The sequence below is a fragment of the Manduca sexta genome, chromosome 18 (assembly GCF_014839805.1).
Source record: "Manduca sexta isolate Smith_Timp_Sample1 chromosome 18, JHU_Msex_v1.0, whole genome shotgun sequence".
Classification (NCBI taxonomy): Eukaryota; Metazoa; Arthropoda; class Insecta; order Lepidoptera; family Sphingidae; genus Manduca; species Manduca sexta.
This window is the reverse complement of record NC_051132.1, coordinates 4,701,535-4,773,623: the sequence shown is the minus strand read 5'-3', so window position 1 is coordinate 4,773,623 and position 72,089 is coordinate 4,701,535. Positions and strand designations below refer to the sequence as shown.

General features: G+C 34.4%; 1 protein-coding gene across 1 annotated transcript; it reads left to right on the top strand.

The window, feature by feature from the left end:
- The first annotated feature begins 32,181 nt into the window (after nt 1-32,181).
- On the top strand, nt 32,182-52,711 carry LOC115442836 (muscle segmentation homeobox). The gene is made up of 3 exons (XM_030168010.2): nt 32,182-32,879; nt 51,217-51,401; nt 51,757-52,711. The coding sequence occupies exons 1-3, from the start codon at nt 32,300-32,302 to the stop codon at nt 52,015-52,017; spliced, it is 1,026 nt and encodes a 341-aa protein (XP_030023870.1). The 5' UTR covers nt 32,182-32,299; the 3' UTR covers nt 52,018-52,711.
- The last annotated feature ends 19,378 nt before the right edge of the window (nt 52,712-72,089 follow it).

Genomic DNA, 72,089 nt, shown 5'->3' with positions numbered 1-72,089 from the left:
AAACCCATCGAATCCATCTGTTACATATTTCACACATAACTTTGATCCCCCTCCTAATGCACACCTGTACGAATGACATTACTTATAGGATTTCATTTTAATGATCCACCATTCAAGTTTACGCGATCCATTCACATATTCAAACATTCTTAATATATTGGGTAATTTTTAATGGGATTTTTAGGATTTATTAATTTTTATAATGCCTATACGCCAATGCCTCTTCTTTATTATTACTTAATGTATTTTATTACTTTTAATAGTTAATCTTGTAGTGGGATGGACCACCGGCGGACTTATTTAGTACCAAATGATGTAATAATAAAATAATAGATATAATGCCCACTGTTGGACACGGGCCTCGTCTACTACTGAGAGGGTTTAGGCTTTAGTCTATCACGCTGGCCTAGTGTGGGTTGGCAGAATTCACATATCTTCATACCTTTGAAATTCTCATTAAAAATTCTCAAGTATGTAGGTTTCCTCATAATATTTTTCTTCATCGATAAACAAATCACATGTAGCTTTAAAAGATCAGAAGTGTATGCCTGAACATGCGGCCCCAGGTCTCAGCAGCCCGTTCAATTCCCAAACTAGAGTATCATGCACCTCAGTGATGGAAGGTATGTGTCAATATAGCGGGATATAAAATCAGACTTATGATTGTTTATGACTTAGATCACATAAGACGTTGTGTTCAATATCATCATTGTCACTCGTGTTAATAGCAATATTATTATATGCGATATTATACCTTATGCCTTACTTATGTCATATTTTTATATGAATTTTCATATGACCATTCTCGCGAATTTGCCCCGTATATTTGTGCTTTATAAGGCGATAGGTTCTCCTCGACTAAATAGATTTGGCTAATTAGACTTGCAGTATTAGCACCTTTATTTATCCTTTTGGATTTGGAAGCAACGAGATATGTTAAATGGGTAGTTTAATTTGATACTGAATGTAATATATTAATTGCAGAATAATATAAATAAATATTATACTTTTAAACCGGAAACAATTTCATTTACACACACGATTAATATTTAAATCCTAAAAGTTCGTATTGCATACCGATAATTACCGAAGCAATAAATTAAACATATGACAGCCGACAAAAACAAAATGTCGGCAAAAACAAGCGCCTAATTATGAAAATGTGTCCCTTTGCTAATTATGCGTCAATGAATCTTGACACTTCGGAACAAATTTCATAGAAAAAACTCCGAGCGCCGCCTCGTAAGAAGTCATGTTTCTCATTTTACGACGTATTCCAGAGAATTTTATGGTAACAATAAAAACGGGAATATTTTTGTCAGCGCAACGCAAAATGGAGGTATACGTTGGGTATTTAAATCGCATTTTTAAAACCACAACATAGAGAATAAGTTCGAGAATTGTAGATACAAATATGTATTTCCAGGACCTCTATCAGGTGCGGTTTACGTAATATTAAAACAAACCTTATATGTCGTCTATATTTTCCTTCAAATTGTCCAAACAGCACTAACGAGTGATGTCATTTCTCTTAGAACACTGCATTGTCTGTTACCTGATAAACCTGGATTTTCCAAAAGGCCATTAATTAGTTGAATAATCATGAATATATTCGATAACCAAGAGCAATATTAGTATATATTTCAGTCACACGAATTATGGTCTTGCTGTACCTAAAATAATTGAACAGTCCTCGCTGCTCTTATACAATATTATTTTAATTATTCTATAAGCGATATATTGTACTTTTTCTGTACCTACATTGTATTTGAAATAAATAAATACCACCCCTCTAAATGAACAACAGTTTGACTCAACAAAAACCAATCATGGTCAGCTATTATTCTGGTCCCATTGCAAGGAGAATACTTACTTACCGGTCACATATTTCATAATTACCTATTTAAAGCTTTCCGTTGCTATTTTTTTAGTGTAAACAAAGAACTTACTTCAAAAACCGATATACTCATTAAAATAATTATTCATAACTATTTCATACCAGGAAATAGCGGCACACTACACATCAAAATACGTCAATATACTCATTAAAGGCTCCTAAAATTTCATATTCGAATTATTGGCGCTACCTATTTCGGGAACCAAGGATTTATCAGACCCTATCGTGTAAAAAACCGGCGCCAAGTGTCACGGGTCAGTGGTCTCGCGCCGCGCCGCCCCCGTCTGCTCAATAGTGCCATCTTGGTGACCCGTGCCGCGTGGTCACATCCTGCTACAAATTTACTATGGATATTAACTTATGTTCGTGCGGCTTAGTTGTTAGATAAGTTATGTGTGGACATTTTTTTATAGAAATGTAGAGGACTTCAACTAACCTGCTATTGATCAGTGATCTACATTAGGTTGTATCTACTTATGAGTAGATTTGTATTGTAATTTTTGCCGTTCCATGTACAATATCATGGTTATTTCAAGTGAGCTGAAGATGAGACATCTCGGTATATCCAAAGATGCCAAAGAAACATTAGTTGGGCGAGATGAATAAGTCTTAGTACGTGACAGCGTCTCGAACTTCAGCTCGGAGTCAGGAAGTTGGCGGTGTGATACCCCTGTGCCTCGAAAAGCATGCAGAGTTGTGATCCTGCGCCTGATCTCTCTCCGGTCATGTCGGATTGCCGTCTTACCCAACTAAGAGAATGAAGGAACAGAGAGTGCATCTGTTTATTGCGCACACACTTGTGCACTATAATATGTCCTGCGTACTTGGCTGATCTACATTGATATTGGCCGACGTGGCCAAAATTCATTTAGGAATCACAATCATTGCGCTCGTCATCCTTAAAAGTTAAATAAAAGTGTGTAACATTAGTGAACGTTTTTTCCAACAAAAATAGGTGGGTTAGCTTAAAGCTATGAGAGATGAGAGATCATATTATTCATCACCAAGCGAGAATATTAACCGCAAATTAGTAATCGATGACTAATACAATTTTATCATGGGAATTTACGTTAAATTCGTAACAAACAATTTTGTACACGTTTGCAAATAATTGTGTTGTTTTATCAAACTAACATTGTTGTGATAAAATACAGGGAAATACGTATTTATCAATAGTAAATAAAATATGTGAAAACCAGTGAAACTGAGCATTACTAGCAACGAACGGCCTTGAGCAATCTTTACATACATGTATGGTGCGCGACATGCATAGATTTACAAATAATTGCTAAAAATAATTTTAGCTCTCTTTGAAACTTTTCATCATTATCATCGGCCACATAAAATCCACTGGTACACATAGGTCTCCCCCAAAGATTTACAGACGGACCTTACGAAAGCGGCCTGCATCCAGCGGGTTTCTGCAACCTTTATCAAGTCGTCTGTCCACCTTGGTGGATGTCCCACGCTGCGCTTTGCCGGCACGAAAAACAAAATATACCTTACTAGCTTTTGCTCGCGGCTCCGCCCGCGTTATAAAGTTTTTCAGGCTAAAGTTTTCCGTTATAAATAGTAGTTTCCCGGGAGCCTATGTTCTTCCCAGGGTCTCAAACTGTCTCCATACCAAATTTCATCTTAATACGTTAGGTAGTTTTTGAGTTTAACACGTTAAGGCAGACAGATGCAGCGGGGGACTTTGTTATATTATTTAGAACTTTTTAAGTGAAACAATCCCGTCATACATCATTGTTGCATAACTTTAACCGTTTACGCAGCGCAGGCAACGGAAGCTCTCAAAACTCATAATTTTCCCCGTTTTTGCAACATGTTTCATTACTGCTCCGCTCCTATTGGTCATAGCGTGATGATATATAGCCTATAGCACTCCAGGAACAAAGGGCTATCCAACACAAAAAAGATTTTTTCAGTTCAAACCGGTAGTTCCTGAGATTAGCCATTACTGCTCCGCTCCTATTGGTCATAGCGTGATGATATATAACTTTGAGCACTCCACAAACAAAGGACTATTCAACACAAAAATATTTTTTCAGTTCGAATCGGTAGTTCCTGAGATTAGCCATTACTGCTCCGCTCCTATTGAATATAGCGTGATGATATATAGCCTATAGCTCTCCACGAACAAAGGGCTATCCAACGCAAAAGAATTTTTCAGTTTGGACCGGTAGTTCCTGAGATTAGCCATTACTGCCCCGCTCCTATTGGGTATAGCGTGATGATATATAGCCTATAGTACTCCACGAATAAAGGGCTATCCAACGCAAAAAGAATTTTTTAGTTTGGACCGGTAGTTTCTGAGATTAGCCATTACTGCCCCGCTCCTATTGGGTATAGCGTGATGATATAAAGACTATAGCACTCCACGAATAAAGGGCTATCCAACGCAAAAAGAATTTTTCAGTTTGGACCGGTAGTTCCTGAGATTTGCCATTACTGCCCCGCTCCTATTGGGTATAGCGTGATGATATATAGCCTATAGCACTCCACGAACAAAGGGCTATCCAACGTAAAAAGATTTTTTCAGTTTGGACCGGTAGTTCCTGAGATTAGCGCGTTCAAACAAACAAACAAACAAACAAACAAACAAACAAACAAACAAACAAACAAACTCTTCAGCTTTATATAATAGTATAGAAGTATAGATTACTTTTGTAAGCGGCGATAGACCGTACTACGCACGATACGACTACGATTTGGCGTTTCGAACATTCACTGTGTTCAACTGAATTGAACTGTTATCCATTCAAATTGATTTTAATATGGTGCCAATATTGATGCTTATGGCTGTGTACGGAGCGCGCTCATAATATAAAACGCTAGTCCAAGTGCAAACTTGGATGTTAATAAAAAATATTAGTGAAATAAGTAAAATTATTTGTTATTTAAGTGAATAAATAGATTATGACAGTGACATTGGTTGCCATTTTAGTTCAGATTTTGAACAAATAGTTTATATGGATGTTCGTGTCTATATAATACATGTCAATGGTTAATAATACGTAATATAGCCATAATTTTTCACAGTAGCGGCTTCATCAGAAATGCAGAAATAAAATTCAATTATCGACGTTTAGCGAATCGATCCATTTTCCTCACAATATCATGTACAGAAATATAATTAAAACATAAATATAATCAAGGGTTTTACCGCTAATTTAAATAACAATATCCCTGTACAATAAATTGTGTAAATTCATTTATTATGATATTTTTAATTGGGCTCCATAACCATTGGAATAACCATTCCACATTAAAAATAACTAGAAAATAGTAGTTGGAAAATTATAATTAAGATCAACACGTGGTCGTCACACTGTAAGTATTCATAGGAATATTATTTACCTGTATATAAAAAAGTAATAGTTATAGTGTACGGAAACTTTCACTATTTAAGATAACGGATAAAGCTACCTTCCTGCGTGTGTTTATTCATTCATTCATTTCAGCCACAGGAAGTCCACTGCTGAACATAGGCCTCCCCCAAGGATCTCCACGTCTCGCCATCTTGGGGGATTTGCCAATACTCACCACGCTTGGCAGACGGGTTGGCGAGCGCAGGAGGTGTGTTTATATTATTTAATAATTTTGCATGGATGTATGTTCTGAACATTTAGACACTCAGTAATTTAAAAAAAAACGTCATTTTGCCTTTATCGTTTTTTGGTTTTCTTACTGCAGCAAATATGATATCTGCTATGTGAATGACATTCATAAAAAGGATACATGTATGATATTTTTTAGTTAACGCCAACCGTACTATTGTTGACAAGCGAGACTTTTTTAAAACAACATTTTTTTAGTTATACATGTTGTCAAGGGACAACCTTTGTGCAAGAAAGTTTTTAAAGGTTTGATAAAAAGTTTAATATTTCAAATTTGGAAGCCGTTCCGCAAATTCGGTAACGAAGCGTGTCGGCTGCGTTCTCGCAGGTAGCGTTCATGAGGTAGACTGGCTGAATGGCAAGCGGTCCTTTGCCAGTTGGCATTAATGTATGCATTCGAATTTTGAATTTTATTGTATTCGCAGATTTGTAGTTAGCTATATTATCTGACTCCAAAAAATCTAAATGTGTATATGTCTTCGTAGTTATTAAGAGGAAATACCACGGTTTTTACTATGATTATTGAAATCAATTCTATATACGCAATAGTTTACGTAGATCGGACGTTACGGTGAGTAATATAAGTATTTATCATCATCACCAGTTTTTCGTACAATAGGTACACTGCTAACGTATGCCTCTTCCGGACTCCATTTATTAAATAAATCATTTTAATTATTATAAAACATACACGAAAAGTACAATTTATAAGGTAAAACAGAGTTTATAGATTTGAAATTATTAAGTCGATAATAAATCAGGTCGTAAATGTCAGAGTAGATCAATTTCCAAAATTAAAAAATATTATACCACATATCAAACTTTAGACTAAAACTAACAAGATGTAATGTAAAAATATGTTTATAAAATAGCCCATTTTGATATCTTTTTCCTGTTATAAAATTTAATATGAAAAAACCTGATTAGTCCCAATCCTCTTTTAATAAATAAAAAAACAATTTCCTACAATAACTTCCAATTTCAAATTTTAAAAAAAGAACATGATACGCAAATTGATAAACCCGCTAACAAATTGATGCTGAAATGTAACGTTTATTTCATTAATATTGTATAGTGGTTGACGTTTGGTTGCCGCGGCAGTTTATCATCCGTTTAAGGTTGCCGGTCGAACGCGCGACAAAAGATTAGCTGCGGACTGCGACGTTACAGCTCCAATATTTAACAAGTTCAGCGATATTTATGACCTCAGAGAAATGTAGCCAGGTGCTGCGACGGGGGGTTTTCTTCGATAATTCGAGTTAATATCTGTCTATTAGATATTATGCCTTTTTTTGTTAGATCTATCTCTAGTTCACAAGGTAAGTATATTATCTAATTTGAAGAGACTAGCAGTAAATTTATTTAAGGTACGAGTATATTGCAAAAACATGTGAATATTTGAGGGCCTCCTTTTCCCGCACTTAGCTCGCAGCAAGTCGGGCCGCTGTGCGTAAATGTGAATGGTAAGAAATATTTTTGAAAACCGTATTATTAACAGTTAATTATTATTAATAATGAAGAAAATATTCAAAATAATGTTTGAATTTTTTTTTAACAATTGCGATACCGTCAGGCCCTGTCCGAAATCCCTAACTCCGGCCCTATTACAATATTTAATTTTCGTCCACAAAAGGGTTGCCGCATTTATGCTAACGACCGCGAAAACTTTTTTACGACCTTTTTCGCAGGAAGCTAATCCGCGCAACTCGTTAAGTGATTCCACGTGATTAATGATGGATAAATGAGAACGCTGTATTGTGTCGTTTGAATTAAATTAGAATATATGTTACAACTTGCGAATTCAAAGCCATGTCGTAGGAGAGGCCCCACAAAGAATCGAAGAATTCGATTAAATCAATTTGTAATTTTGAATTACGACTGCCTCGGTGGCGTAGTTGTACTGCATGCGCGGTACGGTAGCGCCCTGATTCCTGGGTTGAGGAAACGGATATTTGGTTATTTCTACTCAGTGTCAGCCTGGAGTCTGGAATTTGTGATATGACGATAGGCTCGCCCCCTATAACATCATGGTACGGAACACACTTGGTGAAAAATGGCGAAAGGTAGTGTTCCCTGATTGCGCCTCTGCATGGGTATTGGGTATACTCCTTCGGGGATAAATGCATGATGTGTGTTTGTTTTGGTTATGTAATTTTGAATTAAACAACTTGGTATTAATAAAGATTATTACCATATCTGAATTAAATGGATTGATTTTAGAATGTTAAGAGATTTAAATCAAAAATAATTTTGGATTAATTTGTTCAGCAACTAGACAATATAATTTTTTCATTAAACCAAGTGAACAAAAAAATGTCACAAAACCGCAAAGCAGAGCAACTCGCCCGTTTTTAAATGAGTTATGCGAGCAATTATTTACGATTCGCCTTAATTGATTAAAGTCGAACGCGATCGTCCATTAAACGCGTTATCTACGTATAATTACTAGGCAGCCACGGAGGCAGCGCGGCAGATGTCCGCGCCTCGTTAGCGGACATGCGCCGTTCAGCCTACATCTTAATTAAGAAAGAGCGGGAGAATCAATGGGTACGGGAACGGTAAAGTACGGGTGAGTTGGGAAAAGGCCGGTTTTTAAGATTACTGCTGAACTAAAACTAATTGAGTGGCACAATTGCACTTTGGGTTGTGTTGTTTGTATTAGGAAATATCGGTTTTGGTACTAATTTTAAGTCAATGTAACAGTATTAGCCTGTTATCCGGTCTTACCCCAGCTCACTATTAGATGATTTTATACGAGCATGGCAATGCGACTCCAATAGACCTAATGGTATAAGAGTGGTTGAAAAACTGCAGATTGTTCAAATTCTACTCATACTAGATAGTTGTTGTCAACGATAATTATTCTTGTAATTGTTAAATTATAAATAAATCAAATAATTTATTAGTAAGTATTATAGTGGAATAGTTCCACTTATGATTGGTCGAAACATAGTTTTCTATATGTGAATGCAGGGCTGTGTAGGCATCAATGTCTGCAGCTAAGCTATACAGTCCATTACTATTGTGTTTTGCTTTAAAAGACATTGCAAATAAAGTAATGATTGTAAAGTATGATATGGATAGGTAGACTTCACACACCTTCAAAATTCCTATAGAGTAACTTCTCAGGTATATAGGTTTCCTCACGATGTTTTCCTTCACCGTTAAAGCAAGCGATAAATCACACAGAATACACACATAATATATTTAGAAAAATCTGAGATGTGTGCCATTGGGTTTTGAACCTACGGACAATCGTCTCGGCAATCCGTTCCATAACCAACTAGGCTATCGCCGCTTTTTTCTGAGCGACCACTAAGATATAAAATTAACAAAGCATTATTAGATAGCATATTAAGTACATCACGACATTTTGTTATTAAAGAAGTTGATTATAATATTTTATATGAGACGCTTATTTCGGAGACGTAGTTAGGAATCGTAAATGAAGCATTACATTTCAATAAGTAAGAAATAGTTAATGAAGTTTTACATTTAATAAAACTTTAATCATAATGGACTGATTGGAAACTTAATTGCTAAGTATTAATGAAGTTTGACCAATGTAATTATACCGTATTGCTTATCAATAAGACTTAATTAAAATATAATATCAAAAAGTATCCTTTGTAATTTTCAAATACGTACCGTTTTTTCGTTTTAAATTGTTTTATATGACCACTTAAAGCAATATATCATAAACAAATACAATTTATAAAAGGATAATTCATTCACGGTGTAATAGTAATAATACGTAAAATTCCATTATAGGTAGTAGACATTTTGATCGTTGGTTATGTATGGGTTGTATCTACCAACTTTACTGGTATAAGGCGAAAAGCTATTAACAATATTTTTTTTAAATCACGACCCTTTAAGGGACGCTGTCTTAAGCATGTTCGTAATTGTTAAGCAAACAGTTTTGAGTGTGTTCGTAAATTGTGAATGTTCGGGACAAAGTGCAATGTTGACTTTTTTAACGCGCGTAAACAACGTGCGTAATTGTTTTTGTTTTGCGTTGTTCTTGTCGTGTTTTATCAGCTTTTAAACATGTTGTGGTTAAATGGCAAAATTTTTGCAAACATATACTCATAACGGTTTTCCGGTAAATATGAAACTTAAAAACTCTATATTTTCTGACGTCATGTTGGCATTTTTAGTTAATTGAATATTGTACCTTATTCTGAATTGATAGCTGCCTCTTTCGGCATGTATTAACCGAAATAATATCAAAATTAATTTATCATTTACCTTCTTATATTCTTGTTATATCATTCAATTAGTTTAGTCTTTATTTGGTAGTTCAAATTTACCTCGTAATTGATCATTATTTCACTGACATAAGGTATAATCTGCATTGCATCAGAAATGTAACCAGATTTTTACCGAATTTACAAATAATTCCTTCTTAGATTCTATTAATTCTAATTCCGTTAGAAATACATAAGTTGTAGAATAACTCTAAAATTGTTATTTTAGAGTTAGCCTATTACAAATTGTTTACCAATTGTAACCAAAATGGTTACGAGTTTCTTCGAGAACTTTCTTCGTACCGTACCGCGTTATTAGGTCGAATATTGATGACCAATTAAGTGCGGTGTTCGGGGCAATCTCGGCGACTCCGAGTAGCGGCCAGATAAGGGCATTTGTTGGTGTCCAACAACATACAACTTTATGCTAATTCGCTGGACTCAGCCCGCGACGCACCCGCGCCCCGCGCTCGGGAGGTCCCTAATGCCTCACATGTGTAGTATGTGTTACCCAACATTTGACGTAGTTTCCTAGACCTTATAGTATAGGTTTGCATTTTACGACGGGTTAAGAGTTTAGGATTGGTGATTCCTAATTATTAAAACTGCAAGTGTAAATAGAATATTTTTGTAGTATTTGGGTTATGACTTGTCTGTGCGTTTTGATTTTCCTTAATAGAGTTTAAAGGATGCTTATATAAAATATGGTAATGATCTGTTCAATAGAATACCCGTGATAATAAACAGAAAAATATATATACAAACATGCTGTTGTATGCATCATTTCGTTTATTAGAATGGACGGTAGTTTTACAGTATACATCGCAGGAGTCAGGTATAATTTAAAATGCTTTACGTTCTTAGCTTAGAATTCCTAAATTCTGCTTTATAACAAAATTTTCTTTTTTTTATACAATTTCATTGTTTTGTTCTTGTTTGGACCTTAATCACTCTTTGTTTAAATTGATATGCTACATTATACTGTGTTATTTAGTCATGTAGTTTTATCTTCAGTCGTATTGCATATCTTGTTGAAATTAACATTCAATTTCCTTTGCTCGTTCATTATAATTATATACCTTATTATTTATTGATGAATTAATGAAACCTATTTACTACACAAAACATTTGACGTGTAGAATAATTGAACGAGCGATTGCTTGCGAAGCTTCTTTCAATACGTTCAATTAACGATAAATGATTTCTATTAGAAAGTTCTATGCATAATCAATATGTCTTGTGAAATCGACTGATTGTTGGCAAAATGAACTGAGCACCTTTCCATTCAAATAGTGTTTTTCTTAAGTTATTGGTATCTTGAACAAATTTATGATGATTAACACGGACAAACACTCCACGAAATCAATAGATTGAAGCGTCGTCTATGGTCAAGATTTATTATTCCCTATTGGAGTGTAATCTCAACTAATTCACTGTGGAAAAAAGTCGACTTTACAGTCACCTGGACAATCGATCCTTTGTCGCCGAGCTCAATATATTTTAAATGACTCCACAAGACGGCCTCTCCCGCCGCCGCTGCCATTGTGACTGACGAAGGAGTTCCTTTTACGAAATCGAAACGGCGGGATTTATTTTGAATTAAGAATAATTTCTTTTTTAACTGCCGTCCGTGGACGTGTGCCGCGCATTAGCGGCCTTTGTTGACGCCATATTTAATGAAGTTGGGATATCGGCGAGTTCTTTTTTGAAATTGGACTACCGCATCGCTATAAATAAATAAATCTCGATATGGAATTTTGTTTCTTTTGTATTCCATCCGCATTTTGAGGTATTGTATACTTAAATTCATTTTTACTTAATATTGGTAAATATAATACATTGACATTGTGGTTTTGGTTTTATCCAGTTGGACCTACAATACTTCAAAATGTATTTTAAGCACGCAAATTGACCAATATTATTAAATTTTATCAACATAAAAACGTCACGACATTCGATAGTCTAACCAACAACGAAACAATTTCCCTTGAGATTAGAAAGTCAACTCACAATCTTGCATATCAAATGCGTAATAAACAGATACAGCCTTCGCATCAGTGTACACCTAAATCCCTAAAGAGAGTAAGGGTGTTGTAAATCAATGCCATTGTTATCTCCGTAGATTGAGCACGGAGGTTTCTCAGTTCACGTTAATTATTGTGAACGCATAACTAATTGCTGCGACTGTGCTAAGTAAGGGTTTAACTTCACGTTCAGATTTAACTGATAGATTAAATGACTTAACTAATGATTGCGATTTGACGCGGAACATAATGCGCGTGGAATAAAAATTGGTAATGATTTTGTTAAGTTTAAGAGGATTTTTAATTGAGTATGGAAATGGTTCAATAGGCTATGTGTGCTTGTGAAAATCATCATATTTTACGAAGAATTAATACTACTGCTATAGGTATGGCATATTATATGGGCAGGATATAGTTATAATGAACAAATCATCTGAATAACCCAATGGTACAATAATATACTGTTAATAATTGTCAACATAATATTATTAACAGTAAATTATTGCAAAAATTCCATTTTTCAAATTCTCAAAAGTGGATATCCTCTTTCGAACAACACTACACATTGTTTTGTAAAATTAATAATGCAACTGTTATTGGTATCGTTATACTACTGGGGTCATTTCAGGGAATAAACGGCATTGTCGTTCCCAATGGGATTGTCATGTGGCTAGCGTAGGCGCAAAACACTCGGGTAAATACTAATTCAGTCGAGAGACGCCTTTCAATAGTCCAATGAGTCATTTTATTTCTTTTTAGGTAATGTTAATTTGACGTGGGTGTGCGTGGAAATGTATTGCATCACGTTTAACGTATGTTGTTAAACGCGTACGCCATTTCATTATTACTGGTCAATTGTTATTGTTAATTTACTTACGCACTTTATTGATGAGTATTGGGCTTTATTGTTCAAAATAATTGGATACTCACTGCTGACGTTCGCAGAGGCTATGGAATTTTGCACCCGTTCCAAATTGTCCCTGACGTGATCTAAACTTAAAAATAATGATGTTGCAAATCACATCAGTTTACCATAGTGAATGAAGACCCAAAAGTTAGTGAAATTTTGGCCAGATTCTTGGCAATTGAAAGGGGTATGGAGGTTTATATTCTTTTGTTATAAATTTTTTCATTAACCGTTTTAAATTATCTCGGTATTGCGGGGAACATATCCAGGATTCTTCTAGAATCATCGTTTAAGGGTGGCGTTGAACACAAATTAACATCTGATTATCTAGCTTGTTTACCGCCATAATTAACAAAAACAAAATCCTTTAACCTTTCTTCTCAGCGAAACAAAGAGCAAGTAACCAGATGTGTGAATGCTCTAATTTTGCCTAATTAGCGTTAATGGCGGACTGGCGATCGGTAGCTCGTTGTAAGCACTCCTGAGTGGACGAATAAACCTCACTTACTGCTCGTTAGCGCCGTGCATGGGAAATGTCTTCGTGTTATGGTTATGTATAGGCTGCTGGTTAGCGAGAAGAATATAGAACGAGGTGTAATGACTATAGATTTTTACGTGAGTTGAATGTGATGAAGTTTCAGCCATCATAAGCGGTAGGTACTTACTTTGCCATTCCCTAACACTTCATTTATGTAAGTGTGGTTTTAAGATTATTTGGAAAATGCTTGTCATAAAAATAATTGAATGAATAATGTGAGTGTATTTCCAATAGGCTTTGTAGTAATGTTTTATAAGAACTGTTTGCGTCGAAGTCATTAGTCAATTATTACAGATTTTTATACTTAATAGGTAAAATATATCCGTTTATTATAATTAGAAAACCCTGTACTAAATTTCATTCATAAAATATATAACACATTTATATTCCGGGAAGGATATTCATTCTTGAATGTGTTGAGTATATGGCAATGTATGCATTTCCTAGCAAAATATTACCAACATTTACTTCAGTTATTTTCCGATGGGAAAACTAATATCTATTAGTTTCCACAAAAGTTGAACCGGCGAAGGCTTGCCGACGCTAATGCAAACGATTATGGAACATCCTGTGTATGGAACATTTCCTATTGGCCAACCAATGAGAGAGTACAAATAAATAGTGGGTATTGTACGAGGCAAATTACATTAGCAAATTGTTAACAACTGTGAGAATGTGGGAAATGATGATATAAGTATTCTTTGTTATTGAAGACTATATTGTAATGGCGTGCAGACTTCCGCGTTTAGATAACGGCTTGTATGTATTTTTGTACAATAAAAGGTAAATCAGTAAAACCTGATAAGTAGTGAAGCAGTTTGTTTACTAACCTCTTTTGAACAACCACACAGTGAAAAGGGCTAAAGTTATTGGACTTTGGAAATCATGTTAAAAATGTTAGAACACAGCAGTTGACCTCACGTTTGATTCTGTATAACAGTGGTACGTAGTACCATCCCATTCGAGCCGATGCATGCTGTGTATAATTTAGTGTGCCTTTAACTTTGCCTTTCCAACACAAAATCAATGCAAGTAACAAATTAATTGACTTATGTTTCATAATCAGCAAGAAGTTCTCTAAATTGTAGAACCGAAGAATCCATTAAGTGTACTGGCCTGCCTATAGTGTACTAATAAATAAAGTGGAGAATGCATGCGAGTCAAATTAGACATACATTAGCAAATTAACAACAGAACTGTGGGAAATGATGGAATCGTAAGATTTCTTTGTTTAAAAATGAGTATTGATGTACCGATTACTTCTTACAAGAGCTCAAAGTATAGGGTTCCTTCTAGTGACTGAATGATACCCTAAAATAAATATATCATTCATTATTTTTATTTCTTTTAAAATGGAATGTAATGCAATACAGTCTTTCATTAAAAGGATCAAAGAACACACACACACAGAGACTACGAATCGACTTCGATTTAACTACAATTTCATGAAAAGATGAAGGTGGAGGAAGCGAGAGAAATATTCCAGAATCGTGCAAAGTGACAATCCATAGTCTGTGCCTACCCCTATGAGATAAAGGTGCGATACTATGTATCTATGTAACTACAATTTTAATCCAACCCGAAATTCAAATAAAAAATTACTAACGCAACTTCATCACTAATGCAACATTTGAACACGTTATTTAATGAATATAAGCCTGCAAATTTAAGTGTATAGTTCGTTACGTACCATCAATCGATGCCGGGGGTCAAGTTAAGTCAGTAGGTGTGTGGGGTCACACCAAAGGTGAGTCAATGCGGCATAATTTGTGTAGTTATGCGCCTGTGTCCCGACGCTCTAATGAGTTATAATAAGTGCCACCCAAAGAGGCTCCACTTTAAACTCTTTCGATAGTATAGAGACGGCTTTTTCAGCCATTACTTTTATAGAATATCTATAACATATATAATAGTATGTTCATATTTATACGAAGGCGATGTAAGACGGGATTTGTTCTTTTCGTACCGAAGAGAGGGATTTGATGATTTTAATCATAATTTTAATTGTTATTATATGAACGTATGTGTTATGCGTGGGTGCTATATATCTATTTTCCTTTTATTAAGGAGGTCAATCAATTACTGCTTTACAGGAATATTAGTTACATATACATTATAGAGATAAGTGTTGCTATAAGTTTTTTGGATTCAATCGCTAACTCTCATGAAAACATCCAGCCGTAAGTAAATAAATCAAAATTATGAAAACTCCCGAACGTTGCTGGGTTATATTTATTGAATAACGTGTTCAAATGTCGCGCTAGTGATGAAAGTGTTGCGTAAAATACTTTTATAATTATGATTACATAAGAATGTACTAAGTCCAAAGAATTTCCAAACACGTGTTTTATTGAGCCATTTATTTATTACGTTATTTTGGCATGATTAAAGGTCATATAAAGAAGGAACGTAGAAGAATTAAATTTATGTATAATACGAGTTACAAATATATTAGTTTCGACGATCGAATTCGGCGACTAGACGACCACTGGCTTACCTTAAACCGTAAATAAGATTTTATATAATTAAAGCCGTCTCCACGCAAACCACGCACGTGGTTCGTAGTCGAGCCTTACGACTTCATTAGGGCGCGTCAACCGCCCAGTCACGAGCGCGCCTAACCGCGCGACCGAACCGCGCACCACGCGAGTTTTGTACTACCCACTATGTTTTTTTACACGGCGGTGCAACTATGCGGCTGGTTGTACAGGATGTGAGATTGTACTCTTTAGCGCTGACGATGATTTCATTGTGGAATTCTTAGTCATTTTTGGTTTGGAGGTTAATTGGGAGATTAAGGATTCTCTGGCGTTTTTGGATTCTTTTCCAATGGAATGAGATTTGAAGTTGAAATAATTGGACTTATAAATATCACATGTTTCTATGTTGTATATATCTATATTTCAGTTTATAAAATTATAAATGTAGCTTAGACATTTCAACATATTGCAATACCTAGGCTTATACACAACCAAACACAAAACTCAAGATACATACTCATACCGCACACTTCCGTAACCAAGATTAATTTGCGTATCATTAGAGCGTGAAAATGTAACTTTTATAGCCGTGTTATTAACGTATTAAAATACGTAAAGGCCAACACATAGTCGCGCACGGTCGTGCTTTGTCGCGCGCGTTAATAACTTAATAAGCGCTCTCTAGCGGCGCGCGCGGGTAATTACAAATTGGAAGACGCTCGTGCGACCAAGATAACTCCGTCGATAGCTCAAACGGCCATTCTGCAAAAGGCAATTCTAAATTTAAATTCTAATCGAAGTGAATTTAAAGTTGTATCAGGTATGCTAATGGACTTCATAGTTTTGGTTTCCTATGCTGTGCACTCATCGTTGAAGTCTATTGGCAACATACATGGGCGGGCGACCGGGAGGTCCTAGGTTCAACGCTTGGGTTAGTAAGCTGGTTTGAAATACGCGAAAAACTGTTACGCTGACCTTAATTTTTTATAGGATACAGTGAGATAGAAATAAATCGTTGAAGACCGATTGCATGCGTCCTGACCTAAATTAATAAGTTATTTACACAAACATATTCAAATATTAGTTACTACACTCGAACCTATCCACAATAAAATTCTTTCGTGAAAGTAAGTTTCTCCGTTTCTAAAAATTATCCAATGATCCTCATAAATTATATGAATTGTGTGCAGAATGGTCCACCGTTGAACTCTAGACGTGCACGCTTTGGAGAAATCCTTAATGGGTATAATGCGGCCGAGTCGCGACTCGCGCCCCAGCGCCGTGTCTTATCGATCATTTGACAACATTAGCTGTTAGCTTACCTGAGCTTTTAACACTGCATTATTATATTGGATACTTAAAGCCACGAGTTTTCGCAGTAATGATCAATCTTGACTATGTTTTACTAACGAATGAAGAGTTTAATTGGGAAGTTCATTTGTCTCTTTTCTTTGGTTATATGGAGTTTATATATTTGTGAAATATATTAAAAGAAGATAATTTGTAAGACATGGTCTGGTATTATTTCCAAATACTAATTTTAATAGTGATTAATGAAACAATTACAGCTCATGAAAATTTAATACATCAAGACCTCGACCTCTATCAGACACACCTCGGTTACTAATCAAAGCAAGACGGAATATTCCCTAATTAAAATTCGCAGACACAAATAATACAAGAATTTAGCAATTCTGTATAAAATTACTTGATTAACACATACAAAGTTAACTATTGTTGAATACGTTGAACCTCGGGTCAGACACGATCGTTAAGTCTCTGTACACGTGATTATGCCAATTACCGGCTAGTCTAATCATTATCTGCGTAGTATCACTTCGTTAGCAACTAAGCGGTTTATAAATTACGAAATCAAAACATGAATCTACAACTATATGTAATTTTTAATGTCGGCTCAGATCGGTTTGCCAATAAAAGCTAGCACACCTGGTCTAATTAATTGTTGGCAAATGGAAGTAGTTTAGAAAAGGAAATTAGATGGTAGCTTAAAGAAACCGTAATTAAATTGAGTGAGCAGGAGAAAAAGTGTTGAAAACTTTGTGAAGATTACGAGGCGAAGCTAGAGATACGTCAATTTTAATAAAGGCGGCCTAGCATGAGAGAAGCCTATATCCAACAGTGGGACCGTACAGGTTGTGGATCCTGTTGATGAGCAGGAAATGAAGATACCGAGCGGTGGTGGAACCGTAAGAATGGTAAAAAACAAGAACAGGAATTGAATACTGTGTATATTTCACCACCATTCATCTTGAATATATTTCTAACCCTACGGTCTATGCCAATTATGTGGAGAAAGTATTAGTGCTATAATATCTACACGACGTATAGCATTTCCTTACCGGGTTCTTCATGATGTTATTTGATTATTGAAAATAAATATATATTTATAATTATATCCATAATAATTATGTAAAATACTTTAATATAAATAACTTTTTGTCGAACACATATTATTATCTTTAACTATTTTCTAAGTCTATCGTTGTGTGTCATTAAAAGGTTTCAACGAAGTGAATGTAGCAACCTTAAGGGCACGTCAAAGGTTTAATCAACAGATCGCTTAAGAAGTAAAGGGAATAAAGTGAAAGTGAATACCTTAGGGCCACTTCAGGCCTTACCGAGGATTTAATAGTCAAATAAAAATAGTCTAATACATTTCTTCTTTAATGTGGGTCGGTGTTTGAATTTCATGAATTCTTTCTTGATTTATGGATTTGGTCGAAGGCTCAGTAATTCTCCTTTTTTAATTCCTATTTCGCCTTCTTAAATGCTAGCAACATTAATAAATTTAAACAATAGCTCATATCAATATTTCTTCTGGCTGTGTTAGTGTTCATAAGATGTGGTGATCAACTATTCTCGTCACATAAAATCCACCAGTTTTATTTTTTATTATTTACTAACGACTCCTTCAGGCTTTGCACGGGTATAAAAGCCTATATTTTTTAAAACATTAATAAATAAGACACATAACCTTCCTCTTGAATTACTTCTTTTATAGGTGAAATCGTATGAAAATCCGTTTAGTAGTTTTTGTATTCATTGTCTTCATAAATATAGACGCGAAGGGGGGACTTTGTTTTATAGCATGCGAGGATAAGAAAAATCAAATCTATTAATATAAACTTTTTTGTTGTTGTTTTTTTTTTTAATAAAAATCTTGATAATATAAAGGTCATAAAATGATCTTCTGCTAAATGCCAATACTTAATAATCTTTAATTAGGTATCCAAGTTGTTTGTATTAGTTTTAAGTGGTATGAATATTCATAATATTTATGAACTAGAAAAGGTATTGTGGATGTATGTTTAAAAACGTTGTCAAACTTAGACTTTGAACTTGTTAATTGATGGTAAAGAGTTAATTCATTATGCGAAACTATGCAATGCTAACACTTAAACAATGAACTTGCTCCATCACTCTGATTATAAATAAGGCGCCGTGATCTACGTGCAAAAATTAAAAACTTGAATATCTTTAGTATCCTTACAATAAGCTGAAGTCATATAGTCTTTTCTTTACTGTCAGCCTGAGCTGGCTACTTTGTTTACTTTGTAGTCTTTTATTTATTTTATGTCTGTAGTTATATAAGCGATTTAATTTGAGTAATAATTAAATATTCTATGTATCTTGACTTATCATAAGCGCAACTATGTATGTTCGCCTACGTGATGAATTAAGTATTTTATTTTATTTATTTTGTATGTCAATAAAATATCGTCATGTATTGCAAGTTATAACGCAGGATTTTATCGATTCATTACACGGTTTCATTTTGATGGATCTAATTAAATTGCACCAATATGTACGTGAAGAAGGGAAAACTATTGCATTATGGTTGTTGTTTCTGTTATTAAAAAGATCTGTGACTTATTAATATTTTACATACCATTGCTTCTATATATCATTACCATTGCTTATCTTTCATCAAAAAATATTTGAAGATGTAGAGTCTAAACAAATCATTTTGCATCTACTCCAGAAAAGCGCATTTCTCTTGGTACATATTCAGACACACTTACTTATTTGTCCGTATATGAAGCCGTAGTAGACTAACGTGGTGGGTTTTTCTTTTTCTGAGATGTCTATGACCAGTATTATTTATTTATTTATTTATTTATTTGCACTTTATATACATAATAAGTATATCGGCGGACTTAATGCCAAAGGCATTCTCTCCCAGTCAACCTAAGGGTGGGGCAGAGATAAATAAGGTAGGTGCATAAGGATATTTAATAATACATAAACATACATAAAAGTAACTATAATGTAAAACTATATTAAATACAAACATAATATAAGTAATATTATAAATACATAAAATACAGATTATAAATACATAAATATATAATATGTACTCGTATATACTAATAATATAAAGTTTAGAATTAAAGTGACAACTCTTCTGCTTCTTTTAACAAAAGCTGCCGTACTCTCCTTTTGAAGGCAAGCCGAGAAGTAGCCGCTCTAATTTCGAGGGGAGTGAATTCCATAGAAGAATAGATTGGATAGCGAAAGAAGAGTGAGTTAAGTTAGAGCTATGAGATGGACATTTAAGGAGAAGATTGCTAGAAGAGCGGAGATTCCTATCGTGGCTATTACAGAGGTATTGGAAGTTAGAGGATAAGTAAGTAGGAGGAGTAGGGGAGGTAAGTAAAGAGAATAGAGTGGTTAGTGCCCGCAAAGAACGGCGCTGGCGTATAGGTAGCCATTTTAGATCAAGACGGTAGGAAGAAATGTGATCAAATTTACGGAGATTATACACGAATCGAATGCAGTTATTTAGAAGTCGGTCCAGTTTGTTGAGTTGGTCTGCATTCAGATCAAAATAGCATACATCACCATAGTCGATTACAGGGAGAATTAAGGCTTGCACGAGCGTAGTCCTGGTTTTGAGCGGGAGGAAGTTCTTCAGGCGGTATAGAGTCCGAAGAGTACCGGTGACTCTTTGGCAGACAGATGTTACCTGGGGTCTCCAGCTCAGAGTGGAGTCGATGTGCAAATGTATTATTCATTAATAAAATAAATTATCCCAACTTCAAAGTTTCGGTGCGTGCAGTGAAGTGATCGCCGTGTCGGCTCGCTGTCCGGGTCATGTCGGCTCCCGGCGGCTAATTGCCGTGACCGCACCAATATTTGACATCAATCAAATAACATATTTTTTAATTATTATTCCTTTGGAATATCCGACCGCCGACACGTTTGACGGCGCTTGCCTAATCCAAACCAATTTCGGTAACCGAGTGGGTAAATAGAGGATGAGATTCCGTAAATGTGCAAACAATTTTATGTTATAAGATTTTGTAAACTAATATGGTAATTAAATAAACAATTTCTAAACTTCTTGACTATAAAATTAGCTGTTATTTACTGTGACAGCATAGAAATTAGAAGAGATTGAACTAATTTGATGAAAACTTTACTTCATTAGAAATAAGTTACATATTCACACAACAATAATCATTTTACCATAGAAAATGTACATATAAAGTTGAAAGTCGCATCAAAGAACATCGATATTTTTTGCGAAGATGAAGTCCAAAGCTGCGTAATAAATGGATGTACAAGATTATCTACTTAGAGCAAAGTCAAACAGTAACGCAAGACTGGTGAGAGCCCTGACTAATTTCGAGCGGCGCGTCCACAGCGGCGTGTTCAAAGGTTTGTCTGTTTGCTTGTTTGTTCGACGGCGCCCGCTCACTCCTGCCTTCCGATTGCGGTAAACATGTACAGTAATACTGCTGAATTGCACTCTGTTTTAAGATTTTTGTTGGTCTGTATATCCTCTTTGCTGGAGTCCCAGATACGAATATAAATAATAACAAACACGCAGTCTGACGCCTTTATACTCGGAGTGGCAGAAAATTGTATCGCCAGTTAGTCTTAATTCTGAATTACTTTAATAATTACAGTTGACTAACAATTTATATGTAACATAGGAAGAATAGTAGCTACCCAGAGATTTTATTTATATAACGGATGCCAAAAAAAAATCTAATTGCCTTTAAAATACCTCAAAAATATCTGACCCGTGCGCATCTTGACTTTGTACTACCACCTGTCCTTGCACAAAAGCAGCTAATTCTAGTATTGGCCACTTGAAAAGGCCAATAGCCAATATTGGACAATGAGACCACCCTTAAGACGCGTCCAAACAACTATTGTGGCTAACAAATGTGTTTGAAATTGGACATAAATTTCGTTCCAACGACAATGCAATATCATCTGTCGCACGAGATTCGAATTGCAAAGCGTTTGAAACTGTTGTAAGTGTTTAATAAAAACTTCCTATAGCAATGTATAAGATTATATTTTATTGCTTGCGGTTTGAATCAGAAGTTCGTGGGCGTTATTTTTGAACATATTTAGTGATTTATAACAGAAAAATGGTACGAGTTATGAAAATAATTTATGTATTTTGCCAGTTATAAATCTTATTACACGTACCGATTTAAAAATACCCGTATCTTGAGGTGTAAAAAATAGAGTTATAAGTAAAGAATAGTTGAGTACGAAGATATAGTATTATTATAGTTAAATATTGCGTTTAATCTTTCTAGATTAAACGCAATTCGCTGGGATTTTAGGCTGGGATTTTTACCAAACATTATAAGGGATTTGCAAAAAACTACAGCGTAATGCATGCAAATTTCGTTATTTTGCCCCCACTTTAGTATAAGCATGTACTACTAAAGTGAAGGCTAGAGGGAGGGAGGGAAGACTGGGGACTAGATGTACTGCATTCAATTCCGTGATCCGACAACAATTTGTGTAGTTTTTCTAATAAAATTTGCTTACTATGGGATCCTGAGACTTAATAACAGTCAATCGTCAGCTAGTGGTAATACTTAAATCAAATCGTAACAGCATCATTCGTGAAAAGTATTGCAGTGGGAGAAAGGACGACGAATTACCGGCGGAGATATGTACAACTTTAACAAATATTAAGAATGTAATTTTGAACATTTTATACTAACAAAATGTTCCTTTTTATTAAATTTTCTATCAAATAGTTTGCATGCAAATTAATAGTATATGTTTAGGATGATCTATACATGGAATAAAAAATATTTAGTGGCATTTTAATTATGAACTTAAAGAAATAATATTCACATTACAAAAAATCTTAAACAACCAAAGTAAAGATATCACATTTTAAAAACATATCACACATAACATAGCTTCTATGTGTATTATAAAATTCAAATAGATAGGTTCTAAAAATATGATAAGCGCGTCCTTTAGCTGGAACATAACTTACTGCTCTAAGCGAACTGCTTACAAAGGTCGTCTAACTCATTGTCACAAAGCGATCAGGCACGGCACTTCAAAGCCTAATTTCGCAACAAATCATCTATTATTCACTTTCGATAGTTTTCAAATGGCCGTAGAACGCGCGGAGGCGTGAAATAGTTCGATTCTAACATAATTTCTTACGAACCGTGAAGTAGGCGCCACGTGGTGGTCTGTCAAACTTTGCTGGACCGTAGTATATGCAATAGTTGTAGATAAAATATTTACATTGCGAAAATATGTTGGACTTAACGGCTTGAAATGTTTGTTTGAAGTTGATTCATAAATCACAGAATGGATTTGGTTGAAACATGACCAAGTGTTGGAATAAGATGTCGACTACTTATTATTTCACCAAAGGACTTTCAAGTTGGTAAGTAAGTTGTAAAATAGATAGTAGACTATACAAGATAGATGCAACTTAGGTCGTAGAATTTCTCTTTTAGTTCCGGAAATATATCAATTCTCATATCGCTTAGATGCGTTGTACTTCCTAAATTATAAATCTTAATCAAAACCTCAACGCAAATGTTCTAAATCTAAAAAAATTATAACTCTTATCACATACTTTTTTCCATAAAGTAATAAGGATCTCTAATTTTACCATATACTACATCGTCGAATGTCCAAATGGTCAGTGCGGGGCGATTTGCAGAGTGCTCTTTAGTGCCGCACAATAGCTGAATTTGTTCCTAATGAAAGAGCCTCACGCCTACAGCAACGTTTTTTGCTGTGCCGAATATATTTTACTGAGGTTTGCTAAGAAAGTAATAATTTGGCTCGAATAATGCGTAGCGGATACATTGATTATGAAATATACTAATATTGTACTAGGTGTTACTCGCGGCTTCGCCTACGTGACCGACTAAAAAAGTAAAAAAAAAAATCCCTGTGTACTTATTCGGCTATTAAAATGCCTATAGTTATAAAAAAATGGATTCGTCCCTGAAAACGGAATAAAGCTCCTGACTAAAGCTTCTTTATAATGAAAAAACATTAGATAACTGATAAATGAGTTCAAAATTTACTATAAATAAATGCCACTCATAAATCTTACCCGTTTATTAAATTCGAGTATGGCATAATTCTGTTTTTTCTAAGGGGTAGGCAGAGGTTCATCTATACGTAAATTATTCTATGCGTTATATTTGGTCTACATGCGAGCTTATCAGCATATCGGACACATAGTCTAGCTATTTCCGAATGTTTTGTTAAATAGAAAAATACATAAGCAAAATGGATTTCACATATTATTAGGATGTAATGATCGAATTAATTTTACTAAATATCTAAATATACTATCTTAAATTTACTTTAGGACTGATTTTTCATCAGACAAAAATTATTCGTAGGATAAAGTACAACATGAACGAATAAAAATTCAATTGTTCCTATACCTTTACAGTTGTCAATTTGCATCAGTTTGTATAAAGGTCATACTTTATTAGCTGGATCATTTTTATACAACGATTGAAAAATTAACCATTAATTTAACACGCTTTAAATAATCACGTCTAAATAATAATATAAATGAATTCTTATATAGTCCCAATTAGTTTTTAAGGACAATAGGGAACAACCTTCGTTCGGTGGAAAGAAAGAGCAGTGGTACATATTCTAAGTAGTTATTTCTATTCTAAATGTCGGACAAAAGGCTTTGCAACTTGAAATACTGTCATAACGAGCACACGCCTTTTTTTTTTTTTTTTTTTCTCTCTCTGGCAAAGAGCACACGCCTTTGAAGTGGAACTTTTGTACTCAACAGATACGTAATGTGAAACAATTTTCGAAACAAAAGAAAAAAATATATTTAAATATTTTATTAATTAAGAATATTCTTGGCATGTTAGAATTTGAAATGTTTTTTAAATTAATAATTTATTATAAGTGCATAGAGTATTTTTTTTAATGTTTCTGCGCGTTTTGGTTGATTGTAAAGCGAAGCTCGAATTCGTTTTGTAAATAGTATCGGTTCGATTGCGTTGAGAGTATTGTCTACAGATGAGCGGTATGGAATTTTATTGTTTTTTATTCAATCAAATAAATTATTATTGCTAAATATATAACGCAATAAGCACAATGTACAAATAATTATACCTCCGGAGAAAAATGCATAAAAAGATAAGACTAAATTCTCTACTTTAAAGTTATTTTTAAATTACAGTATTATATTTTTGTAATACTAAATACTGACAAAACATTCATGTATCGCAGCATTTTCAAACATAAAAATTAAAGATATAAAATGACATATTTCCCGTAAGTGCGTACAACTGTATTCCCGCAGAAGTAGGCTGACTACGTACCTGTGCAAAAATGATATGAGAAAGGACATTTTAATGATATCTTTATGTAGGTAGACTTTTGTCCTATTATGTTTGTGTTCTCTTGAGCGCCACTGAAGGAAATGTTACTTGTTAGGAAAAATACGCGTCTAGCTATTTGCTTTTGTTTGAAATTCTTTGACTCTGTATTCGAAAACTAGTTGGGACTTAGTTGTTATTATTATTTAAAACTTATTAAATGGAGATTAAATAAGAGTCTTAAAAATCAATCACTAATTTGATTGCATTAAGTTTCAAAGTTATAATTTAAAGTAAGACTAGCGAGAAATCCTAGTTCAGAGCTCCGTAAAAAATCATAATCTCGACACTTGTATAACAAATAAAACCGTAAAACCATTCGATCAGCTGTCCACAGGCCAACGACCTGATCTATATTCTTATCACATCAAAACGTAACAGTGAAAACAAACGGCCAATTAAAAGTTTTGTGTCTAAAATCCGCCATTTTGATGCGCCCATTAAAGTGACCGCGTGTCGGCGCGCGGGCGTGGTCATCACAAAAAAGCGCCTATTTGTTCGAAAGCCAAGCGGTATTTTAATCGACGAGAGATATAACGTTTTTTATAAGCCCAACCACCGTCGGACAGCGCGGATAACAAATATTCCGCGAAAAACACACCTTTATCTTTCCAATTAAAATTTCGAACGCGAAATGGCTTCTTCGCTCCGCCATTTTGTTGTTACGCGAGAAATGCGCGCCAAATGTGATTATAGTAAAGTGTATTAGTTTAAAATACGACGTATTAATGTTTTATTATTTTTCCCGTGAAGTATTACACAAGTCTGATTTAAATTAAATTGTAAACCTTTATTACTTTTTCTGAGTGAACCTGATTATAAAGTAAGTAGGAAAAGAATATTAGACTCTTAATAATATTAAATATTTATGCATATTGTGAATGTTCTAATGTGTCAATTAAAATCTATACTCGACTTTTCCTCATGTAACCACATCAATAAACACTTGAATAATTTAATTGGCTTCCAAGAACTTATACACTATTTCCTGCACTTAAAAAACAAAAATACATTCGTCATTAAGACTATCTAAACACAAACCTACGTAGATTACACATTCATTAGCACGGCCCCACGCTTGCACGCCGTATGGAAACATTTTTTATACAAGTATGATGAATGCCCCGAAGTATCAGTAACAAATACCTTAAATACCACAACACACCTGCGTACGATTAACATGAATGTCAAAATAGAATTTCAAACTAAAATATTTCCTTACCAAATTAACCAGGAAGTGTGGCGTAACTGTCTCTATCCTCTCTTCAAGAGCATTTTACGATCTTTAGTGCGGTGATAAGGTTTAAATTTTCCTGATTTTGGTTTTAGAATATATACGATTATTAAATCTCTGTAGTTCTTATTTCAGTAGATTACGGTTGAAAGTAGCGTAGTGTCTGATGCTTAAGTAGAAATGAGTAGGACGTCTCCATGTCACTTAATTACTAGTGAAGTTTAAGACATATGGCTGCTTCTGTTCCGAGTTAAATCGATTGATTTAAGTGAGTATATCTGTTTGCATACGTCAAGTAAGCAAACTGATTCACTATTGATGGAAATACGTACTGGATTTATTTAGTGTATGGGCGTTGTTTTCCTATATTTGTAGATACAAGTAGCTTTTTCTATTGACACATTTATATTATTTTTAATGATTTTTTGTCAAATGTTTTAGGACCATTTCAAAGGTCTCAAAGAAAAAAGGTGTCAAATTATTGAAATGTTTGCGAAATATAATAATAATTTTTAATTTATACTTAACTGCGCCAAATAATTTTAATATTAGTACGCAAAGAATTTAGTCTTGTTTGACTTACGAAAACATTCACACTGGAAACAGCTTTTTGTAGACGAAAATTGTACTGGTAAGTGCATCGATGTTTTAAAATTTAAATGTGAACATACCCGTGTGAAGCAACTAGTATGTGTTTAAAATATCATATATCCATCCCTATTGCCCAATAACCGAACTGTGGTTTACAATTTGTTACACATAACCAGTCTCACGTTACGTTTGTTCATAAATCATATTTTTTACGCGGCAAAAAACAAAAGGCAAAATGTCCGCTAATTGACGTGTTCCTGGTTACATTTGACTCATTAATTTTTGTATGCTCCTCCAATATCGACCATAGATGAAACAGAGGGGATCATAGAGTACGTAAATGTAGAGTATGGTGCGCTTTTTTTGGCGGTGATTAATTACTTAGGTAAGTTAGAGAGTAGATTAAAAATATTGATTGTGATTCTAACTCTCTACAGATGTAGAGAGTTAGAATCACATAGTAAACTTATAATGTCCGTAGTATGAGTGTCGATAGATCCATGGTAGTACCACTGTCTCATTAAAATCAATTGTGAAATTTTACTTTTTTATTGCATTTCCTATAGCAAACAAGATTTACTGAGGGTCAAACTTTTTCTAAACTCTATTTTTATGCTTTACCTATTAATATCTATTTTGATAGTGTGGACATTTATAGAAATTCATTTAATATCAGTTTATCTTTACTTACAACGTCTACTTGCTAATTTGTCGATTTACGTTTATATATAAAAAAATAACAAAAAGAAAATTTGAACTCTATGCTAACCACCAAATAAAAACACAGAGCACAACTGTTTTATAAAAGCGTATTTCATAATCTATGGCGTCGCCCACGCACGCACGGTAGCGCTCCGGCACTGATTTATACATCTATTTTAATTTACTCTATGGCTCGTAACTGCTAAATGATTTAGTTGATATTTTTATGTGTCAACTCGTATGTTTAAATTGTGGACGCATGATTTAGGAACGCTAAAACTGATGTATGGTTTTGTAAACCCTTTATTTTATGTGTTTTATAAATGAACTCATGTCATATTAATGGTTTGTTTCCTATCATTTCCGTACAAAGATATTATTTTATTTGTCATACTAAGTAAAGAGCATAAACATTGCCGACCTGATTATGGGGGATGGTTAATCGTATTGTGAATGTATTTATTGCAATGTAAAGTAGTGGCTCAAGATAGCCCCGTTCCTAACATGGTCCACTGTCTATGTTTTTGATTATTTTTGTGTTGTAATGCAAAACTAATGAAGATTTTTTGTTAGTTCTTATTGTTAAATTTTATAGTGAATATGTTTAGTATATATTATTGTTTCTTCAGATATCTTCATGAAACGATTTCGCCAAGATTTTAAGAATAAGTGTGCCCGCAACGGTTCGGTTACCTTTGCAATTGCTAAGGTAAATCGATATATTAATATAATCCAGCATGATTCTCGTAACACGGCGATATTTGGAGCATTTCCAATTATTTATTATGACCACAAATTAAAGTTTCATAATCAGATCTCTTATTGTATAATATATGTTTATAACTTTAAAAGCATATAAAATTGATAAAAAAATATGTCTTAATTTTTTTTTATTATTACCAACCAGAATAAACATTAACGGAAGCCGAAGCGGCGATAGCCTAGTTGGGTGTGGAACGGACTGCCAAGACGAATGTCCGTAGGTTCAAATCTCAAGGGCACACACCTCTAAAAAATCATGTGTGTATTCTTTGTGAATTTATCGTTCGCTTTAACGGTGAAGGAAAACACCGTGAGGAAACCTGCACATCTGAAAAGTTCTCTATAGGAATTTCGAAGGTGTGTGAAGTCTACCAATCCGCACTAGGCCAGCGTGGTGGACTATAAGGCCTAAATCCTCTCAGTAGTAGAGGAGGCCCGTGCTCAGCAGTGGGCAAGTATATAATACAGGGCTGATATTATTATTATTATAGACATTAACAGATTTTTCAGAAATTCAGCTCCATCTATTTTATATAGCACAAAAACATATACAGTTCTAAATCATAAATCCGCATACTTGGAATATCTTCGTGACCTTCCAAACGCGGTATTTGGATATTTAGTCAGAATTCCGCATCATTGGCCCGACCGCGTCTCTACAAATATGCCAACTCCGGATTGTCATTAGTCTAACTTTTCTGTTAATTGGCTTGGGTTTTTCTATAAGGTTAGATATTCTGAGTATGATTAGGTTTGGTTCAGTATTTGGCAGTGACTCTATATGACTCATGATGTGTTTTGTAAAGGCAGATAAAATTAAGCTCGTTCGATGTCGTTGAGAGTAAAAGTGATGATCATAGAACGTTATTGATTTATAAATGAAGATTTTTGCATATTATGAAAGTTAAAGCTAAAATTTTTCCCACTATTCCTTATGTGGTCTGGTTGCAAATAAAAAACTTGTGAAGAATATGAGAAAAAAGTCGCTTAACTGATGGTAAGCTTTGTGCTTGTCCACGGAGAAGAGATATATATTTTTTAATGATTACCTCGGCTGCGTCGTTGTATTACGGAACGACTGCAGTACTAAGGTCTCGGGTTTGATCCGTGGGCGGGACAAAGTGATTTTGGGATTTCTACTTAGTATTAGCTCGAGTCTGGAATTTGTGCCTGGTATGGCTATAGGCTCGTACCCTATCATCATGGGATGGAATAAAGCGGAAAGCGCACCAGTCGCGTTTCTGCCTATGCTTTTGAGGATAAAAGGCTTGGGTGGGTGTGTGATAGTATAATAAACTGGTACGTGTACTTACTGCACGATACTTCACCGCGCTCATCACCTAGAGATATTGAATGTTAAGTCTCTTAACGTGTAGTAACAATTATTATAATTATTTGTAATTGTGAGGAGATTCCTCACTTCGAATCCCTAACCACCGGTGGCTTGGGTTTTGAGCTTCGCCATCGGAGAGTCATTCATTTTTTTATATTTTTATATGCTTGTTTTTTTTAATAAAGAATATATATGTAAAAATGTAAATACCACCTTTAAAATAAAGAGAGTGGACATAATATTACAACGACCTTCTAAAGAAAACACAAATGCTCTAAGTACACTTTTGGCAATCTGAAGGAAAAATGTTTGTGTGCCGTATCTTTCTATTTGAAAGTTGCTCTACATACATTTTGTTTCTAATCTGTAATAAATAAAACATTTTTTTATTTTTGGAACCTTCTTATTTAATCATATTTATCCGCACATAATTATTTTATTTTTAATATTTCGTAAGCGTGTGGGATTATATTTTTCACTGCATGTGGATGTGTCAGAGGATGCTTTATCTAGCAGACGTCAAAGTTCATATTGATCGAGAAAATGAAAATAAATACACAATTATCAGCAACGTAATACTGAATATTTGTGATACTCGGATATGAGTAAAATAATATTAGTAATAATAATCGAATTTTATAAAACCACTATTCCTAACTGAATATTTAATTTATATATTATTAAGAAACATAAATCATTAACCATAGTAATTAATATCCACTAGTATTTCATACAAATCCGCCTCATTCATAACGTTAACCGGGCAAACTAATCCGAGGCAAACAATTAATTGTTCAGTTTGAACTTTATTTTGCTGTAATAAAGTTCATTATTATACGACTCTATCTGAACACTATTTTTCTTCGCACCCCACGTAATTAACTGAGTTCCCTTCCGAATACAAAATGCCTATTTAGTACCAACTATCACGGTTAGAGTGAAACAGATATACTTTAAAGGGTTTGTGTGAGAGAGAGGTGGATAGAGGGTGAGATCGTCCCCTAGTTTTCACGCTTATGAGACGTATGGAAGACGTCCCCTGTTTATTTTTACGACAAACCAACTGTGAATTGATAGGAAATTGTATTTACATGGTTTAGTTGTAAACTTTAGTTAACTCTTTGAATACGATGTATGACAGTTATTTTTTTGTTTCTTTTCCGTTTTACCAACGTCATAAGTCATTGTTCTATTTGTTTCGATAAAAACTAATATTTGTTTTGATTTAATTAATAATTTTATTAACGATTCTAATTTATGACACGGGCGTGTTTAATTTGTTTGTCAAGTGTTTAGGCCAAAAAATAAACAATCGCAACGAAGGTAATAAATGTTAAATAAAATATGTGATCTCAATAATTGGGGTTTATGTGGATAAGTTCTAAAAATGTATACTTACTTTAATTATTTAGTTTAAGGGGTACCGTTCAATGTTAAATCTACATGTGGATATAAAATTATCACATTTTCCTCAGACATAATTTAGCCAACGAAAATCTGCTGATACCTTGCATAAAAGAATAAAATGATTGCCAAATGATAAATATAAACTCGTAAAATATAATAAAAATTGATTTTTATCCTCCATCGAACCACATTAGTGCAGCTCCTTTAGAAGTCGGTGCTGTAATCCCAACCAACAAAGCATTCTCGATCGCAACTTATTGCAATATATCGACGTCGTAAATAAATCATCTCGTAAATAATCGTCACCAGTGTCGGAGTAAATCACGGCGGCTAATTTGTAACGGAGCCGTAAACAGTGAACAGAACAGCCGAAACAGCCACAGCGCTGCCCCTTACCCCCTAATTCCACAAAGGGCAACTCGAGAAACGCTCAAAGGGATTTAACAAGCGGCATTCACTTCTCATTATATTTTTATACTTTATACCTCCGGTGGACATAAAGTGCGCGATCAAAACGCGAACCCTACAAAAGGTAATTATGTTTTGATTCCTACAAAAAAAATCGAGTATCACAAAGGAGACTAACGAGATAAGAGCGTGCTAAATCGTTCTCCCCGCGGTCCCCGCGCGGATCAAACCGGCGGCGCACGGTCGATTGGACGAGCGGGACGGAGCGCGCCAGTGCCAACTGGCAGCGCGGGCGGGCACTGGCAGGCCACGCCCGTCCCGCGCCTGCCAGCCGCCAGCCGCCAGCCGCCAGCCGCGCCAGTCCCCGCCGCCCGGTCGGCCCGCCAGTCAAGCCCCGACCGCGCTCGCATGCGTACACGGCCTCGCGTAGTGTCTACCGAATGTGCTAAATGGAACTGAACGGCGTTCAATGTTAAAGAAACAAAGTTGCGACGACAAGGAACTTAACATGGCGATACAGAGTGTTTCGAGGTACCCGAGCAGCCCGGCGGAGGCCACCGAGCCTCCGAAAACCTCCAGGATCAGCTTCAGCGTAGCCTCAATACTGGCCGACACGAAGGCGAGCGATGAGACGGCAGAGATGATCCGGCATCACAGGACCATCCCCGAGTCACCGCTGAGGCAGTCGCCGTCAGCGCAGCCAGAGCTACCTGGTGCTAATTCTCTTTCTCCGAGGCCATCGTCTCACACACCACCTCTGAACCTGAACGTGTCAGCGACAGTGACGTCATCGGACGACGAGTACGAAGATTCGGTGAACCAAGAGGACTCGATAGTAGACGTAGAAGACTTGCAGAACGGGACTCAGAGTGAAGATGAGGAGAGGCCGTCAGCGAACGAGAAGGGGCGGCTAGTGAGGCCGACGGCGTTCAACGCGCTGGCGGCGGCGGCGGTGGCGTACCACGGCCTGGGCTGGGCCGGCCCGCCGCCCGTCGTGCCCTCCTTCGGATCTCTCTTCCAGTCACATTTCCCCTTAGGACACATAACAGGTCAGTGTTTTTCGCGTATATTTTTTATTTCAATGCCTTTTTGTTGTTTCTTTAAATTGTATTTATATTAGATTTCATTTTTATGTTGTATTTTTTACTCCTGTTCCGCTAAGCATTTTTATTTTTTTTCAATGTCGGAGATGTTTTGTATATTTAATTATTTTTGTATATTTTTAGTAATATTTTGGTAATGTTGAATTCATGAAACATTATTACTGTAAAAAGATTTTAAAGCAAAAACATACTATAGGTCTATAATCTAGATACACCTAGTTAGTATATTTTAGATAGGACAAGAAATAGTAGATAATGGTGATTGCATTCTTTTATTTGCAATTTCATTTTAGTATCATATTATTAAGTATTATTTAGGGATGATATGCGAACAATTTGGTTACATGATTCTTGATTTCATGAAAAATGTCTGTACCTAAACGTAGGTATTATTATGTATTTAATTTTTAATGCACATTTTATAGGCATGTCACAAAATATGTATTGGTACACAATTACACAACGAACACACATATAATGCATATTTTAGTAAATTTATTTAAATAACGTGAATAATTTGCGGTTTCGTTTATTAGACTTCGATTTTAATTAATCCCATTAATTTAATTTAAACGTAATGTTATAACAAACAAATTTTATTAATATTATGTAAGCAATTTTAAATTATTATCAAGTAAACATTAATTAGCTCATAAAAATATTATGAACTGTATAACATGAAAAATAATTAATCATTCTGAAAAATAGCCGTTGTTTTAAAAAATGCGCGTATACGACTTAATTAAATGTTTGGCAATTTTTCCTTGCTATTATAAATGTTTGATACTTACGCTATTTGATAGGGCCACAATTTACTTGATTACAATTGAACAAAACAATTTAAGGAATTCCCCATAATAAATTAGCAAAAGGAAAACTCGGTTGATGCCAATTAGTATCGATATTTGCAAAAGTATTTTACATTAATTATTTTATCACGCCTGTGCCCGTGGACTAATTAGAATTGTTATATTTATTCCTTATAGAATAATTTATTGGCAATAATAATAAATTATTCAATATAAATTAAACTTTTAAATTTGTCGTACATTGTGGTTAAAGCGAAGGCGCCTATATTAACGTACTAAGAATTTATATTGTTTTGTAAATTAATAATATAACGATCAAATGAAAGCGAATTATTCTAGTTCTAATTTATTTAAATTGAAACATAATTTTTTGTTTTTGTTTTACATTTAGAACAAGCGCATCGACAAATTTTTATATTAACATTAACAATTGTTAGAGTTGATGAAATAATTTGATACTTTGGCTAAATTGTGGACTACGCAGTAGACATGCTATACCTACATGAAATGAAAATAAAGAGACCAGCATTTTTAGCATGTTTATTGATAAAATATATTGTTTATTAGGGAACGTGCGTCCATGCCGATAAGGAAGTTCATTTAGGATTTTCTAATAAACTTATCATGTAGGTACCTATTAGTAGTATTTTATTAATCATATAACAGTAGGCATTTTTGAACTATGGGTTTTTTCGAACCTCTAGGATTTTGCGTCTTGTTTTTAGGCGAAGCTTTAATTAATAAAAAAATAAATAAATGTTTGAAATATATATTTCTACTCAGAATGGAGCATTTCCTATTAGCTGATTTGGTAATGATCATTTTCCAATAAGACTTCAATTATTACTGCTATGGGTAAAGAACACCCAATATTGTTCCTTTTCACGTAGTTTTTAAGATCTGCTTGATCCGTGCACCAACTGATTTAAATCTATTAATTTCCACAATCCAGACAACAATGTAAGGATATTTACATTTAAAACCGCGAAACTAACTTGGGAAATCGTCGAACCCTTCCAAAACCGGTACAAAGAGCAAACGAGAAGGCAAACAGTAAGCCTAAACATAAATAACGGATCTGTCGAAATGCGTAAACAATGAGCCGATGGTCTCGACAAAATGGCGGGATTCCGCGGATAAAGACGGCGGGAATTTTGCATAATAGCGTTGAAAGATAATATAGCTATAAGTGTTAAAGTATCAAGAAAATATATCCGCGTATAGATGGTATTTTTTGGTTTATAAGACATTGTGACATGTGTGAGTCTTGGTTTGTGGAAAATGAATTTATTTTTCTTTCTGAAAGGTTTAATATGTAATGACGTTTATGGATTCAGTTTAAACATAATAAAATATCTTATACAAATATCTTGAATATTATTGGGTTACAACTCGTAGAAAACAATTTTCCAAGATATAATATTGAGTGAGGTCTCCGTTACACTGATGAAACCACTATAGCCAATTTCAATTGCAAAATATTGCATGCTCAGTATAAAATAACTTGTGGCGACATCTATGTATGTATATTTGAATCCAGTATGATCGGTGCTATAATGAGTTCCTATATTTACCAAATTACCAAATGTTAGATATGGAAATGAAATTAGTTTTAGGAATTTTCGGGCGACCTACTCATCAGTCCGCCTCGTGACCAAGAAGCTGCAGTTTTCGAAAAGTTGGAAGAAAATTAAATTACATATAACCGCGATAAAATCCGTAAACTATATTTATTTCGATATAAGTGGTACTAAGCATTATTTCTATAACATGCAAAAACTATTAAGTACTGAAGCAAAAATTTTTAAGCCGTTCGTCTTAATTTGGTCACACAAAACTTGGCGCTCGTTACTTTAGATTGTGTAAGGAAGTATAATAGTGACATAATACTCTTACATCATCAATCATACACATAAGCTCACGGCTATCTCCGAGAGGTTGGGCAGAGACGCAACTAGTGCGCACGCGTTTCGCCGAGCTCATATCTATCATGATTTAATAAGGGGCCACCATTTACAAACCAGGTATATGTTAAGATGTAGTTATATAAACATGGAAATATAACACACGGTGCTTTTATTGATAGCATTTTTATTAATGTATCTATATTTATAAATATATTACAAATTAGCTTTTCATAGCGGCTTCGCCCGCGTGAAAAGTTTTTCCGGGACAAAAGTCCCGCTTTATATTTTCTCGGATTAAATTGGAATATATTTTAAGTTAGATATTTGCCAATACGTCCGAGTAAACTGTATTTAATTCCATGCATTTGTTTGATGCGTGTACAAGAACAAAAGAAGGATGCAGACAGACAAAAATCATAAAAACTATTGTTTTGGCTTTTGTTTCTCTAATAAAGACTCCCATATAAATTTTACTTCAATATCCGCAATGTATTGACATCGGCCTGTTATATTTTTTATGTATAGATCATATACCGAGAAATAGAGGTTATAAGTTAGTATACTGGTGTGTATGGAATCAGATTATTGACATATTGAATTGCATTCGTCACTAACGCATAATTTATAATTATGTTTACCTTTAATGGTAATAAACAGATAAATATAGCAACAATACTTAAACAGATTGTTAGCGTACGTTATTAGAAACTCATTTGACGCAATAAATAACGTAAGTGTCGTTTTAATGTATTTATTTAATGCTAATGGTTGAACATAATTGCATATATTTCTTTTAGTATCACGGTTTGACATAATTTATATTTACTATATAGATTAGGCATAAGCTGGCTTGTTAAAAGATGGGCGGCGCTTCGAATGTTTAGATTAAGGGTTTCATCTTTGAAGGGGTAGGCAGAGGAAATAATAGAACAGCTGTATTGCATGTCTTATATACTTCCCATGATTTGATGGGACGAGCCATTTTAGGCAAAGATTTCAATTTCGCGCCATAAAAGTGTGTATGAGTTTGTTACTTACTAGTATATTATAATTCTCACTAAAACGCGAAATTATGTGCGAACAAAACACTACTAGGCCAATGTGACAGGAATTTAAAGATTTTGGTAAATTTTTGCATATCCCACATTGTCTGCCATCACGCACAACGACATACTTTACGCAACACTTAATTAGAGAGTTTTTCTCTCTAAAGTTTGTCAATATTCGCGATTAAAACCATTTGAGGTAACCGAAGGACTGTAGAGTAGAATGAATTTTAATATGGTTTGAGTAGTGATAAATCGAATAAACACTAATTTATATATTGTATAGTCTCAAAAACATAACCTAGTATGTTTTAGAGACTATAATGATAATTTATTATAAAAATATATTAAACCAAGTCATATTTTATTCTCTTCATAACTCTTTTCTCTTGTCACTTAATGAACGTTACCGACTATTAAAATCATATACCATATCATGGTAATGAAGTGCGCTAACACGTTTTAAGTTAACAAGTTTATTAGCGACATACATTGTTGAAGTTTTAAAATATATCGATATAATATGTAAATCGATTAATTATGTTTTCATAGAAACATTGTGACGACAGGTTGTATTCGCAAATTTTCATCTAATGCGCAGTATAAAGCAATTATAGTGAGAAACAATTAATTATATGTATACAAATTTGTATTTCGTTGGTCGATGGAATATTATTACTGATATATGAATACTGGAGGTTTTCGTGCCGCTCCGCAGCCATGACACATTATGTAGATTTAATAATTATGAAGTATTTTAAAAGTCAAATTATAATATCAAGAATTTTGATCTCTTAAGTTTTGATGTAACACGAATTCTTAAGTTGTAATTTCAACGTTTTGATCCTTGCGTCGACGCCCAAAGACCAAGCTTGGTATAACATAGGAAGAAGGGATTGGATGCCCTTTTAAGTTTAAAAAGTTGGGGGAATAAATGACCCCATTACGGTTGCGGTAACAAGAACATTCGGGACACAAAAACTGCTAAAACATCCGTATTATACGAACATATAATAGATCCTTTCCCGTCTCTATATACTTAATTATATATTTTGTATGTATTTAAAAACATAAAATAAGTGTTATTGTTTAACTTTCCTTATTTAATGATGATTATGTCAAGCCCTACCTATATTAAATTTTTACTACGCATTATACCTAATCAGACAAAATAGTAAAACCCGACTCAATCTAGTAATCTGTAGGAATGAAATATTATTTTATATTACAAATATTAGCAGGATTAAACACGCTTAAGTATATCAAATAGTTATTTATTACGTCAATAAAGGACTCTGTAGCATTCTTGAATAAATACTTTTTTTACAAAAATGACACCTATGCCAACATTGGATCGTATAAAGATTTGGAACGCAACTACTAAATATACTATACCGACATACGTAGTATATTAAACAGATTGAATAAAGACTTTTTGGTACGCAAATAACATACCTATATGTATATACATAGGCGCCTACATCGCGTGCGAGGCGTGCGTTAAGGCACGTAGAGGCTCGATTGACCGCGCTACACGCTTATTCAATTACGGACCGCTAATCGGACGATATTCAGCGCTATTGGCCTTCTGTATGTTTGTACTCCTTGTGACATTAGATGTAAGATAGAAATTTATTTATATAAATGTATATTATAATCCTATCTGCATAGTTATATTTATTTGTATTATTTAGTTATAAAAATCACGTATAGTTGCACTTATGATCAGTTAAGATACATGATAATATTTAATTATTACGCAAGTTAAGACGCTTATATATAACTATAGATATTTAATATTGGACATAAAATAAATGAAAGACTAGTTTGCATAATAGGTATTTAAAAAATACAACAAAATAAAATAGCTTCTGGGTATCTACAACGAGATTGTTTTTTATACCAATTTACTGGGAATTTTGCAATTAAAATTATTTAACGAAAATAATCACTTTTATTTGGAATAACATTTTCCGAATAAGTATTTTATCGCATGATTAAATAATAACGAGCGGTTTATAAATGGATTTCACAATTAACTTTTAATCAGACTATTAAAAACGAAAAGTAAAAACCAATATTTATATGCTAACAATAAGTACCTACACTTATATTTATTTACTTTACAATGGAAGCATGATTCATTAATATTTCCAACTTTCTTTTATCACAATACAACGACGTTTATTTAATTAAAAACGCAACTGCGGTTAATTAAATTAAAAATTATTAAAATATACTTAGGTACAGAATTACTGAACCGATGAATCGTAGCATTGCTAATTACCATAGAGATTAAATGCAAAATCAAGGCAACATGAACTTTGCAAACAGCCAACGTTATGCATTTGAAAAAAAGTTACGATGATATGAGTGTTTAACATGCAGAAATAGTAATTATACATGTTTAAAATCGGAACGTTATCATATCGCGTAATGCCGCCATAATTAAAGCATTGTTTCATGCATAGGAAACGATAGGTAAGGCCTAGATTGTTCGGTTTGCGGTTTACTTGATAATGTGCTTTGATAGGCAAATTTGACGCTTCGTTATTGTTATGTTAACGATGTTGTTAGCTGGTTAGTATGGGATGAACCTATCATTAATATATTAATATACAGTCATGTTACAAGCCTTGAGTCGCTCTGGTATATTGCATGCTGTAAAAAGCCATAATTATATCCTATAGGTTTTTTATAGTTCATAGACTATTCACTGGGTTTTACGCTGAAAAATCCATTGTAGATTGAAAATATATGTTTAGTGGTAAAACCATTGTCGTTAGTTTATCAGTTAACAGTTATATATGGATATTACTAGTACACTTCTAATAAATCCATAGTATGCCGTTAGCTTAGCAGGGGGTCATTGTTACTGAACCCGGATACGAACCCTTCTACAGGACAAATAGTGATTTGTACTACTAGCGTTCATTTACCTTTGGTCAGGCCACAAGAATTGCAAAGTAGATGTAAAAAACATTCATTTTTATAAGAGCGCTAAAGTAGCAAGAAAATGTTCTTTAATCAGAATCAAATAATGAAACTTCATTTAACGATTTCGAAACATCTAATATGTTTTTTTTACCAATATAAAAGTATGCAATTAATATATTTTGGGAGAGGTAATTCTAGCTTTTTATTCTACTTAAATTAAACTATACTTTATTTAGTAATCGCGAGCAAAATCGAAATAAAATAAAAGTATAATATAGCGTTGAATGAACCAGTTTTGTCCCATTTTTCGAGATAAAATAAAAAATGTAATCAAGTTTAACTGCAATAAGACTTCAAAGCGAACATAATTTAAAAATATAAAATAAAACCTAACCTTTTTAACGTCAAACAAATCAGCCGATACTGGCCACAACACACCCAAAATAGCCAATTATAAAAACAAATAAAACATCAAATAATTTGCAATGGAAAAAGCAAATGAAAAGTGCTGACGGTCATGCAATCAGCGCTAACGGGCGCGCGTCACGAACGAGTTTCAACGTAAACTAACAAACTGTTTTTCACTCAATTATAGTTAATTTTTTGAATGCCCGTTGACAACTGTGTTACGTAGAAATAAGGAGTACTTTTAGATAATACGCGATAGCTGGATATTTTATTGGACTATGTTATAATTTTGTGTTGTGCAGTTAGTTTAAAGGAATGTTTAGATAGGATAACGTAGTCGGCCATTATTATAACTTTTATTAGTGAAACCTTTTGAAATTTATTAATATAACAGCACAACACCTTGGCTATATCGCCTCATATTTAGACAAAAAAACAAATCTCAATAAAAAAATTACAAACATATATGTGGATTTATTTTATAACTCAAATAAATCCAGTACATGCATCAATGAGACATTACGTATCGAGCGAGCGATCGGTTCCCGAGCAACTTGCAGCTGAAAAACAAAACAAAACAAGTCCGTTATCGTATGCACAATGGCCGGGACCATATCGCGGCCCTATTACGCGTTAATACGTGCGTTTTGCTATTTGTTTACGATGCAGAATAATGGCCTATTAAGAAATGTTAAATTGCTAAATCGGAAAGCTTGTGATTAACAAAATTGCCTTTTCCCCATTTCAATTGTTTTTTATGTCTATGCTCATTGAATTGTGATTGCCGTAAAATAATAACATGTTCGGTAATAGGTATTATTTGGAGCATGTATTATGTTACTCTAATTTTAATTGAACTACTTATTATTTGCTTGTCCAGTATGTGAAATTAAATATTTTGCTATAACGAATTAAAATTTCGACACGATTACCTCCTTATAATGTTTAATGTTTCAAATTCCTTAGCGTAAATTAGAAAAAGTATAATTTTGAATTTAGAATCATTTATACGTTACTATGTAGAGTGAGGACCATCCAAAAAGTTCAGTCTCGACTCGCGACACACGCAGTCATACTCCGCACAAAACGCAATCCATTTATGGAACGGAATTCATAAAAGCACAAAATTAGTCGTGTATCACAACTAAAAACAATATGAATAATTTATAGCGCCGCTCACCGGTATATCTGACCGTTGGGAATTTGTCTGCCCGCTTGCCTAATCTAATTAGCGCTGTATAATGACATAACGCGGCCCTACCGTACACCGGAGTGCAAAATTAATGATAAATATATCCATATTTGTCTATCAGTATAAACTCGGACGGCTTATCGTTGCCAATGCTCTCGTTAGGGCTTGTAAACTGAGCCCCTATTACGGTGCGCGACAAATCGCCAATACACACCTTAATGTCACATTGTTAAGGGTTAAAATGAGGTGGCGTGCAATTTTAAGGTCTTTTTTCGTCCGGTACTCGCACGATTGCCTCTCCTAATTGGCTCGGCATCTGTTTTAATTCATTTTGCGATAGTTTTACAAGTATTTTATTGACGCGTGGCTCCGCCTGGCGGTCGGTTGGTGTAACGAAGCGATTAATCGATTCGTATGCGCGCGAGACGCGCCATCGAATACGATCGGCGGATAAATTGAACGATTATATTGACTTTTGAGCAAATATTTCATTAGTGAGCTTTTATTGTTCTTTTGTTGGTGTAGATAGGGTTCCGTATACGGTCATATTTGCAATTCCGACGCATTTCATGTGATTACCTCAGTTGTAACGTTTTCACCTCGTTACGTTGGTGTTTTCTTCATGTATGGCATCCACATTTAATATGCCATTCGTTTACGTAAAAAGCAAAATGTCGGTTAAAGGTGGGGTCATATAATCGTCCACGTACTTCTAATTGTTTCCACATTACTGTTGTTTTATATGGAATTAGGCTCACGCTATGGGAGGTCTGGGCTTGAACTATCGAAACACTTCCTAAAGTCAATGAAATAAGTTTCAATTTTGAATGTTCTAGCATTTGCAAAGAGATAAGTGTGGTGGTGTCTTCAGTGACGCGTGCTGCCATCTCTCGGACGATGACAGTAAATAATAAATCTTTAGATAAGATCAGAGACGAAGATTATACGGTACTGAGTCCCCATCACGCCATCCGTGCTTCCTGCACGGGCAAATTAGTAAAACACCTACTGACTGCGTTACTAATGATGAAAAATCAGACACTCCTATTGCTTTCACTGTAAGGATCATTTTGGTATAATATTATTTAAGTAAGAGCCTTGCAAACAGCAGAACTGAGAACATATTTTTAGTACTTCGCAGAAATACCCACGCTAAACTTTAACGCCGGTGCTTGGACGGGAGAAGACAATGAACAGAACCAAACAGTTTAAACGTTTAAGAGGCTAGTTAACGTACTTACTGCCATACAAAATTACGACTTACAGTTGAAATATTCAAATAAAATACACATGCACTTGCAAAATGTATTCGAAAAACGAAAGCACCACTTTCCCGGGGATTTATGTGTCCGAGTGACCTCGACCCGTGCGTTGACCAATTAGAAACACCCATTAAAAATATTCGGCAAACTTCGCTCGTTGCCGGTGCATTCTTTCACGAAAACAAGCGATGCGATTTAAATCCTTCAATTTGCATTCGAACAACCACCGGTAGCTCTTTGTAACGAAACGCCTTGGAATTTTAAAATGTCAATCGGCGTTCCAAATTTGAAAACCCCATATATTTGGCTTGTCACCGATATACAGTATCTATTTTATAATCGTGCACCGGCGACATCAAATAACATTTTTATTTCGTAACACGACAAAAATTATAAAAATGTAGGTTTACGAGCTTAGGTTTGATTTTGAGAGAGATTACAAATTCGGCTACTATTTAACTTTCAATTATGGAATGATACCATGTATCAAGAAAATACGACAACAATTAAATCATTAAAGTATAACAATAATCTTATAATATTTTTAAATTAAGAATACTAAAGCGTTGCCTGTTGTAAGTTTTTGTGTGTAGAATTTATTATTTACCCGTTTTAATTTATTGCGCGGTCCCAAGTTAATTAAAATAATCAAGCATAGCGAATTAAGGTGGATAATTTGTCATCGGTCGGATGGGCTCTGTTTCTCATTGTTGTCGGTGACATAAATTATGGCTTCGGACCTTCTCGGAACTATTGAATAACCAAATTATTTTTAGTGAATGGGCAGCAATAAATTTGCGTACATTTATTAAAAATATGTTTTAGCTTTATTAGATGTAAATTATACATAATTTTTTATACGTAATTGTGGCTAATTTGTTATTAATGTTTCGCTTGATGAAATGTTTATGATTATTATGATTCTCAGAGGTTCAAACTGGTTTGATTAGTGGATTCTTAAGCGGTCGTTCGAAATTGTATTCGTGGAATTATGTTGGATAAAATACATAATTTCTTGTCGATCTCGCGTGGCGCGTTATCTCATTTAAATTGAGTTTCGAATATTTTTATAGAGCTGGTAGAGGTACAAATTAGTAAGTTTATTTACATTCTCTAAGACAAAAGTCACGCTCGGCTTATACGCTAATAGTAAGTATTGTTTTTATTGCGGTTACTGTAATATTAATTAATTAACTAGCTTTAATAACGATCTCTTTGTTTCTTTACTTCGACAAATGTATAAATTGTAATAAGTATTTAAATGTTATGTTTTCTTCTACAATTTTATTTCTTATTTTGTTAAGTCTAAATTATAATATTTGAATTTTCGAATTCCAATTTCATTCGATAACGCGCCACTCTAAATTAAAATTCTAGAGCGCACCTGTCCAAAACCATAAAATACGAAAAAGAAGTACTAGACTGTCTATGGTATGGTTTACAGTACATGCGATATAGACCATAGACGATGTAGTAATGTAGTGGTGTAGTCGGTAGTGCGTGGGGCGGGCGGTCGCGTGGGAGACCGCTCGGACGTCCCGCGGCGAGCGCGCCGCACGCGCATTAACATGTTCATTTATTAATAATGACCATAGACACACATGCGTTTAGATGTCTTTCATAGGAAAATATTTTGTCCTTAAATCTGAGTAGGGTAGTTTTTTGATGGAGTGAAATATAGGTAGTAAACGAGACCAAAATATGACCTAAAAATTTTTGATGATTACGACTTACCTAATTCACTAATATAAGTTGCCTATTTTACAAATAAATGTTTCCCTTCAATAACTTTGGTAAACAAATAAGTTACTTTTTAAACTCTATGTTGTATTATATGAATCAAAACCTAACCTATATCGATTTACCGGGTCTAACCGACCCTAGATCTACGTCCAAACAAAGGGTACCCCGTGACGCCCGCCGGTACGACAGACAATTATAAAGCTGTAGACACGGTAGACATGCGCAAGCGAAACGGCCGAGTCAAGTGGAATCCAGTTCGTGGTCGTTCAGGCTCTGTCTATACGGTAATTAATTTTATTGGCCGCGTGTTTTGTTAAGGGTTAAGAGTGCGTTATGAAGGAGTTGCATTAGTGAGGTTCCATTTTTGAATTTTGAATGACTGTATTCTGTAACAGGTTCTATTTTTGAATTTTGAATACGGAGTTTTTTGTTTTTTTGTTTGTTTATATATCAACTAATTTAGTGGAGCAAAATTAAGTTTTTAAAAGCAAGGACTTATAAAAAGAAAATAATATTTTAAACTCACTGAACTTAATATTTTGCGACCATTAATTTGATATTTACAAAAAAATTATGTAATGAGTTGCAGAAATTAACAGCAAATATAAAATCGTACACGATTCCGTTGTAAGCTAATTGCATTCATTAATTAATACGGCGCGAGAACACCGCTTTTGAATCATCATATTTAATGTGACTATAAATTAGTGATTAACATAATTATTTGTGTATAGTTTTATTGGCATTCACGCTGCCAGTGTGCCAGTGAGCGGATGTTGTTTGTCCCCATGAGTTTTTAATTATGCCAAACGAGGTCAATGAACTGGCAATACGAAAATTGACTCGATGTATTCCGTAAACGTTTATTTAATTAAATCTTCGCTTTGCTTTTTATGTTTATTTATGGTTGTAATGATGAATCAACCAAATGATCATGACCCGTTTCATAGTTATCTTATGTAAATTACAATTTGATACTGGTCACAATTTGCTAAAATTAGAATTAAATTGCTTCGATATTATGGAAATAATATAACAATATATTTATTAATACCACTAAAATGAGAGGGAAATTAATGTTTATACATACAAGAAATGCTATGTTTTTTGTAAATTATTGTAATTATTTCTGCAAGTTCGTCAATATGACGCACGTAATTAGATTTGCATATAATGGCGTCCAGTTTGCATTGAGTCTTGCGTATGCTTTGTTTAGATGACGTTCGACGCTTGTTACTATACTTTCTTTGTATGTAACGCGTTGTCAATTCTGCTAAAAATATGTACCTATCTTAATTCTTAACGAATATCAACGTTTAAAGCCTCTTGTGTAAACACGTCACTTATATTTATATTTTTTCGACACAAATAAGCTAAAAATCTTAAAGTATATCTAATGGTAATGATGTTTTATATTGATGTACGTAAATCCGAAGAGCTTAAAAATAATTGTGCAAGTAATTTGTATGAAAATCACATGGAATTAAAACTTTACAATGTAATTTTATTCAAATTTGAAACTTATTTAGAACCATAAAAGGTTCTTAATTCAGGAATAATGCAAAGCTCGTATAAAAGTGTTAATTAGAAAAAACACGCAAATAATATCCTTTTCTGATACATTTATTTCCCATACAAACACATTAACTACATTCTAGCAGTCGTTGGTTTCACCCGGCGGTGAGTCCTGTACAGCCAGCAACAAAAGTCACGCACCTAATTATAGCAGCATTCCCAATCAATTACCGCGTATGCGAAATAAGAGCGATACAACTGTTCCGTTTGAGTGTACCATCCGCAAAACAATTTAGTGCTGCATTTCTAATTAAGGTTGTATTTTGAAATAAAATTGAATACAATATAATGTAGACATTGCGAATTACATACACACATACATAACATCACGCATTTATCCCCGAAGGGGTATGCAGAGGCGCAACTAGGGCACCCACTTTTCGCCAAGTATGTTCCGTCCCATGATGTGATAGGGGGCGAGCCTATGGCCATATCGGGCACAAATTCCAGACTCCGGGCTGATACTGAGCAGAAAAACCCAAATATCACTTTGCCCGACCCGGGATTCGAACCCAGGACCTCAAAGCGCTATTGTACCGGACATGCAATACAACTACGCCACCGAGGCAGTCATTGCGAATTGATTTTAAAAATGGAAGTGACAAATACTGGCAGTTATTTAAACAACGTTTGAATTTCGAATACATTTTTTATTTATCATAAATACACGACACATTGTCAGCAAGTAATAATTTTTGACAATTTCTGTTAGAATTTTCATTAATTCCTTACATTAATTAACATTTAATCATATTTGTATGGAATACGAGCGACAGAGACGTATTTAACGAGCAGTCAAACGTTGTCAGCCGTTGGACGGGAGCCAAAATACTAATGTCCCATTGAATAGTGCTATTTGTAAACTGACTACAGAACTACATGCACACACCGCTCTTCCACTCGACTCTCTTAATAGATCATTTATGGTGAGGCCAGTAGGATAGCGATTTGAAAAGTCAAATTTAAATAAAGAAAAGTTAATTATAGTAAAAATCATTTGGAAATTGGCTAATTACTAAAAAAAAAACAACCGTAAGATGATTATGGATAACAAATGATTAATTTAAATATATTTTTAGTCACATAATGCAGTATTTATTAGGCTGAAACAGTAATCCTAGGATTTCTTTTATAAACTTTAATAAATCCTAATGATTAATTTCTTTTTTTAAAAACACAAATGGAAATAATCATGATCATATTGGCAGTAAAAAATACTAGCAATCATAACTATCTCTAGTTATCTTAAAAGACACTTAGCATAGTCCAATGAGAAATGAATACCAAAGTCTTTTATGATTATATAAAAAATAAACGGCCTAAAATGGATGAATGGGTAATTTGAATACCCAGATTCAGTAGTTTATCGTATCGAATCTTATTTTTAAAAGACGCTCCAGTCTATGAAGGGAAATAGACAAAAATCTCAAAACAGGATGTTAAACACAAAAGTTTAACTATTTAAAAAGATCATCACACGTATTTATAATGAAGTCTTCCGCGTGTTGTATAGCCCTCGCTTTTATGAGTGTACGATTGGTCCCGCTGATGAATGGCCCGGGTTGAAAGTTTCGTTTGATCGCCAGATAAATATTGTGGACTCAAGAATCCGGGAAGACCTGTTAATGGCGCTCAGATAAAGCTCCTTTGTATTTTTGTACTCGAGCGCAGATTTACCGATGTTTAAATATAATATCTCTCTCATATTATTAGCCTATTAATTTGTAAACGTTAGGTGCGGTGAGGGCGGCAAATGACCATTTATTTAAGAGCTTTTTAAATTGTTTATGTTATGATCATACAACCGTGTCCGTCACAATTTACTTTTATTATTTTTTAAATACTTGCAAAATTATTTTTGGCGGACGTGTTTAACTACGCATTATTGTTTTTACTGTTTTATTGTAATATACGTGTAAGTGCTTTTATAATTCAACACCATAATCGGAATTAACCCGTTTTTAAGGTCGACATTAACAACATTACTTACATTAATTATTGATACATTTCTTGAAACGCATTAATTATTAATTATACGACTCGTTCAAATTATAAAACGAAAGTGGCGCATAACATAGCGTTAAATAATTGCACCGATGTATCATATTGCAGAAGCGTCGGGCACGGTTACTATATTAATTTATTGTAAAACAATGCACATTACTTAGGGATAACATGTAAAGTTAAACATCCATCCGACGCAAAGAATTCCCGCCTCTCTTGTACACACAACAAAAACGTCAAGTGAACGGTGCCCGTTTAAAATATTGGAATGAATGACATACCACGCCTCGCACGATTAATGGTGGTGTGCACACAAAAAGCAAACATTCTCATTAATATATCAACTGTCTTTTTAGCCCAGCACAGATACATTAGGTACGAGTACGATGGTACCGCGGTACGGACAGCAACGGTATAATATTTAAAAATAACAAGCACTTTTCATAATTCATCGGTGGACATTTGATTTTGTTGTCCAACAATGGAAGAGTTTAAGCTCGTTTATCGTGTCGTATTTCTCTCGCCGCGTCACAACATATAATTCAGTTGTAACATCTGTAGTCAATATCTCTTTGTACAATTAACAGGCGGGTAGACAGGGCGTATGTATTTTTAAAGAAAGTCATTTAACAGCTACTGGGTAAATTTGAGAGCACACGTGCGATGCAGCCGATACAATTTATCGTTTTTTAATGGACACATTTAGTATTTTAAAATGCTTTTTATTTGAATTAAAACATTAGTGACAAAATATAAGGTCTCATTTACGTTAAGCTTGTGTTCTATTATATGTAATAAAGTGTGCCTGACCTTCTATTTTATTTATTTACTTTTTTAAAACTAGTAGCTTATTTAATGAGAATATACACGACTTCATAAACAAAATTACTTTATCTATTGGATTCAACATAATACAATTAATTAAAAATGATAAATGATGTTAATTAAAAGAAAACGATTGGTATATACATAATTATTATACAACTCAAAAAAACACCTCTAGGACACAATGTTGAAAACGTTATCAACATTTATATATAATATAAGAAGGTGCAATATAGAAATTAATTACATCTATTTCCGTAATCCCTAAAATTGGTTCAAATCTCACCCTCTCAATGCTCGTTTACGATAATCGAAACAAAACTATCGAGAGTGCGTCGGCTCTTAACTTTATTTCCGTCGTCGGTACACGCTTTGACGTTCGCTAAACACGCCATTAATACGTTTTACCTTTTTTTACTTGTCACATAATTTATTTTTTTCTGAACGCTCTTTTGTGGCCCATTAGCTAAGCGGTTGCCGTGCTTTTGACGTTTGGATAAACTGCTTTAAGCGCCACCGTTTCACATTATAGTTTTAATAATGATATTAGTGTTTTACCTTTGACTGTTTGACAAGGTCTTTAAGAATAGTTTGTTTTATTGGTTGGTTTTTAAAGTGTCTGGATGACGGTTTTCATACAAAGCATTAATCTTTGACAAACTGAATTCAATCTTTATCCGGCTTAAAAACAGCATGGAATAAAATCAATAACAAATCTAGACACTTTACACGGGAACTAATTCCGCAACGTGCTTACAACATTTAACAAATTATCATGTTTAATACACTGAGCTCGGCTAATGGCCGTTTTATATTTTAACAAGTTTTAATTTTGACACTTAGCATTGACGTCAAGATATATGTTGAAGACGTTTACCGCGGCAGAATGTTGTAAAAAATTTAAATGATGATTTCAAATGGTATGATAAATTATAAATTAAGTTTTGCACGTTTTTTTTTGACAGCAGTTGTTTATAATGATTGCGCTGTACGATACCGGATAAGTTTGAATTGTTCCAATGTTTAATTGTTTTGTGATTCGGAACTACTTTAAGGTATACTTTTTTTTGAGTTACACAGTGCAATTGTTTTGTGGCTCGGAATTTTTTCAGAAACATATTTTTTTACTTAGAGTTACGGCGCATTTTGTTTTAGATCAATATTTTTTTTATTAGAGTTACATTGCATTTTTTATTTTAATAGACATTAATTACTAATTGTTAATCAACAAAACCATTACGCTATACCAACTTTCTAATCGTCCAGATGGCGAATATAATTTCTACAAATGATTTATCATCTACAGAAATATCTGAATTCCAAGAATCATGTCCATTTCGTACAACCAACACATGTTCAACAATCAATCAAAGCGAACATTAATTACTAATTAGTTCATACGCTAATAAAGCTAAATTCAATTCGGCAATTAATCTTCCGTAACTTTTTATGGGTCCAATTAAAAGTGTAGAGAACAAAACTCAGTCCCTAGAATACGGACCCATCGACATTCGATTTAAAACTTGATTGACTAATAGACTTCTGAATGATTTAAATTATGATAAAATTGAGTGTCGAACTCGTAAAGTTTATTGTACAATTGTTAATTTACTGTTTTTTGAGTTATTAGTTGAGGCTTGATTTTATTTTATAGTTCTTTATAGTCTTTGATTAATAGTTGTTTAATTGATAGTTATGGGTTATGCGTTTTTTAATGAATCCTCCTTGTAATACTTTTTATGGCAGAAACTGATTTCTTTATCCGTAGTCGGTTTACAAATGACATAAGTATGTTTAAAGTGTGACATTATGAAGCCTCTTGACATTGGATAATTTTTATTCCACAAAAAATATGATAAATTTGATATAGTCTTTAATAACCCAGTCCAGACTTTATAATTCAGAGCATTGTACTATAAAACAGTATACTTACCTATTTATCTTTTTGATTTTATTAAATAATCTAGGCCCAAATGAGGTTCGCCCTGCGTACCTGTTTACACTTTCAAAATGATCTTCGATCGATCATTTGTCACTATGCATTATTTAAATATTGAAGCTAATTTTCTCTCTTACAATATTGCATTCCAACAGCGGATTCAACATTTAACGTCAAATAGTGTCATGTCAAGAATGTCTATTAATAATATTACCTCGCGTGGGTGTAGCTATAGCTGTGATTATGTCGATCGTTTAGTACAAATACGAATGTTATCGACATATAAATTGGAAATGGCTAATCAGATCTCTATCTGTTTCGGCATTTCGTTGGTCTGTTTTATTGGTTTTGTATTTTTAATATTCCCTTTGAATCCGATGGTCTTATTTAAGTTATAAACAGAAATGTTATTCGATAATATTTGACGTCTAGACCGAAATCATTGAAATGATATATTTTTTTGATATAATTAATAAAAAAATGTTTTTTAGTTTCTCTTTTATTGATGCTATGCCCAATCATTTTAATATCCTACTACATAAAACATCTAGCCACATACTATAATCACATAGTACAATTTTAATCCACAAATTATCCAAAAATATCAAATAAATAACGTAAAATATTCTTCCACAGATGCGAACGGCGAGCCAGCCAAGTTGAAGTGCAACCTACGCAAACACAAGCCGAACAGGAAGCCGCGCACGCCCTTCACCGCGCAGCAGCTTCGAGCCCTTGAGACCAAGTTCGTAGACAAACAGTACCTGAGCATCGCTGAGCGCGCCGAGTTCTCCGCCTCGCTTGGACTCTCGGAAACTCAGGTGAGGATTAGAAAATGTTCAATAAGAGTTATTGTTATGGAAGCAGTTGTCAAGAACGAGATGGTATTTTTCTTGATGAGGTATAAAATAATAATTAACCATAAAAATGTTGACTTTAAAGATGACTTGTGATTTATTTTCGTTAACCGTTTATTCAACACGAACAAAAAAGTGTCAAGGAACGTTCCAGCATAAATAAAACGGGTATTTAAAATCTCTAAATACTAATGGAAACGACGCATATAACTTATACGTTTTATCGCTTCGTATTATCAAAATGGAGTTTACTAGCATCTCGCTCACATCTGTCGCATATTAACTAGTAATTAAAACGCATCTGTCTATTCTTTGGCAGGTGAAAATATGGTTTCAAAACCGTCGCGCGAAAGCCAAGCGGGTGCAGGAGGCGGAGATAGAGAAGCTCAAAATGGCGCAATTTTCCCGCCATCCGCACGCGCTGTACCCCCACCCGGCGCTGCAGCAATATTTCCACCCCCACCACCTAATGGGGGGTGGGAGGCCGATGCCCCACATGGGTTTGCCGCCTCATCTCAGCATGGTCCAACCACCTGTGTCCGGGACCCCTTCACCTAGCACGCAGACTAATCAACAGTGATAGATAATGGCGATATAAAATTGTCACGTGAAATTTTTATAGTCGATGTCACTAATGAGTACTGAACATTTGTATGAGTTAAAATTTTTGGAAAGTATTAAATGTTGTGTAAGGTGATTCGCGTAGTATAGGCTATTATTTTGAAAATCAAATGTCGAGATTTATATAAGTTTTGTTACTTCTATGAAAATAAATTGCGTAATGCCAAACGATGGTAACGATTATGAAATGTTTAACAAAATTTAGAATCGATACGGGCTTGATACATCGACTCTTTAGTCTGTTTAATGCGAGTGAGAAACGGTTCGACGAATTGTAAATTATTAATGTAAATATAGTTACGGGATATTAGTTTAAGTGGACGATTGTATGATTTATTATTATACACTGTGTTTTTAAAATGCGTGGGTATTGTATGCGTACTAAATGCCAATACTACATTTAGTACAATAAATTACCAAACGTATGAAACGTTTACATTTTAAAAACACAGAGCATGTAACCTAAGACTAAGGTATATTTAAATTTGTATTCAATAATTTGCCAAATTATTTTCTATTTGTACACGAAAGTACAAACCTTTAGTTTTTGCGAAATTCAATAGTATGGGGAATGTAATATTTTTGTACATAATTGCTTAATTCTGTTATTTTGTAATATACGATTCAATTATTAAAATTATATTTCTTTCACACAGCGTTTTTGTTTTATTATAAACAACTCTAAGATTACGGTACAAAAGTTGATTTTAAATTTCAACTTTTTCTAAATATCATCTTATACCTAGAAGTGGTGGTAGATTGAGTTTGGTTAGTATTATCTTACCAATCGCAAATACTATTCGTCAGCTGAAGTGTATCACTAAGGTCAGTTCGCTCCATTACGCACTCAGCCATTCATTAATTTCCTGTGATTAGTGTTCGCTAAATGTGAATCTTTAGGTCACGTAGCGCTTGGGTTTGTGTGTTGGTTGTTTCTTATAGAATCATTTCTGTGACCATTTAAGAGAGTGTAACAAACATTTTTGTTTCTTACTTATTTTTGTCGGGCTATATAGTCCATTGTTTATTTATTTATTATTTATTAACACTTTGTACACATGGTATACAGGCGGACTTAATGCCATGGGCATTCTCACCCAGTCAACCTTGGGGTGGTGTAGAGAGGACGGAGGTAGGTGTATAATAAAAGAAGTGAAAAACAAATAAGAAGAGAAATAGTAAACAAATGTAATTAAAACATACTCGCATATATTAATATATAGATATATATAAAAAAAAATACATATATATACATATATAAAAATAAATAAATATATAAATACACTAATAAGTCAATTAGAGGAATCTGCTACTTCTGCCAGCAACAATCGACGAACTCTCATTTTAAAAGCCAGCCGTGTTGAGGACGACCTGATTTCGAGCGGGAGTGCGTTCCAAAGAAGGATAGATTGGATAGCGAAGGAAGAGTGAACAAAATCAGAACTGTGCGAAGGACACTTCAGGAGAAGATTGGTAGACGAACGCAAATTCCTATCATGCCCATCGCAAAGGTAACTAAAATTGGAAGATAGATAAGTAGGAGGTATAGGAGACCTAAGGAGAGAATAGAGAGTAGTAAGCGCGCGTAACGAGCGGCGCTGGCGGATGGGGAGCCAATTTAACTGCGAACGGAAAGAAGAAATGTGATCGTACTTGCGGAGATTAAAAACGAATCGAATGCAGTTATTAAGAAGGCGGTCAAGTTTATTGAGCAGGTCTGCATTCAGATCAAAATAGCATACATCGCCATAGTCGATTATTGGGAGGATTAAGGTTTGCACAAGCATAGTCTTGGTCTTGGATGGCAAGAGATTCTTCAGACGATAAAGAGAACGAAGTGTGCCGATAACTCTCTGACTAACAGAGGTAACGTGGGACCGCCAGCTCAGGGTGGCATCAATGTGTAGTCCGAGGTCCTTCACACTGGAGCACCAAGGAATGATGGTACCATCAAATTTAATAGCAGGAATATGCGAGAAGTCTAATCTCCCGATCATTCTAGGGCTGCCTATTATTATAGCCTGACATTTCGTGGGATTCACAGAAAGACCGAAACTATCTGACCAACTTTTGATAAATGCCAGGTCCTCGTTCACCCTCATTATAGCAGCAGACACACAATCAACGCCAGCCTGCGAATATAACTGCAAGTCATCAGCATACAGATGATACGAACAATGAAGGTTTTGAGTTAAGAGATTAATGAATATAGAAAATAGCAATGGGGAAAGTATACCGCCTTGAGGGACTCCAGCGTCGATGTTGCACCAATTTGACGAGGAGTCATTTAAACGCACCGACTGCTGGCGTCCCTGAAGATAGGATGAGATCCAACCCAGTGCACCGGGAGAGAACAGAAGATGGGAGAGAATTGCTAGGAGGATGTCGTAACTAACGGTATTGAAGGCATTAGAAAAATCAACCAAAGCCAGTACAGTGACTTTGCCGTTCTCCATGCCCGCTCTAATATCGCCAGTCACTTTGAGGAGCGCAGTAACGGTGCTGTGGCCAGGCCTAAAGCCAGATTGAAGTGGGCACAGCAAGTTATTTAAGTGCACAAATCTAGTTAATTGCTTGTGCGCACAAGCCTCTAGCACCTTGGAGAGGAAAGGGAGAATTGATATAGGACGGAAGTGATTCACGAGGGAGGGATTAGGGATTTTGGGAAGAGGAATAACAATTGCTTTCCGCCATAGGGACGGGAAAACACCAGTACTAAGGGAAAAGTTGATAATATGTGAGATGGGATGGAGAAGATGATCGAGGATCGCGATTATCATGCGACGGCAAATGTTGTCATATCCAGTCGCATTAGATTTAATCGCAAGGATTACTTTCTTGATCTCACCCGGTGGAACCGGAGAAAACTGAAAAGGATCAACAGAAGGGATCGGAAGACCAGCTATGAAATCCAAGGTACGACGCTTGATTTGGTGATCTATCAGAGAAGTAGTGGAGAAATGAAGATTAATATCATCCAATCCAATGATCGCACCATGGAAATCGAAGTTTTGCCCTTGCCAATACCCAAAGTCCCGAGAAACTTCCAGATACTGGCTGGGGATGATGATGAGATATTATTAAGAATATGACGGCGTTTAGCGTTACGTACCATCTGATTGCACCGATTCCTTGCAGCCTTAAAAAGGCACCAGTTTGCCTCTGAACGATCCCTTTTATATTTGCGAAAAATACGGTCCCTTCGTCTCATCGCCATCCGAACTCCAGGTGTCATCCACGGCGCAGCAGGGCGCTTCAATTTAATTTTCTTAATAGGGGCGTGAATATCAAAAGTGATCGAATATTTGTGTTAAAATGTCTACTTTTCATCAACCGAGTTGGCTTTGAACATATCGTCCCAGTTTAAATTTTCAGCGTCCCTATCAAGTTTGACCCTATCCATTTGACCAAAACAGCGAATGCGCACTACCTTAGAGGGAAGTTTGGGGGGCTTTAGGGAATAACAAATGTAGATGAGGTCGTGGCGAGAGAATCCAGGGGCAGGAAATTGACCATGGCAGGAAGCAAGGGAGGGAACAGAGGTAAGGATAATGTCGAGCCAAGTATCATGGCCATCGATGTTATGGTGAGTGGCTTGCAGAGGTAATACATGAAGGCCGACAGATTCAAAGATAGAAAGGAGTTTGCAGGACCGGGAGGATTGGAGGGCCAGGAGATCGGTATTAAAATCGCCCATGACGATGTGATGTGCATATTGTGATCCTAAAGATTCCAGGACTGTTTCCAGACTGGAGAAATAGTCAAGGGAAGGGGGACAGTAGACTACACCGAGTAAGGACTTCACTCCCTTGACCCAAACCTCGAGAAAAAGATATTCCACCGAAGCAGAATCCAGACCAGAAGAAGAGGCGATAATGCTATATTTAAAATCACTACGGAGATAAATAGCAACACCACCGCCCCTCCTATCAAGTCGGTCGTTCCTAATTAGGACAAACCCAGGTAGAGGGTACAAAGCTGAAAGAAGATGAGGTTTGAGCCAGGTCTCCGAAATCAGGACGGCATGAACGTTGGCTCCAGAGAAAGCCTCAACAAAATCGCTATAGTGACTTGGTACACTCTGTGCGTTTATATGGCAGACATTAAAACTATGGGTAGTTGAGTGGTGAAAAGTTTGATGCACCAAATCGCCAAGCCCATAAACCGCCGAACTGTAGCTTTCGTCACTGGAGGAGTTAGCATCATCATTGGCAGAATGAAAAGATTCATTATCAGACAGCATAAATAATAGTGTATAGGCAATAATATAAATATATATATGATATTATAAATAGGAAAAAGGTATAATAAGTTATATTATATTGATAAATAGGAATAATAATATAATATACATATAAATCAGCATTCAGCGATCCGGCGCAGTGTATACTGTCTGCACCACCCGCCAGCCAACCTGCACATAGCACACAATGGCATACAGAATTGCAAGAAAAAATAACACAGACAAGAGATAAGAGAAAATAAATAATAATAATAAAAACCACTACCACAGCTCAAAATTCAGAGACATAATAAATAACAAACAAAATAAAATTATAAATAACACATGAATGATAAGTTTTCGAACGAATTATTGAAATCAGAAGCGTAATGTCAAGATGACATTGACAACTTACAAAAATAAATAACTTATTGCTGGGTAGTACATTCATACAAAAATATTTTACAAGTAGAAATAAAACAACAGGGTAACAGAACTGTAGAGTTTAAGTAGCTAAGACTTATTATAGGACTTAGCACGAATATTAATGTCCCGTTGACGACACTCACTTCCTGCGCGATTTAAGGTTAGGACCCGAGTTCGCTCCACTTCCAGCCGCCGTTGACGCCGCTTTAGGGAATTTTGTCATTGCGGGGATAAGTTCATCGATGGAAAAAAACTTACTCCGCTTGCCATCCGGGGTTTTCACCACCACACTGCCATCCTGTGTCCAAACTTCACGCATGCCGAAGTGTTGCCGGGCCTTCGTGAACACCAGTTGTCGTGGCTTTGTCAGGAACTCTCTGACAGAAATAGAAGATCCCTTAAACTTCTTCTTGGCCTTCCACACAGCTGAGCGACCGTCTGCATGAGTGAACCAAACCAGAATTGGCCGGTGATGTTCGTGACTGGGCGTTCCGATCCTGTGGCATGAAGAGAAATGAGACGCGGATATATCTTTTAGCTCCAGGGTATTATTAATAGCATCAAGAACAACTGATGCACAGTTCTCCTGATTGGACTCTGCAATCCCTAGGAAGATGAGTGCTTTTCGCCGATGTCTTGTCTCAATATTATCGATTGTGTGAGAGCACTCAGCAATTTGCTTTCTCAATAGCCGCAGCATTTCAAACATGAGCTCTCTAAAGGTCCGGAACTCTTCAGCTACTCTGGCCATTTCTTTTCATTCATTTCTGGTTATTTCCTAACAATCCGAAAAGCTATTCCGTTTTACTACATGGTTAAAACAAATAAAAAAACCAGTTAAAATGACGGGCTGAACTTAAATAAAAATATTTGTGGATTTTTGTGCTTCTTATATCTCATATAAATTCAACTGCATAGATAAAGATAACGTATCGTTATCTTATAATAAACATTTACATATTTTGATTTCTGAGACATCCGTAAACTTTGAACTCGGGGCGGCGGCTGGTCTTTGAAATGAAGCTAAACCATTGTTGCTGCATGCGTTTAAAATTTGTTGCTCCGACTTTACATTGGCAATGGGATAGATAATAGAAAAATAATTACATGCAAGGAATTATGCCAACGCTATATTCTGTATACGTTGACAACTATCTAGAACATGTACGCTCTCCGAGTGGACGTTCGTAGTACCATGACGCAGTTACCGACTGTTACGCGTTTTAGTTGCGTTTGAAGCGCGTCGGTGCGTATAAGTAAAATACGTCGTCTCCAGGCTCCAATACCAAAAAGAATGTGCAACTGTAGAGTAAACTATTTAGGGTCAGTCCGACTTGGTTTTATATTAAAGTTCAATTTATGAATTGCACTGTCAAACCTAATGTAAGCTAATAATTATTGTTGTCAATTGAGTGTGGAGTGCTAATTTAAATATATCCATTAAAGATAATTGGCTGATAGCCGCGGGTCGGGTCGGTACGATATGATACTGAGACGCAGGATGTTATTTATTATATACAAATCATTGATTATAAAGAGAAATATAGACAACGTACATGTTATATAAAGTCAAGGAATTTGATTCATAAAATATATTGAATATATGTAGCTGTTAAAAATTATAATACGTAATATTTATATTATCTATTGCGTGAGTATGAAAAATGAAAAATATTTCTCAGAAATCATTGTGGCAGCACGCAGCAGAGAATATAAAGCACCTACGAGTTGCTCGCGCAACTTACACAACTTAATTATCTATTTTTTTCTAAGTTCTGTCATTAGTAACTTTTATAGTAAATATACTGCTTCTCAAACCATTATCTTCGAGGTGGAGTAAGTCCGAAATTTAAAAAAAGAACGATTATATTAATTCCTTAATATTTAAGCAATGTACTGTTTGATCTTCTAAAAGTCGTGAATCCTTATCCACAACATTATAATATAAAACACCATTGTTTATAAATTGATTGCCAAAATTAAACATCGAACGATTATAATACTCTAAGACCATGTCATACCACTCTATTGACCTACAATCACCCTTCACAGTAGCTGGAGTCGAACATGACCTCTGGACCCTTCGAAAAACAATTTTTATCAATATAATTTATGTCAAACGATTTACCTACATCGAAGCGCGTCCTGCATAAGCTTTGTTATCGTTACAACGCAGTTATGTAATTGGGTTTTTACCGTGACTGTTCAATACTTTGAACTCTACATTGACGCAATAAAAGCGATACGACCTTTTTTTTCATTGCCTTTAATGACTAGACGATCTTGCCGTTCGCCTGATTGTAAGCGATACGAGCGGCCATAAATAGTAGAAACACCATCCAACACCTTGAAATACAAAGTATTGTTTGGTATTCCCCTGCGCTAGCCAGCCTGAGACTTGAGGTGTAAAGTCTTATTTTGTCCAGTAGTTACACTGGCTACAAAGTCCTTCAAACCGGAACACAAATGTGACTACATACTGCTGCTTGGCGGCAGAAATAGACGTTACGGTGGTACAGGCGGACTTTCACATATGAGAGGTCTACCACCAGTAAAATTTTATTTGGACAAAGCAGTGACCCCAATGCACCTGATGGTAAGTGGGGTCCAGATAGTGTTGACGGACGAGAGATGTTTATCTCTCGCCTTTGAACATAATTATGCCGACGTATTAACATAATTTTAGCGTGGATACATCTCTACAACAGAGTATAAAAAAAAATTGTGCGATGCTTAAATGTATAAGCTTAATAGGAAGTGGAGTGGACTCCGGAGACCAAGATGGAGATGGCGGATTCAAATCCAGATGAATACTTTCTTTTAACATTACGATGTTACTTGTGTATTCATAATTATTAATTCTCTCTCGCTTTAACAATGTAGCAATATATGAGGAATCCTGCTAACATGACAATTCTCTATAAAAATATCTTAATTATATTGAGTATGTTAACGTATATTGGGCCAGTAATGTGGATTAAATTCTAAAACATCATAATGGTAGGATGCAAGGATCTAGCTTAGGGACAGTAAATAGAGATTACAGAATTGATACTGTTGAACTCATTTACGTGGGGAAATTACTTAATTTGGAAAATTGTATGCTCATAATGCCACCAATCTAGTCTTTATATAGTCTGCCATCCAGCCAGTGTTGAGAGCTTCATTGACTGCCCCGGTGGCTTAGTTGTAATTGTACACAGTACGAGTACGACTACCGCGCTGAGGTCTTGCGTTCGAATCCCGGATCGGGCCAAAATAATTATGACCTGGTTTTTCCATTTTAAAAATTATTCAATCGCAGATCGAAGTCAGGAAGTTGGCGGTGTGATACTCCCGTACTCGGAAAGCACGTAAAGCCGTTTGTCCTGCGCCTGATTTCTCTCCGGTCATGTCGGATCGCCGTCTCACCGGACTATGAGAGTGCACCTGTGTATTGCGCACACACTTGTGCACTATAATATATCCTGCGTACCTGGCTGATCTCCTTTGAGAATGGCCGCCGTGATTGAAATTCGGCTAGGAGGGATTGATTCATTCAGTAGGAGAGTTTTTCTCGACAACAAATTGACAGCGTCTGCGTGTCACCTTAACATAAATAATAAAATTAATTTTAAATTTACTAATAAACATGTTAACTTATACTAAGCAAAAAAAATAGCAAAATGCTCATACAAAATTACCGGACGCTAATAAGAATTATGTGCCGTCTATCGACATGGTTGATTAATATTCTTCGATTAATTGGATTTTTTTTATTTATGAACGCTACTGCGAGGCTTCACAAATCTTATGAAGACGTTAACGTCTGAGCCACGCTAATTTTATTCAAAACAGTAACAGTATACATGCATACTAATATTAAATGCGAAGTCTGTCTGTTGTGTTTGTACTACTGAACCACTAAACCGATTTGGATAAAATTTGGTACGTAAAAAGCTTGATTTTTGTGATTGTAAAGATATTTATAATCATGTTGGATATTGGAATCAATAGATTCCAAATCAAATCAAATCATTTTATTTGCGAATCCCTATCCTACTCCCTTTTCATTTTTTATCTCCGTAATGAACTTTACCCCTGAAGCCGCGGGCAAAATTTATTTCTGCATATTATAATAAATTTGTTACAGGTTTATGTCAGTACATTATAGATAGTAAAGACAATGTAAATTTCATCCCAGGAAAATATAAAGCAGGACTTTTACTCCGGAAAAATTTTCACACGCGGGCGGAGCCGCAAGTAATCGCTGGTTAGTAATATTTGAATAATATGTTCTTAATTTTAGGCCGTGTTCTCATTTAAAAAAGTTTACGCATAATATCATTGTGAAAAAAAAATGTTTACTTATATACTTATATTTCTAATACCATCCACGCACGTATTTAAGAGATAATTATTTTGAAATGTTTCCAATCATTTTGATGTGTAACTAAAATATAATTCCATAGCACATTTATTTATTTACAGTATCAAGATTAGCAATTTATGGTTTTTAAAACCCTATTATAAATTCAACTGAATGCAAGGATCATCTTACAGAAACAGAGTAGCATTGTATGAAAACTAATTCCGAACTAATCTCAAACGGGTCATTTAGTTCGGAGTCGCCGGATCATTTGCAACAAATTAATATAGCCGTGTGCGCAATTACTCCCTAATTAAAAATAACTTATTCATTTAGTATAAAACGCGAAGCGGCTCTTTGGCTCGTAATTGCTTAAATTAATCACTTTAATGTTGCGTGCCTGTTAATTTTCAGGCTACAGGGGCTGGCTTTGTGCTCTAAACGAGCCGAGACGAGGATTTGGTTCGACCGATGTGGGCAGTGATCAGTACGGTATCCTAGTATAGGAGTTTTTAGGTTTAGATGTAATATAGATGGAAATTATATTTTAATATTTTTTTATTAGGTTGTGCGAAATATTTTATTTGATTAAATCGTATATTTGTTATTTATAGTGATTTTTTATATAATATCTTCGTTGTAATTTATAAATATTTTATACTCGTTTTACACGAATAATGAAAAGGAACAGCCGTAATACCTATAAGACGAGTAATTTGCTCATCTAGTCATTTAGTTGTTTAAAAAATAACAATAACACATATTGAATAAGCGTGATATTATTACAAGTTCAGACAATACATTGCAAACCTTATTGAAATGGCGTAAAAATATATGTGTTCACTCAAAATTGCATCGTTATATATATAGACTTCTTCCATTACAAAATACTTCCCCATATAGAACTATAAAAATTAAATAAATACGAAAATCATGTAGTCATTTCTACATTACCGTATATATTTTTAAATAAATCACTGACTACCTCACTGTACCTCTGTATACACATCTAAGCGGGCAGAAGAAGGCACGCTCATTAGAAGCCATTCGGGCGTGCTGCGACGAAATATTTCGTTGGCTGTTCGCAACAGAATGCTATTTGTCATGATGCCAGCTGATTCTGCTATTTCCAAGTCAAAAAGGTGAACCGTTTTGTTAGTTGACGACGAGTGCAATTATATTCGTGTTCGCTGACGGACAATCAAACGTATACATTCATATGTCTGTCACTTGGTACAGACAATAACAGTCATTACATAGCTAATGCATTGTAGTTTGCGCTTGTGGTTAAGTGTATTAATTATTTTGTATTTATTGTTTGTATTTGTTTGTCGTCCACTTGGTTTATTGGTTATTATAGGCGTTAGGTCCTGAATTTAATACTCCAAGGATAATGCAGGCGGCGAGTTGTAAAAATTAAGTTCGATTATTTGCAAAATGCTTTAACGAATTCCTTATCCGATTTTTATATTGGAGTACCATTGTACCAATAGTAGAGAGCGCGAAAAAAGAGTAGAACTAATATAAAGTCATTCTCCTGGTTTCAGGAGTTCCACGATGACGGTAATTATTGACCTAACGTGTTTGTCTTCAGTTATCGAATCACTGAATAGAGATACTAGACCTTATCTAGATGGACTCATTGCCTAATAAACAGATTTGACTCACTATGATAGTTACTTGAACGCCCTATAGACTCAGCCACTAAGTTGAGCGGATGATTTAGATACAGGATTTCTATAGGAAATATGTTTTAGTTATAATAAGCAATTTGTAAGACGAACAAAACAGAAGCGGTACGTAAACTGACCTCTACAAACTCCACATCGCCTGAGACGTGCTTAAATGTCCTACATATAATGCAATTTACGCGGCGGACATAACAATTATCGCTAGTGACCGCTGGCTACTAAGAAACGTCCATTCACAAACAGAGACGAAATAAAAACATGATTCAACGTTTATCTGCGACACATTTCTCAATCATAAATAATTAATGATGGACATATAATTTATTGTCTATAATCATAATAATTATATTGTAACAATTATTGTTCCGTTAAAGGAGACATTAAGATAGCATACTCGTATCACAAGTCACGACCGAATACTCAGTATAATGAGATAAAATGTTATATTTCTGGAATTTTCTTTGTATTTGGACTGGGGGTGTTTTATTTTTTATATGTGTATGGCAGTGACCCCACTACATCTGATGGTAAGTGAAGTGGAGTCTAATAGAATGACGACTGACGACAGATTACGCGTGGGCAGTCGGCACAATTGTGCCGGACTATTGGAACCGGATATATACAGGTTGATCCCGGATAGAGACATACTTACGTGGACCACTATGGCGGGTTTTAACACGTTTTGTACGGTGGTTGTTATCCGGGCGAATATAAGATATATCCAACCACCAGTAAATTATTTTTTATAGTATGCAAAGGCAGGCTGTTCAATGCTGTATTAATTTAAATTATAAATAAATATTGTCATAGATATGCCAATAGATGGTGTTGTATAAAAACTATAAATAATTGAATGGCGATGTCAAGATTCGCTTACCAATATACATAAGATTTCAAATTCAAAGAAATAAATGTCTTTCTCACCGATATGTAAGTTTTATTTTAATACATTGCTGGATATTTTGGGGACGTTGAACACAGGCGAACTGGCTTGCAAGTGATCGCGTCGCCCATGTCCATTGTCATGGCATTGGCAAGCCACTGCCTACCCCCAAGACACTAGTACTACCTTCCGCCAAGCAGCTGTTGCCAATTAGTTAAGGTTTGCGGTTTAATTATTTGCGGTGTGCCAATCAGAGATTTTTCGAGGAAAATATTAACACCATTAAGGCGATACCTCAAGGTCCATTTTCATACATTTTGTTTCGGCTTTAATCTGGGTAACTAAACAAGTATTGGCAAGTAAAGAATTTAAATTCACGTCTAGTTAGTGATTAGTTCTCGCAGTTGAAAGAAAAACGTAAAAATAATTAATAATCATGGATATTTCTGCCTTTAAAATTTCGTCATATTAAATTTTAAAGGTCGAAATTCTTTACTTGCCAATACTTGTTTAGTTACCCAGATTAAAGCCGAAACAAAATGTATGAAAATGGACCTTGAGCTACCACCTTAATATAATTAGTGCCTTACCAGGCGGACAAAGTCAACCACAAACTATTTAAAGATATACTATAATTATTATACTAATAAATAATATATAGCAAAGTTTGTAGAGATGTTTATACACTACATTAGCTTGTGCACGCGGATTCACCCGCGTAGAAGAGTTTTTCTGCGATAAATAGCGCATCTCCTTCCCAGGGTCTCAAACTATCTCCATAGCAAATTTCATTAAAATCCGTCCGTTAGATTTTGAGGTAATGGCGTTCAGACAGAAGCGGCGGGAAATATTTTTATATAAGACTAGCTTCCGCCCGCAGCTTCGCCCGCGTGGATTTCGGGTTTCAAAAATGGAGGAGGTGCTCAATTTGTCGGGATGTTTTTTTAATTTATGGTGGTATGCAGGTGGTCCGATTGTCCGGTCAGGGTCTGATGATGGGATCCTGGTGAAATCGAAGGAACTTTTAACCATTAAGGTTGCACACGAAATGACGGAAGCTTAAAAAATGGAGTAACTTCTCCCGTTTTCCCAACATTTTCCATCACTGCTATGCTCCTATTAATTGTAGCGTGATGAAAAGTATACTATAACCAGCTCAGGAGTATGAAAAATAATTGTACCAAGTTAAGTTAAAATCCGTCGAGTAGTTTTTGTTTCTATAACGGTTATACAGACAGACAGACAAAAATTTTACTAATTGCATTTTTAGCATCAGTATCGATCCCTAATCACCCCCAGTTATTTTGGAAATATATTTCATGTACAGAATTGACCTCTCTACAGATTTATTATAAGTATAGATATGCAAAAGTAGCTCAAAAATTGTCCATAACGAAAACATGCATTTTAAAGTAAAACAAAAGAAATAATATCCTGAAGCCAACCAAATAACTAATGATATATTAAATTTTGTGACTGTTCAATTTAGTCGGGTCCGCGATATCACTTTTGTTGAGTTTCAGAACGCGACATTACATTATTATATTCTGTGCTCCAACGCACACTGCTTTGATGTTAGGAACACACCTACATTGCTTAGACAACAGTGAACTTTATACAATAGCAATAAAGCTCAAATTGACTCTACGTATTAGTTAGAAAACGTTTGTATGGGAAATAGAAAAATGCTGTTTTGAGGATTTTCCCGGCAATTATTCGAATTTTTCTCACCTTTTAAATCTTCCCTAGACCTCCACGAATAATTCAAGACCAAGATAAGATAAATCCGTTCAGCCGTTCTCGAGTTTTAGCGAGACTAACGAACAGCAATTCATTTTTATATATATAGATATAATTAGAATATACTAATAAAAATATTTTGTTAATTATAGCGTATAGATAGATAAAGTCCTAATAGGGTTTATTTTATACCAGAAGGTGCAGACCAGGATTTTCATTATGGGAAAAAAAAATGTCGCAGACGGAGGAATGATATTAACTTTTCATGTAGTTATAAGATTCCGCATGCCAACACGATTTTTTGTCTGTTATTCATTTTGTTTAATGAATTCGTGGAATATTTGGTATTTATTGCGTCGTAAAATTGATATTGCAGCCACCGTTGCACTGAAGCAATTCTTTATAAATATTCATTGGGATTTTTCCTAGATAGTATCTTTGTAAGACATGTTTATTATCTACATTACATATAAAATACATACAAGGAAAATGGTTAAATAATCAATAAAGATTATAATATGTGTTTGTGTTATAAAATTCCGAATACGGTAAATCCTAAGTTGTCAGTAAAATCTTAATTTACTAGCTCTAAATGGTAAAAGTCTGAAATTTCCGATAACCTACATTTTGAACTTTAGTCAGAAAATAGTCTTTTACTTATAAAATCCATATATTACCGACTCAAGTTGACGAATATTAAGAAATATTTATTTAACTCAAGATTTACCGATACACGGGAATTTACAATATTTAAGTATAATACGACATAGATAAGTAATGTAATATTAAAAAGCTTCACTTTTCCCATAAAAGGAGACTATTAATTGAGACATAAAGCAATTATTATCCATTTAAAGATCGTTCGTTAATGGATGTGGACACAATTGATCTAGGTTGAGGTTAGATCTCGATTTACCGATACTAGTATTTAGAGTTTTGAAAAGGAAATTAATAATGCATTATAGTGAAATTTCAAGGGTATGCTAAATTATAATATGATTAGTTAAAAAGGTACGATATTTTTTCTGGGATAGATAAAATTAAAACAAAGACTTGCATTAATATTCATCACGTTAAGTGACCTTAGGTTGCTCTATAAGTAGTGATACGTACTTAAATTATTAAATTGACATTATTAAGTATTGTATTTAGTTTTTTCTTAATTAGTTATACGTACCTTTAATTGCATTTAAATATCTTTGATTGCAGTAAGATTTGTCGTGACATTATGACAATTGCCTGTCTACATAATAAACAAATTACATTATGTTTACTGTTTAAAGGTTGTGATGTTTACAGGTTCGGACGTGTGTGTTTAGTGCCTACTTCAACAGTCCCACAGGTAACCTTGACTCTACAGTTCCAGGTTCTGGAACCAAGAGACTTTCTCAGGATACTCAAGCTCGAAAGACTTACGATGTGATTAGTAAAGTAGTAGAAACAAAGGAATTTTGATTCTAGAATATTCTGATTCTAACAAGGTCTACTCTCATGTATTGTGTCGGTTTGAGGAGCGATTCCCGAGCCTCGTCTTGTTACCATTTGCGAATGGACACATGGATACAAATACAATGAATGTATGCATAGCAAACTACCCACTTTTATCACCGTTTCGTTCCCGAGAATTTTTCCCCTTGTATAAGAATCAAACTGCAATTTTCGGGGTTAAAAGTAAATTATAATAATGAAGGATTTTCTTTCCATGAATGCCATGTTTCATCTAAATCCATTCAGGGGATAGCGTTCAGCTTTAACAAACAATTGCACATATATTTGTATTTATAATATAAATAGTTGTAAATTAAAAGATGCCTTTAAAGCAATTATATAGTACTTATTATTAAATGGCAAGTAATTGTGGTTAGGCAATGTTCCGTATGGTTTGCCGCGGGCTTTAATAGTTTCAAAGACTTCCTTGTTCCGGAGCATAGTATTTTATTTTTAGTAATGATATTTTAAAATGTTAATAACATTAATAATTACGAATATTGTAAGCAAGAGAACTTTTTTAAACCCCGCTCAGTAAAGATAGTAATGTCCAGTTGTTGATGTAAGCTATTAATGGTTATTTATACCGATTTTGCGCAGGTGTAGTACCTTCAACTGACATTGAAATGCTTTGGTCATCTTAACCCATTTTTACATAGGCCATATTTCTCTGCAATTACACTGATTACAACATCTTTAAAATTGCAAAAATAAAACACAATTTTGCTTAAATGTTGCTGATTGGCGGTATAAATAGACAATGCCATGGTACCTACATAGATAGAATCTTGCATACGAAAGAGTTGCCATCCCGTAATCACCAAAATTTCTACATTATAGAATAATAAATGGTATATTGGTAGATTTTGCATATACTGCATATTAAAGCGTTTACTACAATAAAGAAATGCCAAGTTGACACAAGTCAATGAGTGATAGAGTTGCGAGCTGAGTGGTTTATTGCTTCCTGCGGCCACAGAAGACAGATAAACCGCGCTATTTTCAGGCCACTGAATGAATGGACCGTTCTGAATGATTATTTTATCTGTGCGCCAATCTTAATTAACCGATACGCGTTGTATCGATAGACGAGTTGTGTGGGAATACTTTGTATGTTTATAGGCAAACATCGATTATGTTGCATAATCTGGATACTGGGGCATTTTTATGACTGACAAATCGATATCAGAATCGATCAATAGCTCATCACTACCAGTGTTCGCGCAGTCGCTTTATTGTTATTCTTTCTCATGCGTAATTTTATTTTTTTATATTGAATAATTAATAACGGACAACACTTCTAATATAAAGATTGTTTTTATAATATTAAATGACGAATCAGTACCATTTATTTATTTCTATGAGCTATGTTTGTAAACATGACTGCGTCATATTTTAAATTTTCAACTAGATTTCCCTTACGTCCGTTCTTATATTATAAGGTTTTTGTCACCTCCCTTATTTTAATTTTAAAATTAAACATCCATAAATTAATTAAGCTCGCGTGTCTCGTTAATTTAATTAATATTTATAATATTTAGAAACATTTGATTAGACGGTAGCCGGAATGCATGTTTATACAATATCAATTAAAAAAGTTCATTTGAATAAGTGATCCGTTGATAGGGACGTGAATATTTTTAATGATTCTCGATTTTGGAACTATTAAATGTGAATATTAAATTTTATTATTGGTCATTTAAAAAGGTTGACACGTCTTAACACGGTTACGTGCGGCTTCTTTGTAGAGGTGAAGCCGTGAAAGACGATCGACAAGTCTGGGGTGGGGTCTCACTGAAAGCGGACTGACACTTTATAGAGGCTCAAGGATAATAATGAATTTGTATCATATTTGTACGTGTGAGTAGTTCTAGATAAGAGTTTGTTTACAAATAATAATGATTATTATAGGGGTAGAAATTGAAAGATTACCTCTTACAAAGAACACATATAAATCGCTTGTAAGAAATAAGCTCTGGAATTACTAAAATTAATTTACTCACAAAGCCACAATTTCTATTAGTAACTTACGCTATAAACTATATTTTTTATTTAAGAAAAGGCATTAACGTAAGTGGAACCATGAGGGAGATATAGTGTAATATTTTGTTAATATATAAACTTCCTTATACTTAGAATCTACGTAATATTAAATACGTGAACCAGTGTACGCATTACAGCGGTATATATCAATAGAAATGCGAAATTAATTATACCAATGCGACCAATTATATTAAATTACGCTTACGATTTTATAGTCGGTTAATTTGTTTACTTCTTAACATCAATATCAATTAAAACTTAAGTAAGCGGTTTGCGTAATTTTCTTGATTTGTTTTTGCAATTCAACGAGTGTTGATGGTAAATATGTGATATAATGGCATTGAATATAATGATACTATAATTAATATACCGGAAAATTCATAATTTTATTCTGAAATTTACTTTTTGTTTTAACACTGTAAACATGTATAATGACGGCTAGATTTGATGGTAAGTACGTACAGTCTAGGCCAAATACAGTTATGTTGGTTATTCGGTTCCAGAAAAAATTATCTATATACTAAGTATATTATAGTTTATGCTGACAAAATCACTCTTATTAACTTAATATTTTAATTACGAAAGTTAGTGAAGGCATTATTTTTTTTATTTTTAAAATAAATACTGAAGTTGAACGGACTAGCCTATATTTTTATCTGAAAAAATACAACTGGACTTTTATTCTGGGTAAGGTTTTTTGCTTTCATCTCTGTGACGCCGGGACAATAATTTAGGTAGCATATAATAATTGAACTATAGAAAGTTATTTATATTCATCGCCGAAACTAACACCACGTAACAAGCAGTCAATAACCGAGCAATCAAATCCACAACGGAGGGTTAAAACCGATATTGGGCCTCAAACAAACATAAAAACGGATAGTAAAGTTTTACGAGCAGCGATTTAGTGGTCTCAGTGAACTATGAAGTTTTGGGAGCCGAGGAGAGCGGGGATGTGTTAGCCGAGATCCCATTCTGATAACATTTACGCTGAAAAGTCTTTATGTGTAGTGTTAAATGTACTTATGTTCAATATAAATATTTTATTAAAAATCAAGGAACTCGATCGTTCACAGAAGAAAATTCCAATTTCAAAATTATTTTATTACTGTATGCTTCGTTTAGAACATCGGCGAATAATTCGCCGAATAACTTGGCGAATAAATGTGACTTTAAATTATAATTATAATATACCCGAATGTTTACTCCCTCGTCTTTGTGACTATTCGTTTGTATTCGGCGAGTATGCAGATCGGGGTTAAGTTATACTGATTTTTCTTAAGGCGATACCTCAAGGTCCATTTTCATACATTTTGTTTCACCTTTAATCTGAGTAACTAAACAAGTATTGGCAAGTAAAGAATTTAAATTCACGTCTAGTTAGTGATTAGTTCTCGCAGTTGAAGAAAAACGTAAAAATAATTAATAATCATGGATATTTCGGCCTTTAAAATTTAATATGACGAAATTTTAAAGGCAGAAATATCCATGATTATTAATTATTTTTACGTTTTTCTTCAACTGCGAGAACTAATCACTAACTAGACGTGAATTTAAATTCTTTACTTGCCAATACTTGTTTAGTTACCCAGATTAAAGGTGAAACAAAATGTATGAAAATGGACCTTGAGGTATCGCGTTAATATAAATATTTTGTCAACATTGATAACGTAACCTAATAAATCCGAATTTATAACAATTGTTCGTTTAAAGTAAGCTTAAGACCAGTATGACGTACAGGCAGCCACATAAGGAGTTGAAAAAATTTAAAAGTTCAAATCGCTTATACACCTTAAATTTAAAAAAAATCCTGTGTGATATACAGCATATCCTTTTTTATTTTTGAGAAATGAAAAAAAAATAAATAAAAAAGATATATAAGCGATTTCAAGTTTTGAATTTATTAAGCTACTGGATGAATAGTATCAGCGTAATACTGACACATTTTCAATGTATATTATATACTAGATATATAATGAAAAACCACAGTTAACATCATAATACCTCAAAAATAATGATCGATACCAACTGTAAAGGTGAGTTCATAAATTTACAAAAAAGTCTATATGCGTTTTTCAATAGGACGAAGCTGTGAAAGCCTAACCAAACAGCCGCTTAATTAAATTAATAGCGAAAGCTAACATTAATCGCTGACTGAAACAACACCTGCTTGCCACAAGGTGAACTAATGTCCTAATTCCTATGCATTAATTGTCAAAACATTAGAATATCAACCGAGCATGTGTTTTGTAAATTCCTTGTTTGTTTTTAGTTTTAATTTTAACTCCGCCGTTTCGATACATTGTAGTGTCCATTCATGCATAAAATGTTGTTGTGTCTAATGAAACAATGTGAATTATGCCTTTAAAGATGATTAATTTGTTATTATTACAATTTGTATTTATACAAAATGATTCAAAATGCTTCAATTGCGTCAAAAAATAATTTAATAAATACGAATTTATTACTTGTATAATCCTGGGTAATATACAATGTTATGATACGATCATGAACCTATTTCCTGATTCACAGTAAACATAGTTTGTGTTCTAAGAAGTTGACAATTCTATGTCAATATTTTAAGAAGAGTTACCTTATTTATTAGATCGAAACCAGTAATGGACATGTAATAATTATAATAAATAATAATATAATAACCAAGAGCATGTCAGATCATACCGAGTCGTTTCGTAGTTATAACAAATAATAAAGTTAACAAAATCGTAGTTTAAATTCATACCGTTTTTATATTAGCTATAAAAAATGTTAAAAACGCTCATTTTACAGTAAACATTATATTAGAAAAATAATTACAGAATACAATTTCAGACATTTTTTGACAACGTCCAACCAACAAGAACTCTATGTATTTTTATATAAAATTCATACTGTCGTTATATTAAACTTTACAGCGTATATAACAGAATAAATTGAGTACTTTTTATTTTTTAATTATTTCGGTGGTACCTGATTATAGTTTTCCCTTATAGCTATTAATGATCAATATATTTTTGCACTATAGTCATCAGTTTAAAGGTGCTAGGCATAAAACTTCAAGAGTCTTAAGTCACTCTAAAAAAGAGTTGTATTTGCTCTGAATAATCATAATAATTTATCCCTATATTAGAATACTGCAAAAGGTCAGACAACATACTTTATTGTAAATTTGTAACTAGTTACGTATGTTTAC

Coding starts and splice junctions, on each gene's coding strand:
- LOC115442836 (XM_030168010.2), top strand. CDS start 32,300: ATGTTAAAGAAACAAAGTTGCGACGACAAGGAACTTAACATGGCGATA. Junction 32,880..51,216: donor CCCCTTAGGACACATAACAG/GTCAGTGTTTTT, acceptor ATTCTTCCACAG/ATGCGAACGGCGAGCCAGCC. Junction 51,402..51,756: donor TTGGACTCTCGGAAACTCAG/GTGAGGATTAGA, acceptor ATTCTTTGGCAG/GTGAAAATATGGTTTCAAAA.